This window comes from Primulina huaijiensis, chromosome 16 (assembly GCF_012295235.1).
Source record: "Primulina huaijiensis isolate GDHJ02 chromosome 16, ASM1229523v2, whole genome shotgun sequence".
Lineage (NCBI taxonomy): Eukaryota > Viridiplantae > Streptophyta > Magnoliopsida > Lamiales > Gesneriaceae > Primulina > Primulina huaijiensis.
This window is the reverse complement of record NC_133321.1, coordinates 2,404,907-2,476,995: the sequence shown is the minus strand read 5'-3', so window position 1 is coordinate 2,476,995 and position 72,089 is coordinate 2,404,907. Positions and strand designations below refer to the sequence as shown.

Sequence of the window (72,089 nt, the reverse complement as noted above, 5' to 3'; positions counted from 1 at the left end):
ATGAAACAGATATAATAGGAACTTATCAAGGTAATCCTATTTCTTTTCAGTTTATAACTAAACATGTTCATAGAATTTTAAATGAATTTCAAGAAAAGATTGATAGAAAAACTTTTCAAATTAATTCTTTAAAAGAAGAAGTTAAAATTTTAACTATAGATGATACATTAAAAAATCATAAATTACAGGATAAGATTAAATTTATTTATAATAAATTTTCATTAGAAATATGTAATGATCTTCCAACTGCTTTTTTGAATATAAAGAAACTTATAATCTCTCTTCCATATGAAGAAGATTTTAAGGAAATAAATATTCCTACCAAGGCTCGTCCTTGTCAAATGAATTCCGAATATTTAGAATTATGTAAAAAAGAAATTCATTCTTTATTAGAAAAAAGTTTAATAACATCCTCTCAATCTCCTTGGTCTTGTACTGCTTTCTATGTAAATAAACATTCTGAGCATGAAAGAGGAGTACCTAGATTAGTAATAAACTATAAACTCTTAAATAAGGTTTTAAAATGGATTAGGCATCCTATTCCTAATAAAAAAGATTTATTAGATAGATTAGTTAATGCAATCATATTTTCCAAATTTGATTTAAAATTAGGATTTTGGCAGATTCAAATACAAGAATCTGATAGATATAAAACTGCTTTTAATGTTCTTATAGGACATTATGAATGGATAGTAATGCCATTTGGACTTAAAAATGCCCCTTCAGAATTTCAACAAATTATGAATGATATTTTTTATCAATATAGCAATTTTATAATTGTTTATATTGATGACATTTTAGTATTTTCTAATAATATTGAATCTCATTTTAAACATTTAGAAATGTTTAAACATATTATTATTCAAAATGGTCTTGTTATTTCAAAATCTAAAATGATTTTATTTCAAACTAATATTAGATTTTTAGGTCATATGATTGAAAAAGATAAAATTATTCCTATCCAAAGAAGTATTGAGTTTGGATCAAAATTTCCTGATATAATAACTAATATATTTCTCCTTATATTCAAAATCTTACTAAAGATTCTGCTATCTTATATGATATACTTAAGAAAAATCCTTTACTTTGGACAAATAAGCATACTAAGGTTGTTCAGATTATAAAAAAAAAGGTTAAAAATCTTTCTTGTTTAATGTTAGCTAATCCTTTATGAAATAAAATTGTAGAAACAGATGCTTCTGATATAGATTTTGGTGGAATTTTGAAACAAAAAGATCCCCAAACTAAACAGGAATATCTGATTCGTTTTTATTCTGGAAAATGGAATAATTCCCAAAAGAATTATTCTACAGTGGCAAAAAAAATCTTAGCTATTGTTAGATGTATTTTAAATTTTCAAGATGATTTATATAATCAAAAGTTTATTATAAAAACTGATTGTAAATCTGTAAAATTTATATTTAATAAAGATTTTAAACATGATGTGTCTAAGAAAATGTTTGCAAGATGGCAAGCTCATTTAGCCCCTTTTGATTTTGAAATCATCTACAAAAAAGATGAAGATAATCACCTACCTGATTTCTTAACTCGTGAATATTTATCTTAATGTCTTTATTTACAGATATGTATTCTCGAGGAAGAGGAGAGTCCTCTTATAGAGGGCGAGGTGGTAGGGAAAAACCCCCTAATATAAAAGCACATCATGGTAAGCAGAGGCTAATAGCCCAGAACTTATCTAGTTCATCAGCCAGTAATACTGAGCAAAATAATGAGTTATACAATGAGTTTCAAGAATTTTTGAAACAAAAGCAAAAATCTAATACAGATTCTCAATATTCAGCATCATATGCTACTATCATGAAAGAAGATGATAATGATTCGGCTCTATATACAGAGACCAAACATCGTGAATTAATTCTTCTTATAGAAGAAAAGGATATCCAATGAGAGAAGACTCCGTGGACTATCATGGAGAGATATTTAACAAATACATCATATGTATTTGGTTCTTATAAACAAAAAGGATTTTATGAAAATCTTCTATTATCAACAAAAAGTGTTGATATAACTCACTTTTTCAGTAATACTCAACAAAAAAAAAGTTATAACTTCTCCAAGTTCATTATCAAAAAGATAATATCTATTGAAGAATGGGGTATATCTCCATTAGTTGAAAAAGAATTTTATTCTGATACTCATAAAATAAGTTTCAAATTTAATTTTGGGATTATGTCGAGAGTTTTAATAAAACTCTATTCTATGAAAATGAGAAAAAGAAACATACATGGTTTCTGAAAATTTGTGAAAATGTTTATCATTATCCTGTTCCAAATTGGTTCTTCATATGGTGGAAGATTTTTGGTCCATCAGCAAAAATTTTGCCTGAGGTTTTTATAAAACCAATGAATACTTGGTTAAATGTTTCACCAATCATTAAAAAATCCTTTTCTGAACATTGGATTGATGGGAAGACTCTATGTCTATTCTTCATGGAATTTGGAATCCCATGGATCTGGATATGGTAGCCAGAATTTTGTTATACTGATGAAGGTATCCATTGCCTATGGAGAGTTAGCTCTACTAAATTTTGGGATAAACTTTTAAGAGAAGATCCAGCAACTGGACAGCTTTATGGCTCAAAAACTCTTCATCAAATGGAAGAAAAAATTTCTGCATACCAAAAAGATTTATAGCATCAACAAGAAAAAGAAAAATATGTAATGAGTCCATTTAAAATTTTGACTCAAAAATATTCAGAAATTTACTCCAAAGAGAAAATGGTAGAAATCTACATTGAAGAGATGAAGAAAGATCTCTACAAGAATATTGGATGTTCAGATTCAAAATCAGACAAATCTATGACATTTGAATCCAGTGAGAATCAATTTATTCATCTGATGCAGATGCATGATGCTCAAGATCCAGAGGATGATATTCCTCAACTTTCTCAGATCAATGATATTTTTGAAAATCTCAAAAATTCATTAAAAGATAATATTAAAGATGATTATGATATTCATCTTTAATCATTACGTTGCATTATCAACTAATGGATGGTGACATATCACATCAAAGGTGGAAGATCATATCGTGGCATGATATCATGACAAAAGTGGGTGGCATATCACTTTTACTTTTTAATTTTTGTAACCATGCTACTGTTTGCTTTAATAAAGCATTTACTGCTTATATTTTTAGTTGGAATCCGGGGTTTCATGTCCGGCACTTCCATCTATTTATAGGACCATTCTGTGTTCTTAAAAGTACACGGTCGAGGTTGCTCCCCTCTATTACTCTCTTGTAAACAACCCTTCTTAATAAAAGCTTCAACCTTTTGTATAAAAGTTTCTTCTTCTGATTACAATTCTGTAAGTTTACTGTTTTTATTTCTGTTTTTATTTACCGTTTTTATTTTATATTTTCGTATATTAGCCTGAATGACAGGCTAAAATATTTGTGTTAAATCATCCCATTACTAAACCATGATCTTTATTTCTTTGTAACTTGGAATTAAATTGAAATGATAAAAGATTTCATTTAAAGTTTAGAATTTGATGTAATATAAGGGTTAATGGTTGAACATAAGGTTTAAAGACGAACCAGAAAATAGTAAACACAAGGTTTGAGTTTAACCAGGAGGCATAAATTCATGTTGTAGCCCTTTTAGCCTGTTTAGCCGAGAGATGGCGTTTAAGGCATTCATGGGTGATTTTTATGAATTTATGTTTCTGAGGTGGCCCTCAGTAAATCCTCTGTTGTTTAATTTCTCTGGTATATATTTAGTAATTCCTTTTATGTTTTGTAAAATTACCATAGATGAACCTTATATTCATTCTTATTCTGGAAATTAAATACCTCCTTTTATTAGTTCAGTAATTTGAAAATGGTATATAGGCTGGAAACCAATAATCTCCATGTGTGCGAAAGCCACTAAGGAAACATTTGGTAAAACAATGCAACGTATCAGATTCAATTTGTATTCAAAGCTAATATAATATTAATATAATATATAATATTTAACATTTTAACGTCGGTATATCTTTTGGGACAAGTCAAACGATCAAATTTTTCAAAACTCAAAACATGAAACTTCTATATCTTTGAATTTTCTATGTTATATCCAAATCTCAAATAATTTGGACTTACCAAGATATGTCACTAATTACCATTTTGTCCTTAAAATTAATTCATTATTTTTCAACTTATTTACGAAAATATCATCAAAATAAATTGAATATTTTTCAACTTATTTGCAAAAATGTCATCAATACTATTTTAGTCTCGGAGTCTCACAAAAGTGGCCATGAGTTCGTGTTGAAGAGTGGGGTTTGGGGTGGTTTACATATATTATTTACTAATTAAATCCCTAAATAAGGCTTAGGCCTATTAAGCTAACAAATTAGGTCAATTAGTCTTAATTAGGATTTAATTAAAATATTAAAATAATTTTGTCAAAATAAGTTTATGAATTTATTAGCCGGGTTGCCAAAAAATTCGTATTTTTTGTTGACAAACCAACATAGATAAAATTTATGTCCCGGCGTATAAAATCACCTCAAAACCCCTTATTTTAAAAAATATTGAAAACATCACTCATATTTTAAATAATTAAAATTAACTATTTAATAAAAGTATTTTACGTTTTTCAGTCATCAGTCTCCGTTCCTCGATCGCAACTTGAATAATCCTAAAAAAATAAATTTTTATGCATAATGACAATAAAATCATATTTAACATATAAACATGTATGTCACATAATCAATTAAGCAATTAAAATCAATTAATTAGCCATTTTCATATTTCTTAGATTTGCATGCAGTTGAATTACGTCGTCTTAATTTTTGGACCTTACAACCCGGCTCTGATACCATTGTTAGGAATCGGTTTTTTCGTGTCCAAAACACATCGGAAGTTTTAAATTTTTAATTTGACGTTCAAATAACGTCTTTGGACACTCGTATGATTTAAACAAAATTAATATTCATTAGGCGTTTATGAATATACCTTTAGTGAATTAATCACTTGACACCAACTATTTCGGGATTAGCGGAAATAGCTCTTGAAGTATTCCCTCCGAACAATCTTCTTAAAGCTTTTCTTCAATTCTTCAATCAAGTCCACGACTAGAACATTTGCTCATCTTCTAAATTGCACTAGAAAATTAAGAAGTTATTTAACGTTGAGATCAAAAATTATTTGATGTTTCAAACCCTAAAAATTTTGTAACGTCTGAAAAATAAAACTTACGTAAACCACATACATGCAAAATTATTTTAATTGTTTTATTTAATTGATTTTAAATGCTTGCATGATATTTATTAAATGATTAAAGGTATAATTGCATGATTAAATGGTTATATGACATGATTTCATGAAATTGAAGGATTTTACCCGAATATTCGATAATATGCAAAGGAAAGGAGACCGGGGACGAACAAGACAAGAATATTTATTTTTCAATAAATAATTGCAAGGCTTCCTAATATGATTAAAAATGATTTAATTTTTTTAAAAATTTTGGAGTTCGATTTATTTTACGAGTCGAGCTCGATTTTTCCCGGGAAGCTGGTTTTGGGCAAACAATGAGTTTTAAAAGATCAAAAATATTATTTTTGATAAACTAATTTTATAAACTTTTATGTTTTAATTAAATAAGTGTTATTGGGCCCAATATAACTATTTAAAGAAGGCCCAATTGCCCTTAAGCTTGCAAGCCCAAAATCAAAGTCCATAGCATGTGACTAAATCAATAAATAGGACTCCTAAGCTTTCAAAACACCACAATTGAACCTTGCATCAGCCGAAATTACACCCACCAGCACACACAATTTTCGAGAATATCAAGGAAAAAAATGCTAGGGTTCTTCGTCGTCCGGTCATCCAACGTCGCACCCTCGCCAACGATCATCTATTCGAGCATTTTAAACGCAAATGCACATTTTCTAAACCCTTTTAAACATCATACAAATCATAATATGTATGATTTAATTATTTATGTATGAAAAATATAGGTGTTTGATATCTTTTAAGGTAAAACGTTTATTTTCAAAAATACGATGATTTCACGCTTGTTTTAAAAACATTTTTGAATCCAATGAGTACGCTGCCAACGTAGGATGGTATATGAATGAAATATGGTTAAAAATGATAAAAAAAATTAAGGGAAAAAAGCTGCAATAAATGAAGGGGCAGGAAGAGAGGAATCGAGGGTTTGTGTTGGGTTGCCATTGGTTTAAGGTGTGGTTACTGTTGCATGGGAACTTGGGGCTCGACCAAGTCTGGAATATGGGTCCTAAGGGTCGTGGTTAGGTTCTAGGAAGAGTCCTAGCATGGCTAGAACTTGTGTATCAGGCTGCGGAGGAGTCCACGAAAGTTAGGACTCTCCCCAAGCAATTTTCGCGATCGGCTGCTGCACAGAGGGCTGCGGCTCGGTAGGGGCATGGGCTAGGTTGTCTGGTCAGTACCTTAGAATGGTCTAGGGAGGGTCAGTAAGGCTCGAGCTCGGTGGAGGCTCAGGCAATGAGTCCCACGCGAGAAGGAGACTCCATCGCGTTTTGAGAGGGGACGCACGGCTGCTGCTGTGCTGGTGGCTCATGTGTGGGTCCAGGGGTCTAGGCTAGGCTTGGTCGGGTCTGGGCATGGTCCAGGGTTGGTTAGGGTCATGTGGGCTTGGAGGTGTCTCGGTTGGAAATTTCCTAGTTGGCTAGGAGTCTTGGTGAAGAGGAAGCTCACGCACAGTATCTGGTTGCTCAGTTGCAGGGCTGGTGATTGAGATAGGGTTAAGTTTCGTGGGTTGGGCTTTGTCAAGAGGGCGCCTAGGTGAGTTGGCTCGAGGTGGCTTGACCACGGCTCGAGTAATTTGGGAGATGGCTCGGTATGTTCCATTAAGGGCCAAAAACAAAAATATAAGAAGAAAAATTGGAACCATGGGTCCACGGGTGTGGTTCATGGCTCACAAGGGTAGATTAGGTAATAAAAAGTCTATATTTAAAGTTCCGGAAGAAAATATTAAGTTTTGAATTTATCCAAGATTTAATCGCCTCTCGAATAATTAATTAAAGAATTAATTTAAAACATCAAATTACGCCGAATAAAATTATGAAAAAATTATATTTAAGCTTAAATAATTATTTGAGAGAAACCCATGTCATTAAAAGTAAGAAAAAGATAAAATCGAGAATTTTTACGTCTAGGGGCAAAACGTTAATTTTACACTTGAGAAAATACGAAAAGCTTGGCAGCGTCCTGAAGGATCATAACGCATGTTAAACGATATTTTATGATTTAAAATGATGATTTTGATAAAAATATGATATTTTATGATTTATGGTAAAGTTGTGCAATTTTCACTGTCTAAAATGTTATTTTTTGAAAGTTATGATGTTTCATGCTTTTTAAAAAAAAAGAAAAATATTTTGAAAGATGTGATTTGACTGTGACAAAAGATATGATAAATGATATATGATTTTGCGGAGATGACATGAGAGCCAAAGCCCAGAGGGAGCCCATATTCGGGCCAAGATCCCAGAGATACCCCGTTTACGGGCCAAGGCCCCAAAGGAATCCCGTCTATAGGAAAAGGCCCCAGAGGTACCCTGACGATCGTATTTCCATGGTGGAGCCTAGTTCCAACCCCCATGGGCCATGTAGAGCTGAAAACTGATCAGTCGACCAAAGGATATATGCTAGTCACTTTCAAGGATCAAACTTTACCCAAAATGATAAAGGATTGAATGCTTTACGATTAATATGATTTATGCTTAAAAGTTTTTACGTGATTTATTTATGCTTAAATGATTTTTAAATGGTTTACTTATGTTTAAAAGCTATTTTAAATAAAAGTGTAATTTTTAATGCATGTGATTGTATATGTATTATTTGTTGTCGATGTTTAGAACGTGTTGAGTCATTAGACTCACTAGGTTTGTATGATGCACGATTTGAGGATTTATGGGAGGCGCTGACGATTGAGTTGATCGAGTGCAGCAGTACACTCCCGAGGGACCTTTATGTTTCCGCACTAGCTTGGTAAATAAAAGATTTAAGGATTTATGTTAATGATTTTATTAGAGATATTTTTATGTTTTAATTTTTAATTAGTTGATGATTTAAGGATATTTTATTACACTTGTTTTTTAAATGTTAAATTATTATGATTTATGAAAATTTTAAGTTGTTTTATTTATTAATTTTCGAGTTTATTAGTTAATAATAAAAAAGTCGAGGTCATTTCAAATTTTGCGGTAGCCGAAAATTTGGAGTGGTTGTGGAAGAGAGTTTTTTGAAAATTTCATGCAATGGAGGCTAGGGTTTTCGTTTCCTTTTTAAATCCTGAGGCCTTAACCTAGTTTACTTACTTATAGGTTTAAGGTTCCTTATTAAAAAATTAATGAGCTTAGTTAATTAATTTGACTAGTCCAAATAGTTTAATTAATTAATATATCAAAGTCCATTAAGGGCTTTAATTATTTAGCATGTTGGACTTATACTCATACAAGCCTATTATACATACTTCCCATTACATTTAATTTAACCTTTTATAAAGTCAACCTCTGAGTTTAATATTTTAAACTCTCAATTTTTCATAAATTCAACTCTTTGAATTTATTCTCTCCAAATTTAATTATCATAAATTCAACTCCTTGAATCTACTATATCATAATTTTATATAAATTCAATTCTTTGAATTTTTTCTCTCAACGAGAACAAATGATCCAATACTTGTGTGACCCTCAGTGATTCAAAGATGCAGCTAGCCGTGAATTCACAATTCTTTGTGATTCATGACATTGTCCTTTATTCGGGCTTACTCTTATTTGCCCCATTACATGAACCAACATTTGATCATGAGAATTTCATAAACAATTTTCCGATTAAACTCATAGAATCATGATAAGAGCGTCTAGTAGCATCGTCACATGATTCCTTAGGTGTCACTGATAGTGTATGTAAGAACCAATAGATTATGATGAACGTACAGTACGGTCCCTTCAACTCCTATATCCGGATCGAATCTGCAACCAATGATTTATTGAGGGTTCCATATTGGATTCGATAGCTATGTAATACATTCATGATATATTCATAGTTTCATCGCATGCACAACTAGAAGACTCTTCTCCCTAATGTACATCTTACACTCTGGTCAGAAATTTCATGCACAATTATTTCATTAGACCACATAGGATATCCATACCCGTAGGTGAGCAGTGAATTCCTGGCTACAATGCACTGGCTCTTACACATGTCACAAATGTACTCAACCTCGTCACCTTCTGACCCTCGTGGAGTCGGTAAACGAATCAAAGCACAATCCTAGTATGTAGAGTCTCAGTGTTATCCCGGGTCGTAAGGATTAATGATGTACAATCATAACCACATACTTTTCCTCTAGATGAATGATAGCTACTTGGAAATTCAGATGGAGGGTTGTTCGGTGCAATCATCATAAAATTACCCATCTGCATGATTGGACATCTCTATGTCCTTATCATGAAACATGGTACACAACATCACAGATGCTAGTCTCAAGCTCAAGCGACCTTTATCTTTGTTTTTAGGCGGCTGAATCGACTAGGAACAAATTTAAAATATACAGTGTTTACAAAAAAAATTGAAAATCGAATTATGATTCATTTGTATTAAAGTATAATCAATGTCTTTATCTATGTTGATTACATGGGTATACAGAAAAACTAAAATGAAACCATGAAATATAAATTATATTAAAATAAAGACTATTTATTACAACTGAATCAATAAATTCTTTAGCCAACTATTGGCTTAAATTTGTCCCTACCATCATCCACCTTTGTTGGCATTTCTCTCACTTGGAGATTTGATTAATAATCAAACACATCTCCACACAACTTTTCAATCTTGACATTCCTTGCTGCTTACGTTTTCGCTGGGCGAATTGAGGATCTATACCACTCAAACTATCAGTGTTCACTGGCTTGGTCAAAAAATCTGTTATGTTATTCTTTGTATGGATATTCTGCATATCCACACTTCCTTTTCAACTACTTCTCAAACAAAGTTAAATTGAACTCCAATGTGTTTAGTCCAAGAATGAAAGGCTAGATTCCTTGCGATGTGAAAGGCGCTCTGACTATCACAAAACAAAGAAACCTTCTCTTGTTTGTGCCTGAACTCCTCCAATAATCTTTTAATCCATATTGTCTCCTTGCAAGTTTGAGTAGCTGTCATGTACTGTAAACACAGCTGTTTTAGATAATGTCACAACTGTTTGTAGTTTTGAAACTCAGCTTACAGCTCCCTCTACAACTGTAAACACATAACCAGTATTAGATTTTAACTTATCAGATTCACCTGCACAATCTGAATTGATATAGCCCTTAATTGTAATGTCCTAACCTCCATAACATAATGCATCATTTGAGGTACCCTTAATATATCTAAGGATCTTCTTAACAGTACTCCAATGCTCTCGTCTAGGATTCACTGTATACCGACTAACTGTTCCCACTGCTTGAGCAATGTACGGTCTTATATAGATCATGGCGAACATCAAACTTCCCGCTGTTGATGCATATAACACTCGAGGCATCTACATCCTCTCTGCTTCATTGATAAGACACATCTCGGAGGATAACTTGAAATTAACAGGAAGAGGAGTCGAAATTGGCTTACTATCTTGTAAGTTGAAGCGTTGCAAGACTTTCTTCAAATAATTGTTATGGGAAAGCCAAATATTTCTTTTACTTCTATCTTGGTGAACTGCATCCCTAGAATCTTGTTTACTGGTCCCAAGTCTTTCATATCAAATTCACTAGCCAACTTTGTCTTCAATACTTGGACTTGATCTTTGTTGGGGCCTGCGACTAATATGTCGTCAACATACAATAGCAAAATGATATAATCATAACTAGAGCTCTTGAAATATGTACAAGAGTTTACACTCAGTCTATTGTATCCAATGCTCATGATATGTGAATCAAATCTCTTATACCAACACCTTGGCGCCTATTTGAGATCGTACAAAGATTTGTTCAATATGCAAACTAAGTTCTCTTTTCTTTTTTCCGCAAAAACTTCTGGTTGGATCATATAGATTTCTTCTTCAAGATCTCTATGAAGAAACGCAGTTTTCACATCTAGCTGTTCTAGATGTAGGACAAACACCGTACACAATGCCAACACTACTTTGACTGTTGTAAGCCGAACCACATGAAAAAATATCTCATTGAAGTTAATGTCTTCTTTCTGAGCATACTTTTTTTACTACCAATCTAGCATGATACCACTCCACTTGGATATTGTCATCAACGCCTTGTTCTTATAGACCCATCTATTTCTAATGGCTTTCCTCCCTCGTGGTAGTGAAACAAGATCCCAAGTTTTATTTTTTCTAATTCCTCCAACTCTTCTTGTATTGCTATCATCCACAAGGATACATCCGAGTTTTGAGTAGCCTCGTGTAAACTCGATTGCTCAGCATCATATGATAACAAAAACTATGAAATATTGTTTTTATTGACATAATCTGGTAGCCAACCTTGTGATATTATGTCTCAATTTGACTGCCTCACATTGGAAACCTCAGACTCAACATGTTCTTGTTCTTTGTGCTCTAGTACTGCTTCACAAGAAATTTGACATTCGTCCATCTTATTTTCTACCTAAAATATAGTAGTTTATGAATTCAGTGTGCCTTTGTCTCCCTTTACTTTATCTTCCTCGAAGATAACATCTCTGTTGATGATAAGCTTGTGCACAGTAAGATCACACAAGTGAAACCATTTTACTCCATTAGCATAACTCAAAAATATACATTTTCTAAATTTCGAATCCAAATTCGATATTTCTTGAGTCCACATCTCCATCGGAGTTTTCAGATCAATCGCCCCCAAAGGAGAACGATTGATAATATAACAAGAGGTTTTAACTGCTTGAGCCCAAAATTACTTATCTAGACCTGCAGTCCCCAACATGGCTCTTGTTCTGTCCAACAAGGTCATGTTCATCCGCACTGTCACTCCATTCCGTTGAGGTGTATAAGACGTCGTAAACTATTTTTTGATGTCCTCATGTTGACAAAATGCATCAAATTTGTCACTGGTATATTCTTATCCATTGTCAATCCTCAAATACTTGATTTTCTTTTTAGAATCAAGTTCAATCCGCGCTTTGAAATCTTTGAAGATCTGAAAAATATCTTATTTCTTCTTGATTGGATACACCCAACGTCTCGTAGAGAAATTATCAATGAACAAGACAAAGTATCTCGCTCCTCCTAGGGATAAAACTTCTTGCGAAACATCCGAATGAATCAACTCCAATATGATTTTGCTTTTGGCATTAAATGTGCCAAATTTTAATCTGTGTTGTTTACTGGTAACACAATGCTCACAAAAGTGTGTGACACTTTGTAAGTCCCGGCAGCAGCTTCCGTTCTGAGAGAACTTTCAACCATCGTTCTGACATATTCTTGAGCTTTCTATGCCATAACATTATTAATTCTTCTCCTGAACCAATTGATGCAACAACTAGTTCCTCCTCTTCGTTTGTTTCTCCTAAAAGTACATACAGATTTACAGCTACTTTTTCTGCCTTCATAACCACAAGCGCACCCTTCACAATTTTCATGATCCCGTTCGCAATACAGTTTTTGCACCCGATATCATCCAACCGCCTCAAAGACAAAAAAAATTTTGTCAGTCTCTTCACATGTCGTACTTCCTATATGGTATGAATAGTGCCATCAAATATTTTTATTTTGATAGTACCGAGCTCAGCGATTTCCATGGCATGATCATTTCTCATGAATACAGATCCTCCTGAGACTGGTTCATAATGATCAAACCTTTCTCTTCGAGATTTCATGTGTCACGTCGCTCATGAATCCATAATCTATGAATCACAAAATTTTTGCATGCCTTCTACAACTATTGTCGCTTCACTGAATAATATTTCACCATCGTCTGAAGTACTGACCACATTTCCTTGAGAACTCTTCTCAATACTCGTACACTCTTTCTTGAAGTGTCCTTTCGTTAGAATCGGTTAGGAGGTAAAGCGTTGAGCTACAATAGCTCGGTTATTGAAATATTGAACAATGATGAATTTAATCGAGTTTGGTTTTCAAACCAAGCGGAAGACACTCGAAATAATCCTTCGTAGAAACCTATTAAATATTTTGTAAAGCATTTAAAATATATGAAAGTTGAATGAGTAAAAATATTTTAGTTGAAGCATTTTATCAAACACTTAGTATGCAATAATCTGGTATTTGAAGAACGCATAAAATGCTTCAACAATGCATCTTTAAAACTATGAAAATGATAAGTAAATACAATAAACAAATAGACACGAATTTGTTTATGGATGTTCGGAGACTTCAAATGCTCCTATGTCACCCTTTTTTCCCCTTAGGAAGGATCCACGAGAATACTTTGATTTAAACAACTCCTTGTACAAACCCATTCAGCTAGGACTTACGCTACTGTCTAACTAGACTCCTAGCACTCAAGATTGTAGGCAGCACCTCACAATCAGCATATTGTTTAATGTCTCATATGCAAAGACTACATACACAAGTTTATTGTCTTTGTGCAAGACTCACTCAACTAATCTTTGAAGTTCAACTCTCTTGTATATGTGTGAGTGATTGTGTGTGAGGAATTTTTCCTTTACATTGTACATCTCAAATGTATCCTCACACAAGGGCTTCTACTCTCAACTAGCTGATTACTTCATGTAAATTGCCCATGCTTTGAATCCTCTTCAAAGATATTCAAGATGTTGTATTTATAGGCTCCAACAATAATATATATGTTAGACACAAGAATATGACCGGTTGGAAAGTTTTTGTTCTGTTTCTGAAATTGCAACGGTCAAATTAGCCTTGCTGAAAATTTTCCCGAGTGGTCAACTGGTTCAGTTCAGCTAGTCTGGTTCAGTTCAACTAGTCTGGTTCAGTTTCATCTGGTTCGTTCAACTGCTCTGGTTTAGATCAACTGGTTCAGTTTCAGTTGGTCAGCAGCTGGTTCAGTTCAGTTGGTCAGCAGCTAGTTCAGTTCAGTTGGTCAGCTGTTGGTTCGGTTCAGTTCAGTTGGTGTGTTGAAATCAGCCTAGCTGATTTCAGATTGTACATAACCAGTAGCTCCATTGTCATTTATCAGCATCTTAAGCTTCGATTCAGACTTTGGCTTCTGAAGATGATTTGTAGATCATTGTCTTATCTTTCCAACGTTTACTGAATCACTTCATTTCAATAATAGAGCTGAGATATATGACCACAATACCGCAACTGCTCAGACCCAACTGATTGCTGTTTTTGTGCAATCAGTTAGGTAATTCAGCGATCATTTAGACCTTGATAACATCCGAATTTGCCCAACTGACGTGAAATACGACTTGTTCCAAATTAAGTTTTCTTATTAGACTAGTTGGCGGATTGTCATTTGAATCATTCAATTGAGAGATATCATCCAAATACCAAAGATTGCCAAAAATTCAGTATGTGCAGAATTCAGTTTCAGTTTGCTTCTTGTTTTAATAACTTCACACTTGAGTAAATATGTTAGAAACACAATAACAAGTTTTGTTAATGTAAGGTCCATGAATTTAATTCACGTAACCTGAATGCATGCAATCTAGGATTTTATTTTAAATTATGTGTTTAAGTATTTTTATACATGTTATGCATAATTCATGCATGGTAGTATTTACTTCATGAAATTTTAAAAGTTCATGCATTAGGGCTTCTAGATGCATTTCACGCTCGAACGAGGAACGGAGACCGGAGAATTTTCAGGAAAATTATTTTTATTACATTATTTGTTTTTATTAATTAATATAGGGTGTTTTAAGGATAATTTTCAAAAATGGGATTTTATAAGGCATTTTTAATCGCATGATTTTATTTTTAACGGTACGCAAATTTTATTGAATCGGGAGACTTTTTGAGGGTTCGGCTAATATTTTCAAAAACTTACCAACACGAAATATTTTGCGTGAGTGTGTTTGAATTTAATGGGCCTACTTTTAAGCTTATTGGACTTAAAACTCTTTTTAAAAAGTTAATTAGCAAATTAAGGCCCATTAAGTTATTTGTTAACCATTTAAATAATACATAATTACCATTAACCTAAACCTAATCATTAGCCACTCCCCTCCAGCTGACACCCACCATTTCAGACACATATTCTTTCGGTTTTCAGAGCATTTCATCAAGAAAGCTTCGGTCTCCTCTATTCTTGCAAAGAATAATTCTTCCGGCGTTCGTTCTTCGATCTCATCGTGTTTATACATCATCAGGCACGCATTGGATCTATTTTTTTTTGCATCTAACACGTTATATATGCTGTTGAATGCTTTTGCATGAAAACTCTCGATCTAGCAACAAGGATTCAAAGCTTTCGATTTTTTTCATGCTTCTTTTTTTTCGGTATTGCTCACGTTTTCCTGGTTGCTGTGCAAGGGGCTGCGGCTGTTGGTTGTTAAGGGACTGTACTTGGTGTCAAGGGATTGATATGGTGTTTAGAAAGTTGCTGGACTCATTCGGGCGAAGGGACGAGAGGAGGGTTCATTGGGGGTGGCTCGATCTTTGGTTTTTCAGCATGCAGGGTTCAACCAGCACTCCAGGGACCTCGCTGAGGCTTAGACCAGACCCTGGTGGGTCTGAGACAAGGCTTGGAATGTCTCAGCTCGTGCTGGAACCATCCCAAGCGCTTTGGATCGAGAAGGTAGAGGCTTTGCTTCAGTTTAGCTGTTTTGGGAGAATAGCGATTTGTAGGGGGCTGCAGCTTGCACGGGATGATTTGCGTGGGTTACTGGGATCCAGAGTAGTCCTAAGGTGGTCTAGGGGTGGCTGAGCCATGGCTGACTCATCGGGTCTAGGCTAAGAACAAAACAACAGAGGGTTCGTGCACTAGGGTAGAGGCGCGCATGTTCTGTAATTTCCAGCAGCATACCAGCAAGGTTTTTAGGGTTCTAAGGGATTCGAATTGGGTGAATTCAGGTCTGGTATGGTGTTGTTAAGTCATGTTTTAAGTTTGGTAAAATTCGGTTAAGTTTCGAGTCGATTCGGGTTAAAACCGGGACCCCGGTTCAAGTTTTAAAACGAAACGATTAAGTTGTAAAATGGGCTTGAGTTTACGTCTAGGGATGCTTATAAAAATGTTTTGGGACATTTTAAGGAGTTTGGTAAGCTTCGGGTCAATTTTAGAGGTTCAAGAGTGAAACGGTAATTTTTGGGTCTCCAGGGCCAAAATGGTCATTTTGCACCCGAGGTAAGATTTTGGTCCTGGCAGCGCCCTGAGCACAAATTTATGATATTTTAAATGTTTATGCATCATGCTTCACGATTTTTAAGATTTTATGAAAATATACGTTGCATGCTTGAATTTAAAGAAAATTGCATTTGTGCATGATTTTTATAAGTGATGTAAATGATAATGTTTTGAATTATGAAAATTAGTTGTGGCTATCGAATTATGTGTAAATGTTTAAAATGTATATGTAAATGCTGATGATGAGACCTAGGCACAGTGGATGGGTAATCTTGTCACTGATGTCCGACAGCCGCCGGGTACCGCGGTTCTATATATGATTGATCCATCGTAAATGATGATGTACGATAGTCACCTCTAATGAACTGAATTCACCTATGAATGATGAATGATGATTAACGATGAGCTGTTTTGACACGTCACGATTGCATATGACACGTTTGCATTAAGCTTTTAAAGTTCATGAAAGATATGTTGATTATGATTTTTTTCACTGTTGTGTGCTATATATAGGTATTTGTTTGTTATTTATGGTACAGGTGTGTTGAGTCTTTAGACTCACTATGCGTGTGTGATGCAGGTGAGTTCGATGTCGAGAAGATTAAAGGTGCTGGACTCTGAGTCAGTAGACTTGGTGGGCGACACGACCCTATGACCTTCTGATTTTTCCGCACATTTATGATTTTATGTTATTGAAGAGGATATGAGAATTTTATACGCTGTTTATTTTACTGCTTGATGTTAGGATTTTACTCGTTTTTTTTCTTCTTTACTCCGCTATATTTTTAGTGGTAATTGTTTATGATAATTTTTAAATGATGTTTTTAAGTAGGATTGCATACATACGATATATTTATATGTTTATTTCAAAATGAGAGCTTTCTAAAAAAATATATATATTTCCGCACTTTTAAAACGGTAGACGTTTCAGTTAACATCAAAATCAATATTGCGAAAATGAAATGTTCCAACACATTTACCGCCACATTTAAAGTAGTAAATATTTTTCTTCTTACTTATCCACTTTGATCTACCTCGTCTTTGGCTCCCACTGGAGTCACGGTCCATAAATCTTCCTCTTATCATCGGTATCGAAGTTACCAAAATATCTTCCTTGTTCTTGCGCCGAATTTCTTCTCCTAGAACCACAGGTAAGACATCGTCAAATTTGAGAGAGCCCATAAGAACATTGTTTGTTAAGTTGATGATAAGTTGATAATATGAATCTAGTAGACTTTGAAGTAGAAGCGATGCACGTTCATTTTCCTTTATTTTATGCCCCCTCGAAGTGAGTTGGGCAAATAGAGTATTTAGTGTATTAATATGGTCGGTTATCTATGAGGATTCCGTCATCCGAAGAGTATAAAGTCTTCTCTTTAAGAAATCTTATTGTGTAGTGACTTGACATCGTACATCTTCGTCAGAGTATCCCAGATAAATTTTGCTGTTTTTATCTCATAGATACTTGACAGTACTTCGTCTGTTATAGCCAAGTGTAAATTGACAATAACATTATCATTCATATCATCCACTTTCTATGGTCCGTCATTTCCACCGGTCTATCTCCAATAGCCGCCAAGCAATTGTCATTTCTTAAAACTGCTTGTATCTTTATTTTATACAGCATAAAATTGCTTCCATTGAATCTTGTTATCTCGTAACTGCCCGCATTATGTCTACAACAATTTAGCAGACTTGACAAAATAATTCCGCCTAAAAAGATCTCAAAAAATTTCTTTTCTGATGTGGAAGATCAAACAAGGCTGCAACCACAGAGTATACTCAGAATTTTAAGAAATTTCAAGCCAAGGCTCTGGTACCACTTGTTGGTCCCACGTGCGGCAACTTGAGATATAAATATGAAAATAAAAAATAAAATCGAACACCAAGATTTACGTGAAAAACTCCTAAAAATTATTAATGTAAAAACCACGAGAAAGATAAAAAAAATTTCACTATAATATTTTATAGTGTACAATCATTCACTGTGTTTCCAAAGAGATCACATACTCTCTTAATACATGAGAACAAACACATCACAAATATTATAGAACTAAGCATTCAAATGCTATAAGATAAGAGAAAGAACTCGATAAAGAGGATATTTAAATTATGAAGGAATGCATCTATCGTCTGAATGCATATTTCAAAGTCGATGCCAAAAAACGTGTTCTCCACCTCATTAAATGCCAACATCTAACTAGCAAATTAAATTTGTCCCTGCCATCATCCACCTTTGTTGACATTAAATATGTTGACTAAATAAATACAAAACAATAAAATATCTTACTTACTTGCAAAAAATTAACAAATCCATTCAAAGTAAAGGCTCCATATTCCATAATATTTTTTTAGCAGTTAAATCTCGCTTTAAACTCTTAAGCACTTTCTTATAGACTATCATACCCCAAAGATATTTGCTAAACAAATCAAAATCCTCTACTAAGCTCAAAAGCATATCGTCAACTTGAGGAACGATCTTTTATCATGCTGGCCAATGTACAATATCACCAAAATACAAACATGTAGATTTCAATTTTTCCAAATTTATAGTAACTTCTCGTATTTTTCTTTTAGCTTTTCCGCCACCTCTTCAATATACACATTTTCATTTTCGCTAAAATGTTTATCTCGAAATTCCATCATTTCTCTAACTTAAGGAAAAACTTCCGAATAATCAAGCCCAATTATAAGTGCATATTCAATTTTTGAAATCTCAACGACCGTTGATTCATAACTCACCATTAGTAGTCTTACATGATTGTCTAGCACATTAAGAATCATATAATCTGGGCTGGATAAGTTGTAATATCATGCATAATTAATTAAATTATCATTGATATATTCCTTGATAGTTCTCTGGTACACTTTTGAAATGAGAGTTTAAACTTAACTTACATTCAAAGTGTTTCTTTCTGAACAATTAAGGTTTCAATTTTTCCTATATGCAAACAAAAGAAACAATGTAAAAGATATACAAACATAAATAACAAATAAAATGTTAAATACAAATTCTCAACACAAGCACCAATATTATATTAATCTATCATATTAATAAGAAAATTTAGGAAGAAGACACAATTACGCAAAAATATTAAAGAGAATCAAAATTAAGAAATGAATTTAAGCATAATTTTTTTTTTATAAAAGATAAATAAATCAATAACAAGAAGATATTTTAGAAGAATCAAGCTAATTTACATGTTACTGGAATAAATAGGTCATGAGAAATAACTAACCCAAGAAAAATTCAATTAAGAGTGGGTATGAGAAATATAATGTACAAAAACTCAATACTTCAACCTCAATATATTGAAAAAAACAAAGAAATGATATTCATATAGAAACTCAACTTCACTATCTACACGACGATTTCCGTAAACAGCACCAAAAACAGTGGTGCCCAACACCACTAACCTCACAAACCCCTTAACCCAGCCGTAATAATGCCTAAACAAATACACAAGAAGAAGAAAGGAGCGAAAAAAGTTTATAGATTATATCAAGGAAATAATAACTAATATTAGGGGTGATCACGGTGCGGTTTTACGTTTTTTTAAAAAAAATTCAAACAGAATTGTCATATGCGGTCGGTTAGTATTTTAAAAAAATAATCGCGATTTTACATGTAGAATCAGTCTTACGGTTTTGAGCGGTTTCAAGCGGTTGCGGTCGGTTTACGGTTTTTTTAATGAAAAATATTAGAACTTATATTCTAATTTATTTGAAAACAACAAAATATAATGTCTTCAAATATAAAATATAGTTCAAATCATACAAAGATAAAACTAGATAAAATAATAATCAAGATTCAAAACTAAGTTAATAATTTAACAACACAACACACTCACAACAAAAATGACATTTACACTATTTTATTTTATTTTTTTTACTTTCAAACTTCAAACAAAATATTGTGGTAAAAGAAATAAATACTATAATAAAAGACTAATATGAAGAATAATTAAGAAGAAAATACATTTTCTTTGTAGGAGTAATAATTTCGAGAATAAATGAGATATAATGAACGACTACTTCTTTAATTGAATATGTTGTTCACAAATTATTATAATCCTAAGCTAAATATTATGGCAAATGGTTGGGTGGTACGATTTGATGCGGTTCTTGGCAAAAAAATTAACCGAACAACGTATAAGGTGCGATTTATTATTACTATTTTTAATCGTGGTTTTTATAAAATATTAAAAAAAACTATACGTTACAATTCGATTTGGATCATTAATAAAAAAATTTGATCAGCCCAGACTAATCAACTCATATGAACGCATGAATAAGTTATAAATGGTCAGTTAAGGTACGGTGGCGAGTAAACAAATATACAGGTGTAATACATTTCTTCTTCCACCACAACAACCACAATAACCCCAACGAAGAACCAAAGAGCAACAGGTACAAAATCCTAAACGTGTCATGGGCTTCTTTTCCACCTCACCAAAGAACAAAAACGACACGTGTAATACATTTCTTCTTCCACCACAACAACCACAATAACCCCAACGAAGAACCAAAGAGCAACAGGTACAAAATCCTAAACGTGTCATGGGCTTCTTTTCCACCTCACCAAAGAACAAAAACGACACGTGTAATACATTTCTTCTTCCACCACAACAACCACAATAACCCCAACGAAGAACCAAAGAGCAACAGGTACAAAATCCTAAACGTGTCATGGGCTTCTTTTCCACCTCACCAAAGAACAAAAACGACACGTGTAATACATTTCTTCTTCCACCACAACAACCACAATAACCCCAACGAAGAACCAAAGAGCAACAGGTACAAAATCCTAAACGTGTCATGGGCTTCTTTTCCACCTCACCAAAGAACAAAAACGACACGTGTGATTAGCTTTTCTTTTCAACGCAACAGAGAAGATCGTGTTGGATCAATTTTAATTTATATGGGCTTATATGTGAATAATTATGTGTGTGGGTTGTCTGTTAAGTTAAGCCCAAAATAAAGTGATCAAATAAGGTTTCAGGTTATTGGGCTTTAATGTATCTGATAGGTTGTTGGGCCTTTAATGTGTAGAGACATAAGTGTAATTTCTGTTTTTATGATGGGCTAAAACAGAAATATCAGAAGATAATGATAATATTATCTATATATATGGGTCATGGTCCCCAGATCTCGCGTTATCACTTTCACTATTCTCTCTCCCATTAAAAAAATAGTTCTGAAGAGAAAATTAAAGGATTCTCTCAAAGAAAGAGCGCGTAGATCTGGAAGATCAAGGCACGTTCTAAAGAATTCAGGATTATGGCATCAGGTACGCTTCCGCTTAAGTTTTCAGTCAAATTCTTAATGATTTATCATGATGGATTCTGCGGTTTATGGGTTTTCCCCAACAAGTGGTATCAGAGCCATTCATGCTTGAATCATTGAGATTTATTTCAAGTTTTTTGGATATTATTCGTCTCCAGATCTGGAAAAGAAAATTTTATTTAAAACTTTTCTGTTATGGTTTTAGATCTGAAAATTTTTTTTGATATGATTTCATATCTGAAAATATTTTTTTGATATGGCTTCAGATCTGAAAAATATTTTGATATAGTTTCAGATCTGGAAAATATTTTAAATAAAAACCAAATCTTTTAAAGTTTTAGTTTTTTGGTAAAAAAGATTTGGTTAAAGATTTTAAGGATTTGGTATAAGATTTCGATTTTCCTTCCAATTTTTGTTCAACAAAATATTTTAGAGGAAAATCGAAAATTTGGAATAATTTTTTTAAAAAAAAAAAAGAAAAGAAGAGAAAAAACCGTACGGATTCGGGTCGGCCCGTACGTATTCGGGTCGACCCGTATGGGTTAGGGTCGGGTCGTACGAACCCGGTCGACCCGACCCGTACTGATTCGGGCCGGGTCGTACGGACCCGGGCCGGGTCGGCCCGGCCCGTACGGAATTTCCGAAAAAATTTAAATTTTTTTTTTTTTTGGTTTAGTTTATTTCTTTTAAGGTTAAATATTCATTAATTCAAATAATGATAAGGTTATATGTATTTTTTAAAATTGATTAATTGAAATAAAATATCGCCAAAGTGACCTCTTTTATGGAAATTAATTTTATTTTGAAATACAAAAGGATTTTGGGTATATGTGATTTATATGAATATTGATCGGTCCAAAGAAAGGTTTATATTTAATATAATTACATATGCAATTGTGGTGGTAAACATGTGATAGTTGTTCGGTTTTTCATGTGAATAATAAATCGGCCCAAAGGAAGGTTGTTATTTGACATGATAGTTACTATCAGTGTTTGACTGTTGCGCCAGGATATCACTTACAAGTTAATCTTTTGTCCAAAGATGGAACATTAATGGAGTGCTCGATATTCTGTTTATGGGGGTTTACATTATTTGAGTTTATTGATTATTTTATTTGGATATTTTGTTGAGCATGTATATTTGGTTTTTTGTTCTCTGTTCAGATTTGACTCCTGCAAATATTCATTCCAATATAAATTCTATTCCTATGTTAAATGGCTCTAATTTTAAATCATGGCAAGAGAATTTATTGATAGTTCTCGGAGTCATGGATTTGGACCTTGCGATAAGGGTTGACTCTCCTCCCACCATTACGGATAAGAGTACCTCTGATGAAAAGAGGGAGTTTGAAAGGTGGGAGAGATCGAATCGCATGTGTATGATGATCATGAAGAGGGCCATTCCAGAAACATTCAGGGGCACAATGTCTAGCGACATTGCTACGGCTAAGGCTTTCCTTCAAGACCTCAAAAAGAGGTTTGCTAAAAGTGAAAAGTCTGAAATTGGTACACTTTTGGCAAGCCTAGTTGCAATGAGGTACAGGGGTAAGGGCAACATCAGGGAGTACATTATGGAAATGTCTCATCTTGCTTCAAGGTTGAAAGTACTGAAGCTTGACCTCTCTGAGGACTTGCTAGTGCATCTGGTTTTGATATCTCTTCCTCCTCAGTTTAACCAGTTCAAGGTGAGCTATAACTGTCAGAAAGAGACTTGGTCTCTGAATGAGCTCATCTCGCACTGTGTCCAGGAAGAGGAAAGGTTGAAGCAAGATAAGACAGAAAGTGGTCATTATGCCTCTACTTCGAAGGTTAAAGGAAAGAAAAGGAAGGATAAAGAAGCTGCGGATACACAGCCTCCGAAGAAACAACAGAAGAATCCTAGTGATTCTCAAAGTTCTGGTTGTTTTTTCTATGGCAGTGATGGGCATATGAAGAAGCAGTGCAGTAATTATCACGCTTGGCGTGCTAAGAAAGGTATGCTTCTGAATATGGTTTGTTCTGAGGTTTATTTAACTTCAGTGCCTAGACACACGTGGTGGATAGATTCTGGTGCAACAACTCACATCAGTGTGTCTATGCAGGGTTGCCTGGATTGCCGAAAACCAAGTGATGCTGAAAGATTCATCTATGTTGGTGACGGCAACAAAGTTGAAGTTGAGGCAATAGGGAAATTTAGATTATTGTTAAAGACTGGAATATATTTGGATCTTTATGAAACATTTGTCGTACCGTCTTTTAGACGGAATTTGATTTCCATTTCTGCATTGGACAAATTTGGTTATTCTTGTTCTTTTGGAAATGGAATATTCAGTTTGTTTCTCGATTCAAAATTGGTTGGTTCTGGTTCTTTATCAGGATACGATAATCTTTATTCTTTGGATGTTATTGCTTCATTTAATGAAACCCTGCAAACAAGTAGAGGCACTAAAAGAAAATTAACCAGTGAGAATTCAGCTGCGTTATGGCACAAAAGACTGGGTCATATCTCTGAAAAGAGAATAAGGAGACTTGTGTCAGACGAAATTCTCGAACCTTTAGATTACACAGATTTTAATAATTGTGTTAATTGTATAAAGGGAAAACAAACCAACAAAAGGAGATTTGAAGCCAACAGGTGTTCAGGCGTCTTAGAACTTATACATACTGATATTTGTGGACCATTCCCTTCGGCTTCTTGGAATGGTCAACAGTATTTTATAACGTTCACAGATGATTTTTCAAGATATGGCTTCATTTATCTCATTCATGAAAAGGCACAGTCATTGGATGTGTTCAAAAACTATAAAGTTGAAGTTGAAAATCAACTTGGCTTAAAGATTAAAAGCGTTAGATCTGACCGTGGTGGTGAATACTATGGTAGATATGACGGTTCAGGTGAACAACGTCCAGGACCTTTTGCAAGATTCCTAGAGGAATGCGGTATCGTCCCACAGTACACTATGCCGGGTTCGCCCACTATGAATGGTGTTGCTGAAAGATGAAACAGAACGCTTAAAGATATGGTGAGGAGTATGATCAGTCAATCTACCTTACCAGAATCACTCTGGGGAGAAGCACTAAAGACCGCAACATATATCCTTAACAGGGTTCCAACTAAGGCAGCGACCAAAACCCCTTATGAACTTTGGACGGGTAAAAAGCCCAGTCTTAAGCATCTGCACGTTTGGGGATGTCCAGCTGAGGCAAGGCCTTACAAGCCTAATGAAAAGAAACTGGACTCAAGAACGGTTAGTTGTTATTTTATTGGATACTTTGAAAGATCCAGGGGGTACAAGTTTTATGATCTCACAAGTAAGTCGATTTTTGAGTCAGGAAATGCCCGGTTCTTTGAGGATGTTGAGTTTGCGGGGGGAGATAAAGTAAGAGATATTGTCTTTGAAGAGGAATATGTAAATATTCCCACAGGTGTCTTGGAAATTGATCAGGATTACATTCCTCACTTTGACCAAGACACAATACAGGAAGATAATATTAGAGATCCTCCCATTCCAGATGAACAAACTCAAGCACCTCCAGAATCTATGCCATTAAGGAGATCCACTAGAGAGCGGAGAAATGCAGTGCCAGATGATTACATTGTATTTCTTCAAGAACATGAGGCAGACATTGGATTGATGGAGGATGATCCTATTAACTTCCGTCAAGCCATGGAAAGTTCTAACTCTCAAAAGTGGAATGATGCCATGAATGAGGAGATAAAGTCCATGAAGGACAATGACGTATGGGATCTTGTCCCATTGCCTAAAGGTACGAAGCCCATTGGTTGTAAATGGATATTTAAAACCAAGAGGGATTCGAAAGGCAATGTGGAAAGATATAAGGCTCGTCTTGTCGCTAAAGGCTTTACACAGAAAGAAGGTATTGATTATAAATAGACTTTCTCTCCGATTTCTTCGAAAGACTCTTTAAGGATTATAATGGCTTTGGTGGCACATTTCGATCTTGAGCTTCATCAGATGGATGTAAAGACGGCGTTTCTAAATGGTGACATTGATGAAACGATTTATATGGTGCAGCCAGAAAATTTTGTTTCCAAAGACACAAATAATATGGTTTGCAAATTAAAGAAATCCATCTATGGGCTCAAGCAGGCATCTCGACAATGGTATTTCAAATTTCATCAAGTGATCATCTCGTTTGGTTTTGAGATGAATTTGGTCGATGATTGTGTGTACCATGAGTTCAGTGGGAGTAAGTATATTTTTCTGGTTTTATATGTTGATGACATCCTGCTCGCTAGCAACGATATAGAGTTGTTGCATGACACCAAGAGATTTCTAGCTAAGAATTTTGAGATGAAAGATCTTGGTGATGCATCTTTTGTACTGGGTATTCAAATACATCGGGATCGCTCTCGAGGTATTCTTGGATTATCTCAGAAAGGCTATATCGAGAAAGTTCTCAAGCGATATGGGATGCAAGATTGCAAACCAACGGATACCCCTGTGGCTAAGGGAGACAAATTTAGTCTCAAACAATGCCCAAAGAATGATTTTGAGGAAAAGGAAATGCAGAAGATTCCCTATGCATCTGCAGTGGGGAGTCTGATGTATGCTCAGGTTTGTACACGTCCAGATATTGCGTACGTGACAGGAATGTTGGGACGATATTTAAGTAATCCAGGAGTGGAACATTGGAAAGCAGTCAAAAGGGTCTTACGGTACCTACAGAGAACAAAAGATTACATGCTCATATATCGGAGGTTGGATCAGCTTGAGATCATTGGGTATACTGACTCCGATTTTGTTGGATGCCAAGATAGTATGAAATCTACGTCGGGCTACATCTATCTCCTTGCTGGAGGTGCCATTTCCTGGAAGAGTGCTAAACAGTCACTTATAGCCTCTTCCACCATGGCAGCTGAGTTTGTAGCGTGTTATGAGGCATCCAATCATGGAATATGGCTGCAAAATTTTGTCACGGGACTGCGCATTGTTGATGGCATTGAAAGGCCACTAAGGTTACATTGTGACAATAAATCAGCAGTTATGTATTCCAATAACAACAGGAGCTCGACGAAGTCAAAACATATTGACATCAAGTTTCTGGTTGTTAACGAAAGAATTCAGAGTGGAAAGTTGTCTATTGAGCATATCGGTACAAACTCCATGGTTGCGGATCCGCTTACTAAGGGATTACCACCCAAACAGTTTCATGAGCACATTGCTAGTATGGGTGTTATGTCAATTGAGGAAATTCATTTTTAGTGGGAGTTTGTTATTTTAAATGTTTTCAGTTGTAGACATTTTCAGTTACAGTTATGTAAATTTATTTTCTGCAGAAATAAATTTCAAGTTAAGTTACACTCTGATTATGGTTTAAAGTTTGATCTCAATAAAGTTAGGGGAGGACCAGTTCGAAATAGGCATGTTACGGTCACATTGCATGAAATTTCCATGCTACACATCCACTTCATGATCCATGTCATTCAGTTGTGTTGGCATATGTGACCATTGATGGGTCTAGCTACCTTGAGTGTAGCGAATACTGCTTTGATCCTATGTTGATGTGATTGATGGACCGGATTGGTTATAGATACATTTCAGAATGACAACAATTTTGAGCTCATAAGGTTATTTCACAAACATAATTATAAGGTTGCACATATAGCCCAAGTGGGAGATTGTTGGATCAATTTTAATTTATATGGGCTTATATGTGAATAATTATGTGTGTGGGTTGTCTGTTAAGTTAAGCCCAAAATAAAGTGATCAAATAAGGTTTCAGGTTATTGGGCTTTAATGTATCTGATAGGTTGTTGGGCCTTTAATGTGTAGAGACATAAGTGTAATTTCTGTTTTTATGATGGGCTAAAACAGAAATATCAGAAGATAATGATAATATTATCTATATATATGGGTCATGGTCCCCAGATCTCGCGTTATCACTTTCACTATTCTCTCTCACATTAAGAAAATAGTTCTGAAGAGAAAATTAAAGGATTCTCTCAAAGAAAGAGCGCGTAGATCTGGAAGATCAAGGCACGTTCTAAAGAATTCAGGATTATGGCATCAGGTACGCTTCCGCTTAAGTTTTCAGTCAAATTCTTAATGATTTATCATGATGGATTCTGCGTTTTATGGGTTTTCCCCGACAGATCGGGCAACAAAGAGGGTCTACTCCGTCCTTTGTTCCTCGGGTTCGCTCTTCTACTGCTTCTGTTTGGGGTTTCCGCTTTCTTCTCTCCACCGCGCCAAAGAACAAAGGGCAACGAGGGTTTGCTTTGTATTTTCTCCACTTCTATCTTACTACAGTTTCTTCGCTCTCAACCATCATGCGCGGCGTTCCCCCCTCTCGGAATTGGAAAGCTTTTACTATGCTGGTTTTTCCCCTCTTGTTTTTGTTCTGCTTTTTTTTTGTCTTTCTTATAGTATCGGGTTTGTTCTTCTCTTATTCTTGTTTGGGTTTTTTGATTTCTTTAGATTTCCACTATAAAGGCAGGGTCTTCTCATACCGTATCGTGATTGGAATTTTATTTTTCCTTATCTTTTGGTGGGACAAAAAAAAGAAAAGAATAACGAGTGGGAAAAGGAGGACGAAAGGTGAAGATAAAATAACGAGAATCATTCGTTAGCTTTTGATTTCGTTGTAATCAATCCGTTGGAGTTTTTCATGGTTTCTTAATTGTCACTGTTGTGTTCCTTGATTAGTTTTGACGGAAATTTTATGGGTTATGATATGGTTAGTTTGCGTTACTTTGTTTCTTGATTGGTTTTTGTAAGATATTGAGTTTCTATGAATTGGATTTACAATGAAGGATCGATATATTTTTCAGTGGTTTCTTCAATATCTTCTGGTCTCCATCTTGCACTTAGTTTGTATGTGGGTTTTCCTGCTGGTTTTCCCTTTTGCGATCTGTTCGCCTTATTTTTTTTAAAAAAATCTCCATATTGTTTTGGAGTTGATATTCAAACCTTGTTTCTGTTGATTTTTTGAGGATTGCCCTATTGTTGTCGGAGTTGTTGCGTTTCTTTGGAAGGGATTTTATTTTGGTTATTGTTTTATTTAATCATTGGCGATTATGATCTTTACAGGAATTTTTTGTTGGTATGTTGTTTGATATGTTTACCGAAAGATGTAGGATGGTTGTTTCTCTTATTCAGCTCCCCAGAATACTCTTTGCTTCAATTTTGTGGTCACTTGATTCTGATAGGTGTTTCTTTACGAGTGAAGCAATTGAACACAATATAATAGTAATAAAAATCCATTGCTAAGTTTCAGACATACATGTATATGAGAAGGAATTGAAATATTCAAAGGATTCACCATTTATTTGTGCTTTTATTTGTTCTCTTGTAAATTTTTTTCCCCATGGACTCCCATGTTGAATATTTTGAGCTTTTTTATTCTATGCTTTGAGTTTGGAATGTTACCATGTGAAAAAATGGGGTTTTTATTTTGAAATCCCTTCTTGACATTCATTTGTTGTGGACTCTGAACATGCCTATATTGTTATGTTTTAGAGTTCTTCACATGTATTGTTTATGTGCAACAGTTATGTCTTGTGTGCTCAATCCTAGGTTGTTTTTTTTGAGCGCTTCATATGCTTATGGATGTTTAACTACTTTATTATTTAAATTTAAAATGTTCATATGCTCTCTATTTTACTTACTATTCAATGAATTACTTTCCTCTTCCACACTCGAGCTCCATTAGTTTTACCTAAAGGAAATACTTTGGCACATCTTCATCTGGGCAATTAAAGTTTTTGTTTGAATTTTTTTTGGGATGATACGTTTGTCATTCTCCATTAAGTATGACGTATTTGGTTTTAGTCCTTGTTGTTTTGGAGATGTGGATGCCCATACTGATTTCGGTTACCTTCTAGGTACTTCGCTTTTGGCTTCACGGCGTTCTCTCTTTCTCGCCTCTGAAAGATTTTCCTAGGTTAGTTCACTTTTATTTTTTTCTCCTCCGTTGTGTTTCGATATGTTACTCGTGTCCTGCGTTTCATTTGTTAATATCTTGCTTAGGCAGCAGGTTTTGGGATTTTGACTTGCTTTGAAAGGGTTTTAAGCTAACTGCTGTTGATCTAGAAAATTCATCTTCGGTTAATCATTTAAAATATTTTATTAACGTTTGTTTTGAACCAAGAAAGCGTATGATTTTTTCTGTTTTGCACGGACAAAACGCTGTGCTTTTGAAAAAATATGTTTTTTTAGTTAAAAAATAAATTAATGTTAACCCTGTTGTACTGAATTGGTACGCTGATATTTTGTCTCAAGACTGACATACTTTCATTCGAAATTCCAACTAGGTTTTAAAACATATATATATGTTTTAAAACCTAGTTGGAATTTCGAATGAAAGTATGTCAGTCTTGAGACAAAATATCAGCGTACCAATTCAGTTATACACACACACATCTTCTCTTACATCTTAGGTATATATATATATGTTTTAAAACCTAGTTGGAATTTCGAATGAAAGTATGTCAGTCTTGAGACAAAATATCAGCGTACCAATTCAGTTATACACACACACATCTTCTCTTACATCTTAGGTTTTTAGAAACGTGCTTTAACTGCTAAAATATCCCGTGCATTTTCAGTAATTTCAACCTTTTTTTTGACAAGATGCGTGCGTTTGCAAGCGTTTATCCTGCAGGCGTGCACAACCTTCTGCCATTTTTTTGTCTCTGCTGTGCGCAGGTGCACTTTTGTACCGTGCAATGTCGCGGTGACTACTGGAAAATAAACTTGTTTGAATTTTTTTTCCAGATAATATTAACAAATGTAATGTTTTACATGTTAGTTCATGTGTGTATATAGATTTGTGTACCTAAGCTGTGTGCACTTGTGAATTTAAATCGCTTAATTGCGTGATGGTTACTGTAAAAGGCCATATTTGGATTCTTTTTTTTTTCTTTTAAAATATAATATTTAAACATTTATTCCGTTGGTAAAAAAAATTTAAGGAAAATACTTAGGATCTACTATCAAATGTCGAACAAATATTTTGGTAAATAACTCTAAATTTATCGCTAATTTTTCAAATCAAGATTAATGTATACATTTGCTTACAAGATCGGAATAATTGAATCACTCTTATCATATTCACCAACACACCTCATTAAAAAAATATTACAGAATATCTATTAGTATATCAACCACATATGTTATAACGTATGTAGCATCAACATTCTTATATTCAATACTTTATTAATTAAAATTCCATCGCAACTTAAATACACATTAGTATTGTCTTCTTTTTTATGCTAATACTCACTCCATTGACGCTTAAAATAAACAACTAATGTCTAGCTTTTCTAAGACGCTACACTTGGTGCAAATATAATGAATAATATGATGATTATGCCCTATATTTTAAAACAATAAATTATGTCCTTGCACTTGTCAACAATTGAAAACGTCTAATTTACTTGTATTGAGGTGGCCAAAAACAATCACAACATGTGTCATAAACCATCTATGACTCACCCTTCTTCATATNTTTATTGTGATTGTATCGATTGCAGTCAATGTTACTACAACTATCTATTTCAGAAAGAAGTCCAAGACCTAATAAAAAGATTTTACTCAAACTCAATATGGGCCATCATCCTACGAAGAGTACTTAACATGGAATCAAAGCTTTCTCTTCTACTGGACTACGCAGCCGATATCGAAACAGAGCTAGATATCAACATTATCAGACAAACCCAGTATGTATATTAAACAAATAGTAAAATAGTTATCTTATAGTCTAAAAATCGTTTAATTAAAAAACATTTATATCGACATGCAAAGAATAATAGATTATGTTCTACAGAACCTACGTGTATAAAAGTTGCCTTTATTTTGTTCTTTACACCTACTCGCCTGTTTCTGTTGCAATACACAAATAACTTTATTTAATGTTATTGACATACCATTTTTTTCTATTAATATAGCTATTTTCGATCATTTCAAGATGTATCTGACTTGACATGTTATTGATGAACTAGCTAATGGCTGATGTATTTAGTTGGTTTCCAATTTTAGCCAATAAATGCTATATATAACCTTTGAATCATGGATATGCTCAGTAAAAATACCAATATATGATGTAGCTTATTCAAATGTAATATTGTTTACGGTTGGCTACGAGCAACAATTTGTCTTTATTATTAGAAAAAAGTAATTTAATAAATTCTAAACAGTTTGTTTACACAAATTGTTTAGTTTCAATAAGCTAAAATGATATGATTAGATTTTATGAATATTTTTATTTACAAGCAGTTAAATTTCTACAGTTTTGTACCGGTGAATATACTAGAATTTAACTCACCTTATTATGAGATTTGTTTTCTTCTGGTACAACCCCACATGCAGAAACGAGGAATAAAGTGAACTTGTAATAATCAGAACATAGCTAAGCTTTTTGTACTTTCTAAGTATGTACTGTCTGAAAATATTACATAGAATATATGTAAATTTTCATGTTGCTCTTATGTCTAGACTTTCTTAATATTTTGATAGCTCAGCCAACCTACATCTTGTTCCTTAGTTTTAACAAAAATGCAAATATTCACCGAAAATAGCATGTATGTGTAAAACATGCACATTACTAAAATTTTAAAAATAGTAACTATCTCCAACGTGTATAATTTATTATTTGTATTATTATTATTATTATTATTATCCAATAGCTAGACAAAAATATCACTTATGTCTTAACTATAGCTTCACAATAACAACATTGACCGAATGTACAAGATAAATAAGGTGGAATATATCATTATTTAGTCAAAGCAACTTCTGGATTTTGATTACTAACACACACAATTAGCAAAATATAGAAAACATATAACTGCTGTTAATCACCTTTTTCTAAATAAAAAAACAAAGGGAAAAAAATTTAAATATTACCCCATATATTTAGCTGTTAATTTCCTGTTTATTCTTATAACTCAGCTACATTCAAACTGGTTAGTTTCGTTATTTTTTTAAAAAACTTAAATAAAACTTTTTTATATTACAACATGCATACACAACTTTAACCAAATTAAAGGGTATAATTTTAGACATTTTCAAATATATATATTCCTACATCTAATATATCAGTTTATACCCAAATGTACTACATACACATAAACTAATTCACTATAGTTTTTGGTATCTACAATACTAACTTTTTTCTTCCTCATATTTAGCATCTTTAGGTTTTTTTACACAAATAAATCAAACTTTGTTATTGTTTTAAAAAATCACAGTATATATTGTTTCTTATATTATTTTACTAAAAAAAACTACAATTGCTTTAGTTTAATTTATATATATTTAATTACCATAAAATTAAACATATACAAATATAAACACATATTTATCAGCTTTAAAATATAAACAAAATTTAACATATATTACACAAAAACTTGGGTAAACACCTAAAAAATTGAGATTGTCTATACCTAGTAGTATAGAAAGAAGGAAAAATTATGAAGGGAGGGTAGAATAGTCATTTAATGGTCCATGGTTATATGCCTAAATTTCCCAGAAAAACCCTGCTCTTCTTCAGAACCCTAAAAATGGCGGCAAATGAACGCCAATTGAACAAAATCCAAGCTTTTCGTCATCTGGAACTCCGCCTGCTCCGCTGTTCTCTGCCGCCCGACCACCCCTCACCTCCGCCATCCCCCACCCAATTCTTGCCGGCCGTTTCTTCCTTGCTCCCCCTCATAAACGACGTCGTCACGCTGATTGAATCCGGACAATATGTGCAAGCCCTCTCCTCTTCCGCTTCCCAAACTCTATTCTCCAGTCTGCAGTTCAGCTCGTGTGAATCTGCTCAACGATTCTACTCCGAATCGCTACCCCAGTGTGCAAACTCGTTTCTTGATGTTAAAGAAGAAAGCTGGGAGGAGACGTCTGGTAAAGCGTTGCTTGTGGTGGCTGTTGGTGTTGCGGCTTTACTTGCTTTTACACAGTGCAATGTTACTGGGTCTGTTTCTTATTTCTTTCACACATCCGTGCTTCAGCATATCCTATTTCTGGCATCATTTGTTTTTTCTTATTTTGCCGTTTATAAAAAAAGCAATAAAAAAGGTGCAAAAATAAGATTTTTAAAGCTCTATGTACAAGATTGTATACAATGTTGAAGCTGGATTGCTCTGTTTAAATGTTGTTAAACTAATATTCCAGATTCCTTGTATGATTTTTTTTAAAATTTTTATCCTTGACGTTATTTAGTTTTATCTTTTATCCTTGATATACATCTTATATGTGGATGTCATACACAATTTATTAAGTTTGATGTATAAAATTCCAGTTAAACCCTCTATGTCGGATCACTTGATGATTTTTAAACAATGCAGAAAGACCCTCTATGTCGGATCACTGGATGATTTTTAAACAATGCAGAAAGACTATGCCAATATCTTTGCTAATTAGTACTTAGTAGCTAGTTATGGAATAAATGTTTTATTATACCTGTGTTAAATGGTGAATCAATGTTCACCTTCTTTTTGCGTGCATGCTTGTAATAGGCCACATGATATGCTTCCCTTGATGCCACTTGTGGGGCTGCAGAATGTAGAAAAAAAGGCAGAATGTTGTGATTGGGAAGCATGGGCAGTTAAAGAAATGATGTCTGTTGGTTCTGACTTGCATGGAAAATGTTCTAACTTGCAGGTACTTCATGTGTTTTTATCAAGTATTTTCACCATTGTTTTATTTATCGGTTTAAAGACTTATATTATTATGCAAAAGAAATTATATAAACGTTTTTTGACCATCTTTTACATGGTTGTTTTGAACCGGTTCCTTTTAAACGAAAACTTGTGAGAAGTATGCATGTTTGGAATGGACAATGTTTGAACATAATTTGAATTTCTGAATTATTTTGACAGCTTTGATACTTCAGGATGTATGCTAAAAATCCTGACTATATCTATTTGTGTTATTTGGAAATTATGCCAAAATATGTCGGGATTTGGAATCAGGCGAGAGGAGAAGAGATTTGATGAATTATTTTTGTTCATGTATGTAATGAAGAAACTTTATTTGTTTTTGCTTGACGGCGAAATGCAAACATCATAAGCTTAACTCCGTGATTGGTTTATTACCTCTTGGAAATGCCAGTGTCATCTGGGACCCATATGACTTTTTATTATGCAATTAGCTTTGATCTTAAACTCATCAATGGGCTATGCTTCCATGGCTGGTGTTCCTTTTAATTTGAATAATCTACAATACATGCATCAAAACTGTCACAGTTTACTGCTAACTATATTTCAACAGTCATAACTAATTCTGGTGATTTCGAAAATAATTATGTAGCTTAGAAGGTTAGAACAATCACAATACAAGATCCAGATGATCTAAAAATTGTATTTCACTCTGGGTATCTATTATTGTCTTTCTACAGTCTTGGATTTCTTTACATAATTCTGATTCACTATCTCGTGGTCTTTTGAATTCAATTTACTGAGACGGAAATGTCCAAGTTTGATGTAGTTTTGGTTATGTCTAAGGTTCTCTCTTTTCTGTCTGGTGGTCACTATGTACCTTGACTTGTAATCCTTAACCTTCACTTATGTCTTATCTTTAGGAAAAACATTTGAGTTTTTAGAAGTATCGTTATAAATGGTGCTGTTGACTCTTAGATTAGTGATAATTATTTTAACAACTAGAATCTTCTGTTTGAACATGAGACTTTTGTACATATTCTTGTTACCATATTGCAGTTGCAAATGGAATTATGTTTTGATTCGTTTTTCTCTTTGCAGTACTTAATTTTTGCGAAAACTCTGCTAATGAGGACAAAAGATTTGTTATTTGAAAAGTATTCTTCAATAGACGGAGTAAGAACCATCACATGGTGGTTAGCCAGAGTTCTATTCTTGCAACAGAGATTATTGGCTGAGCATTCCTCATTCGTGTTTGATTTGTTACAAGTCTTTATGCGTGAAAGTTTCTGTCATATGGGCAGCTTGGAGAATCTAAAAGATTATTGGGGAACTAGTGATGATTCTTTGACTATCCTATCAATGCTCCATTTAGAAATGGGGATAATGGAACTATACTATGGGCGCGTGGATTCTTTCAGGCGAGTAGTCATGGTTTACATTTTCTAATTTTAGGTTTTACTTGATGGAATTTCTGCCCATATAATTAGTTTATGAATCGCCTATCATAATTTAAGAATAGATATAATGTATCTAAGTTTTATTTGCATTCTGAGAAGGATGGTGTATGTTTTCTATGGAAATCAAGTAAAATAGCACGGAGATGGCATGTGGTGCAATTAATAAAGAAAGGGTAAATCATGGACTGGCTCTTTAGTGAAACCCATGAAAGTATAGCTTAACTGGCAATGGTCCTTGTGTTTGGAAACATCAAAGACATGAAAAGTTGATGGTTGCATGAAACATTTCTCTTTATCACTGAAGTTTAAAAACATATAAATGTTATGAAATATTGTGCTTTTTCACAATTATTTGCAGTTTGATCATATAACACAAGGATTTCATTGGTGTTCACTTGGATATGAGTGAAGCCGCCCAGCGGTCTTGCTCCTCCCTTTCCTTTGTTCCTCCTGTTGATGTCACCGTTTCCATGTTCATGTTATTTTTTATTTCAATACGTTTTACTAACCTTATTGCTAATCATCTTTTGCTAAGCCTGTCTTGGGCGGCATTACTTTGTGCAGTGTGATGCTATGTATTTTGAAGCTCTTTTTAAGAGGCAATTATGAAGCATTGCCTTTTTTACTATAGGCTGCATAATGACTATCTTATGCTTGTATCAAATTACAGGAAGCATTTCGAATCTGCTGCAGGGATATCCAATTACAATTTTTTCGTCAGTGGGTCTCTGGGTTTTAGGACCGTGCATCAGGTATTCAATTGATATATGATCGCTTGAAATTTGTTGGCAATGGTTGGCTTTTATGCATCCATTAATGACACCTTTGGTACAGGTGGAACCAAAGCCACAGCTTCGCCTTGTTGCAGGAACCAATCATGGAGATGCATGTGCTCCTTTGGGCCACAAGTCAAACATTATTGACAAATCTCCATATCAACCACCTCAAGAAACATCCGATGTATTGATGACCCCGAAATTCATAGCAGATATGAGCAGTAGTGCTAGTAGTGAACATGATGTTCAAAATCATGCAATTGCCACCACCCAATTGAAGGCAGTACACCAAGCTATGATTTTGGCCATCTGTCTTTCAATTCAGAAAAGTGCCCGTAATGATGATTTTCAAAGTAAGTAGTCAGTTCAAACACGAGTTTCTCCTTGTTATTCTTTATGTAATTGTAGTAGGGAAAACAACCTATCACTTAATCAAACAACCTTGTTTTACAGCCTAGAGTAAACTGACAAGATCTATCTTTGACACCTCAAACCACACAATTTATCCAATGCAAATAATTTCAACGATCAACCCTAAAAATTTTATGTATCATGGAAAACCCATTTTATTTTGCATGAATTCTTTTTGCTATTCAAGAATATTGGCCGGTAATAGCAGTTAAAGACCTTAAAACACAGAATTTAAAAAAAAAACTCTAAACCTGAAATGAGGGGAGAGGGTAATACAAAGCGCGAGAGCTTAAGGGGAATAAGAGATGAATAAAGTTAAAGTTCATTGGTGAGCAAGATACTAGTAATTTAGTGCCTTTCCTTGCTTTTTCTTCTTCTGAAATAAAGCATGAAGTTGCGCGTTACTTATTTCTTAACCTCTTACAAGTCTGCAAAATGATTTCCAAATATCAAACCAACTCTTGATTTAAAACAAAAATAAAGTCTCCACTCTATTATCAGACCAGAAAGGGGTGCAATCTATTTGTTTTAAATTAGCCAATTTATCTTGGATTTTTACCCACAAAATTGAAGAAAATTATTGGTCATGTTTATGCATAAAGCAGCTGCATCCTTGCTCAAAACATTAGCACCCAAGAAAAGAAAATTATCAGGTCTTAAGATTCAATGTTGGCAATAAGTAATCAAACTTGTTGAGAATGATTGGATCACTTAGTATAGCTGCTTTATCACTAAATATATGGAGGCATATTTGAAGCATAGATATTGAGCAAACTGTCAGGCCCAATATATATTCTTTAAGGATAATTTACTGTTCTTATGGCTAATGAAATGGATTTTGAAGTATTGTACCTATAAACAACCATGCATTCAGCTATACTGTTCGTGCAATTGAGATTCTAGCATTTTAGTGCTGGGAGGGAAATAAAACAGTGGAAATTTATGGGGAAAAAAATAGGCGTGCATCTAGTTTTTAAATGGCAAGATATCGTAATATTACTTATGGTAAATGTACTCCAAATTGACGGAAGTAGCATATTCTTGTGCTACTAATAAATATCCAAAATATTGCTTCATGAAAGTAGAAGAGTTGTTTTCTATTGTACTTGGTTAATTAAGAGTCCACATATTTAAAATTGCGTTGTTTCAATTTAATTCATATTTCCATTCTAACTACATTTAGTATAAAAACCTTTATATTGTTTTGTTTAAATACTTATTGTTTAATGTTTGTAATGCAGTATTCATATTCTTTGTCCAACCAAGAATTGACAAAAATAGGTAAAACTTTACCAAAACTGATCATTTTTTAATCATTAATCTTAAGAAATTGTTACGGAAACTATAACACCAAGGATGAGATTGACAATCAAGAGCCTATTTTTGGTTATTTCAAGGTTATTGGATCACGTGACAGGGTATCCAATTTTTTCCAGAAATTTTCAAGCAAAACGTAATTCAAAGGATGAAATTGATTACCTCGCGTATATGATTTATTTAAAGCAATAAAACTTCAGGAACAAAAATAAGTTGTATCCACCATTTAGCTATGCACAGAAACCAGTCATCTCCAAAGTAAAGATCTTATCCTTAAGGCTTCTATACCAGAAGCCATTTGTAATGGTTGTTAAGATTGTGTGTGCATGATAGAGCCAGTGGCAAGCCGACTCATGATATTTTAGATCATTTTGATTGTGGCATCCTTGTATTGCGATGTAGTTTTCATCATATCTTTCACCGTGCTTAATCTTCGTATAGGGTTCTCACTTGTTCTTGTTATTTGTTTTAGAGTGGGAAATGGCTCCGTATATAGAGGCTATCGATTCTCAGCATTCATCACCATTCATTGTAAGTAAAATGATGCTTATATTTATGAATTTACATCATTTGATTTTATTAGATCTTGATGTCAATTGGCTTTAGTTGCACAACTTTGGATTTAAATCTCTGTTTATTTGGATGTTTGTGTTGGATTTAAATTTCAAATCTAATTAGCTTTTGTCAAATAAGAATTCTATTTTTTCCTCTTGGTAGTGGGAATTTGGTATCACTGAAGATGCTTTATTGTTATGATGTGTCCATTGACTAAGGTGATAGTTTCTACTATAACCAATTGGAACGTATCTTGGGCTGAGTTTTTCAGTAGTGGTAGAAGGGAATGGAACATTATGCAATGGTAGGTTTTAATCTTTTTATTTTTCCATTTTTAAGTGAGACCGTTGAATCAAAATTCCAAGAAAACTGGCATATAAAAGTGGTGGCTTTCTGCTATTTGAAATTTGTGTTGATAGCATGCTCTGAATTCAGGAATCATATGTGTTGTCTTATTGGTTATTGAAGCGAGTGTTTGTGAGCCCATTTACTTTTTTGTGCTGGAGAACAAAAAACTTTTCATTAAAAAAAAAAATGTTGGCAGCTTATGCAGCTGGATCTTCCTAGAAGACAATACATAGTTGTACCTTGCTAAAGAAGAGTCCAAAAGTGTCCCCCATATTCTGCAAAGTTACTTCTTTCATATTATTCATTGATTTATATGCTTGCTATATATGCATACAATTTTTTTAGGTTGATTCCATCCTGCTCCACTACTTGCTTTTGTCCTAACGTGATCTTATGCATTGTATTATCTTATAATGATAGTCGAGAGCACTTATCTATTCAGATTAGTGACTGTATAGATAGGCTACAGGAAGGCGGCTATTATAGATTCCTACATCATGAAGGCCACAAGTGGTCCGGGGGAGCTACGAGCTTCTTGTTTAGGATAATCAATGTCGGTAACGATACGCTGACGAAGAACAACGGCTCCATACGGGATACAGATACTGGATTGGTTTTGATTAAACTCTGTCAGCTTAGTCGTCCAACTCGCAACTCTAAATTTGATCTTCTCCCAGACGTCATCCATAGACTCCGACAAATCTGCGAATATTCTGTTGTTCCTCTCCAGCCATATCGACCAAAAAATGCAATGGATTACCAGATACCAGAATCTCGTAAATCTTCTTCCGGTGGGAAGGCCCGTCTCCATAATGAACATGTCTTGTTCCTTACTCGGAAAAGTCCATTCAAAGCCCAACTCTTGCAACACTTTTATCCGTATATTACTCTAAAAAGAACAATGCACCAATAGATGGTCCTGGTTCTCTCCCCTTTAAATTTTCCCCGTGGCCTTCCGTTGATAAAAATCGAGAAAGAAACATTAGACACGCACCCCATAATCCACCTCTTCCATCTATCTCTAAACCCTTTCTTTTGTAAAACAAAATCCAGAAATCTCCATTCGACATTGTCGTACGCCTTTTCCAAGTCAACTTTAAGCACCCAACCTTTCTTTTTTTTTTCCCGTCGATATTCCTCTACAACTTCATTTGCAATAAGGCAACAGTCCAGAATATGTCTTTCTTTAATAAAAGCACTCTAGTTCTCCGCTATTGTACTGCTCAATACTTTCTTCAGACTATTTGTCAAGACTTTGGCCATGCATGTTCGTTGTCAAACTAAGTCATTAAACCTTAATCGCTTCTTGTTTCTTTGGGTTAGACAAATATAGGTTTCGCTTGTGATGCCATTAACAATTCCTCTTTCAAAAAATTCAGCAAACACCTTCATTAAATCCGATTTGACCGTATCCCAACTCTTTTGAATGAAAGCCAATGTAAACCCGTCTGGCCTTGGAGCTTTGGATCCATCACTATCAAACATCGCCTTTTTAATCTCTTGCTAGACATCAGCGCTGATACATTACTTTTCCGTGATCTTGAAGCAGCTAAGATTAAGGTGAAGGGCATTGAAAAAGGGTTTATTCAAAGCAGGATACAGATTCCGTTGAAAGGGGGGAATATAGAGATTAGAATTCGAGTAGAATCCTTCGATCCTATAGCTTATGAGCAGTATGACTTTGGTGGGATGGGGCAACACAAACATCCACAGGAAACAGATAGGAAAGGCGGAGTCCATAAGCTGTCCTATTAAAGGAAAGAAAGAATCGGGGGTTGTACTAGATCAACCAACAAGCACGGAAGACAGGAGGATAGGATTTGGATCTGGGAACAATGGGGAAAGGATGGAAAACGCGCAGGGGTCTTGGCCTTTGAAAGAACAACAGAAACGATCAGCAGGAAAGAGCGAGACTTCGGCACCACCATTGGGGGCAAAAGTGTTCAAGATATTGAGGAAAGTCGTCCCAAAAGAAGCAACAAAAATCAGACGCTCGCCAATTCATTCTATGACTAATACAGACGCCAAGGAGCAAGACAATAGGGTGGGTGCTGCAAGCAATAATCAACTAGTGCCTACTTATGGGAAAATCTATCGCAGAAGACACAAGAGAGGCAGTGTTGAGGAAAATGCGGGTCACGGCCAAGATGGGATAAAAGATTCAGGCCTCTTTAACAGAGAGGATAGCAAGAAGTTGGGGATACATGATTCAGACGACAGAGTAGAAATCAAGTTTGATGATTCACAAGATGATTTGATGGAGATTGAATTCGATTCCTCAGAGTCTGATAGTCAGGTTTCTTTCCGATCAGAGGAGTCAACTAAAACTGCAGAAGAGGCAGCGGTAATGGAGGGGCTGTTCTCACCATCGAAGGGGTTTATGTCTATCACCGAGCCACATCAACTTGAAAATGCGAAACCTAATGTGGGACAGGTACTAACCGGTATTCACTCCTTAATTCTAAATCACTCTTTTAAGATCCATTCTATTTTACCAGCGTCGTTCTCAGTCCTGGGGTTGTCTAGTGGTCTATTAGGAGGAAGGACAACAAGGGTAGATGTCTTGTCGGGTTCCAAGAGAGAAATTTCCAAAGGGGTTGAGGTGGAGAATAATATGTGTGCTGAACTCATCCGAATTCGAGGGCCACCATACTGTTTTGTTGGCTTGAAACGGAAATAGTTTTACCGATTTATTTGTAGAGTTCCCAAGAACGACTTGAATTAGCTCCCAAGAGATATTCACCCTACCTTTGGTAACAATGAGTGCTTCATGCCACTTCATGTCCGTTCTTAGCCTACCACTGTCCCCCATAGCTTTCAACTGCCCTCGTTTAGGCTCCCTCTCTATTGTTCTATCATCCTGTTTTACTGTGTTGATTCTCAGCGGGTTTGAACCGTGATGTAGGATAGGTTGTTGAGTCCTCCTCTGATAACTCCCTGACAGCAACTTCCCCAAGGTAATCGATATGTTCTTCCATCCCCCTGAATTGTATCCGTTGGGCACAATTGTGGTTTGCTTTCTGCCCCTCATACAGAATTTGGACACCTCAAGGAATCTTCCACGCATGTTGGTAATTCTCTGTACTGTGAGAACCGCGTTGCTGCTCCTATATCGATGAAAGTCCGAGCCTGAATAGGGATTATTGTTGAAGTCCTTGAATCTTAGGCTTATCCAGCGTGCCTCCTCACGGTCAAAGTCCAGCATGTAACTCGATCTCCTATTTCTTTCAGCCCACAATATCAAACAGCCCCCGTTTCCCAACCGCAGTGTGAATACTTTGTGTTCAATCTTTATCACTTCGTCCCGTGCTACTAGCCTAGATACAGGGGGTGTTCTCCATCTGCTCGTAGCATTTATTTCTGACGAGGTTAAATCGGTGAGCTATTCCAGTACCAGTCGTGACCGGCGCGCGCCACAAACAAGAGAAAAGGTTCCCCGGAAATATGCGGGAGTGAAGTTAGAGTTTAGTCGCGAAGAAGACAGCAGAAAATAAACCCGGACTAGAAGAAGACGAAGCCGGTGAAATTGAAAAAGGTTTTCCGGCAACCAGCGGTCGGCGCCTAGACCAGTGGTGAAGGTGTGGTTGATGATGATGGAGGTCAAGGGGGACTGTTTGGGAAAGAGAGTTGGACGGTGGAAAAAAGGTGACACGAAGGAGAGAGCATTTTTAAAAAATTCTCTCTGTGACTAGCTATTATCATTCAACATGAACCTATATATGCATATCAACTGACCTTTAGTTGAGAATCATGTCTTGAAAGAACAAAGGTTGCCGAGTTTGTTTGGATTCCATTTCCACTTCCTAATCTTTTGCTTTTCTTGAGTATTTTTGTTACTTTATTTGCTTTAGATCTCTGCTAATAAAAATCGAAACTCTATGTTTTTCAGCTTCAATGTTTCTGCAACATACTGCGTATCCGGTGGGAGTCCACTCGTGGTAGAACAAAGCAGCGAGCACTAATGATGATGGAGAAAGTGGTAGTTTTATCAGTCATTTCTCTCATTTATGGCAGCACTTTTTTTAACCTCATGATGTATTCTGTAACCTCTAGGTATTGTTGATCTAATTTGGTGACATCTTCGTGTTAAAACTTTTCAAGTTATCAATTGAATGAGACTCACATTTGAAGCCCAAAAGGATATATGGGGACAAGGGCCCTTTAGGTGATTAACTCTAGTGTGTATCTCCTGTTTGCTATGTTATTGTTTCTTCCTCGCTCTGTGGCATATAGCATACTTTGACATGTGTAGCAAAATCTTACTGGGTCTGTCCAGCTCATTTATGAAACAACATTGAGTGGCCAGGTGGTTACCTGTTTATTTGGGTCTAAACTATTACGCCTTTGCAAATTGTCTGCATGGATTGGGGAATTCTTTTTTGTAAATTTTGTTTTGGGGCAGCATTGTCTTCAGATAATTTATATACTTTGTTCGATTTTCACATGATGGGGAAGCATTCCTTTCGTTTTTTGTAACACAAGTCATTCAATTATAGGTGGAGAACATCCATAACCTTTCTCCTGGAGTAGCTGAAAGAATATATTACTGTTTTGGAGTTAATATGCCTTCAGTTCCTGCGCTACACAAGTATGTAACTTTTTCATTCTAATTCATCTCAAAGCAAAGCTTCACTTGTACTGCATCTGTCTATCATTCTGCTTTCTCCTGCACTTTTTATGCTATTAAAACTTAAAAGAATTTCCACATTAATTGACCGGCATATCATCATTACATTATTCAGGGAGTATGGTGATCTATTAGTCAGTTGTGGCTTAATAGGAGAAGCTATTAAAATTTATGAGGATCTTGAGCTTTGGGATAATCTGATATATTGTTACCAGTTAATGGATAAGAAAGCAGCAGCTGTTGAACTCATTAGAGCACGATTATCTGAAAATCCATCCGACCCCAGGTTATGGTGTTCTCTTGGCGATAGTACAAATGATGACGCTAGCTATGAGAAAGCCCTGGAAGTTTCAGGAAATCGGTCTGCTCGAGCTTTCCGCTCTCTTGCTCGCTCTGCCTACAACCGCGGAGACTATGCGAAATCAAAACTTCTATGGGAATCAGCGATGTCTTTAAATTCCATGCATCCTGAGGGCTGGTTTGCATTTGGCGCTGCTTCCTTAAAGGCTAGGGATGTTGACAAGGCACTAGATGCTTTTACACGAGCAGTTCAACTTGATCCCGACAATGGGGAGGCCTGGAATAATATTGCTTGTTTACATATGATAAAAAAGAGAAATAAGGAGGCGTTTATCGCGTTTAAGGAAGCTCTAAAATTGAAGCGTGACAGCTGGCAAATGTGGGAGAATTTTAGCCATGTTGCTGCAGATGTAGGAAATTTCAGCCAGGCCTTACAAGCAGTACAAAAGGTGCTTGACATGACTAAAAAGAAAAGAGTAGATTCTGAGTTGTTGGAGAGAATTATGCTAGATATTGAAGGGCGGGCTTCGACCAGTCCTGTTCAGTTCCCTGTGCCAAATGATGATAGTGAGAATATAGACTCTATCAAGGTTGATTCACTTGTGGATCAACTCAAAGAATCCACAAGAATGGAAGCTAAATCATCAAGAACTCGTGAAACTGAGCATTTGATTAATCTGTTGGGCCAAGTATTAAGACAAATTGCTCAAAGTGGCGGGACTGCGGACTCGTGGGGATTATATGCGCGGTGGCACAAACTGAAAGGGGATCTTACAATGTGCTCAGAGGCCCTTCTTAAGCAAGTTAGATCGTACCAGGGATCCGATCTATGGAAAGACAGGGAACGATTTGCGAAATTTGCTCATGCTTCCTTGGAACTATGTCGTGTATATCAAGAACTTGCTTTGCGTGGCTCCATCCGGAAAGAACTTCACACTGCTGAGATGCATTTAAAAAGTACAATTAAGCAAGCTGCTAGTTTTTCCGACACTAAAGAATATAGAGATCTGACTTCTTTGCTCGAAAAGGTGCAAGGTTCATTGAAAGCTACCTCATTGCCTGGTGCATGAAGCTGAACCTAAACATTTTTTGGTGCTAACTAATGCTACTCGTTCTTCCCCACTATGTCCTATCAATAATGGTCTACGCAGACACAAGCTAGTCCTCGGAAATGGGGATTACAGTTGGGGAGTTCATGAGATTGGCCCTGGATCGGATAGGTGCGTATTTACATCCAATAATTTGTTTTTAAGGATTCTTCAACAATTAAACTATTTACATGTAGGAGTGCTGGTTCGTTTTATGTTACTTATTCAGTTCATGTACAATATGTTTATAACATCGGGTCATTTGCGGAGCTGGCGAAAGTTTTTTTTTCCTGTTTGTTACTTAAAAGGCAAGTTGTTTTGAGATAAGGTGTATGTATGAGCTTATTCTTGTGCTACATATCTTGTAGTGATGCTCTAGATCTTCATAATAGTATTTAAAGTTGGTCATGTCAAAATTTCTTATTTGTTAGAATTGCACTTATTAGTATATATTATACATTAACGAACTTTGTGTGTGAAAGGACATGCACGCACCCTTGAGACTGCATATTTCAATTTCACCATATTTAATATTGTTATTTTTGAGTTTTTAAATTCCCACACAATTCAGGGTTGTCAAATTTGTCTTATTTTCGTATAATTAAATTAATGCAAATTTTTGTTTTAACGCTGAACTTCTCCTTCAAACAACGGGTACGAGCACAAATGGTTTTGGATCGAATTTGTTTCATGTTTTACTAAAAAATTCTTGGAAAAATGAGTACAGAAAATGCAGTCAAATTCTTCAACTTGCACGGCAAGAACTGAGCTAATTCTTGTGAAAACAGAAAAATAGTGACTAATATTTTGCAGTAGCACCGCTAGTTCTGTCTAATTCCGGCATCCATTCAGAAAACATCAGAAACTTGTCAATTTGTAGTAGCAGTTGTTTCCATTAAGCAGAACCTGATAGCCATTTCCACAGGGGCACTTGAAATGGAGAACCAAGCAATCCCCATTCTGCTCCACCCACACAGCTTCCTCCTGAGGCTTCTCCGTTTCGGTCTCGGGTTCGTCCTGGAATATTATCGAATAGATACTTTCCGTGATCAGAAATTCGACAAAGATGGCAAATATTACTGAAGGGTTCTAGTAATACTGATAAAAAAATGGCCTGCTGGATCAGAAAATGCTACTAAAATAAAGAGGGAATAAGCTCAAATATTCAGCTTCATGCATAAACAAGAATACAATATTATCTATTCAGAGTATAAAAAATCCCAGAAATTCCAGATTGTCCCGTATTCCAAAAACAGCAATACAAATGACTAATTGGTAAATATTAGCATCAAACTGTAAAATATAGCAAACTTCAAGTTTAGGAGACGAAAAAATTTATGATAGAAAGAAAGATCAGAAAAGGTGAAACCTTCGGTGTGTTTTCACATTCATCTTCTTGATCCTCTTCCTCTTCAGACATGACGTGATTCCACCATTGATTCATCTCTCTTAACCTCTCTTTCATTCTTTTCAATCTCTGCATTAAAACCCAATTGATATAAGGATTTCCTAATCAAGAAAGTGATAAAAATTATACTGGATAACAAACAGTCATCGATCAAATTGAAAAGATTCGACAGAGCATTTAACCATGGTATCAGGGCTCTCCCCGAGGCTCAGAGACTCCATAACCTTCCTTGACGGTGGCGGGCGTGGCGGCGTGATGGCGTTCGACGCCTTGAGATTGGCAACAGGGGTGGGATCCGATATTGTTCGAAGAATTGTTGACGACCCCGCTTCCTTTTTATTGATCACGGGGCCCTCCTGCAATGGCGGGTTCAGTATATGGCCAGAAAAATGAGTGGGCTCGGAGATTGTGCGGCGAAGAGGAAGTGAAGGAGAACTCGGAAATGGGAGTGGAAGCGGAAGAGCGGTGAAACCAAGAAAAGGGTTCGTGCTGCTGTTGTTGTTAGCGGCGGCGTTGGGGGCGTGGGGACAAGAGCATTGGAGGTTGGCCCTTTTAGATGGTTCTTGAAGCGCCGTTGGAGGGAGGAACTGTCTTTTCTTGGTGTTACTGAATGTAGTGCAGCTTTCAGGCGGCTCCGCGGCGGTTTGGTAGGGGGTGGCGGTTGTGGGGTGGTGGTGATGGACGGCGGTTGAGAGGTGCAGGCGGTTCAAAGCATCGGCTTCAAAGTTGGTATCTTCCTGTTGGATTTCACGGAAGAGAATCGTTTCTTGATCACTCATCTTGATTTCTCTCTGCAGATTTTCAGCTCAGCTTTGTTTAAAAAAAAAAAAATCAGATATCGTTTAAAAATTTAGTCAGCATATATGTACACACACATATATACACATGTACGTATGCGGGTATGGCGATCGTCCGTTGCATGCATTTTTTTTTTGTTTTTTTTTGCAGGGAGCGAAAAATTTATGCATTAATTAATTAATGCCTCGGGCAATTTTTTAAGAAAATGATCTTCTCAAGTGTATTTGAAATACACTTGAGAAAGTCATTTTCTTAAAAAAAAAGTTATCAAAATTATTTAACCAATTTTCTCATAATTAAGTAAGAAATAGCTACGTTAATTATCAAAGATGAGAAAACATCAACCCAACACGAAAGTGAAGGTTAAGACAAAACGTACTGTGCCATACAATGAACTACTCCATTCGCACATCGAACTAACATGATCGATACTCCTAATTACTAAATCCACTAGAAGCTAGTAGATCCAAAATATTCGAGACAAAAAATCTTTGATCTTAAGATTTTCAGACCGGAAAGTCATATCTTGAACAACAATTAAAGAATCCGTGAACACATACCACTAAAATTACCTTGCACCGCTAGCCGCATACAAAAATGAATAGTTGTAATCTCTGCTTCCACCACTGCTCCAGGTTGGCGGATACTCATGTCATATGGTACCGAAGAGATCTCGAATCAATTCACCCACACTATAATTACCACGGAGCTCCTGAAAACCAACATCAACATCAAGTCGCAACTGTCTCAAGGGGGGAGGCTTCCATTTTGTTTCTTTAAATGCTACTATCAAATGCTTTTTATCTTTAAAAATCATGTTCGTGTAAAGTTCTTCTCTGTCTGTGTTATAATAACTCAAATTGGAAGCAGATTGAATTCCAACAGAATCAGGACATTGATCATCATGTATTGTACTAAAGAATTGAGGTACATCATATAAGGATGGACCAACAGGTGAGACATATGGACGAATATGAGAAAATGTTGCATTCCCATCATCACGCTCATCTTCATCTGTTTCACTTGTAGTTGTATCAGGTTCAGTAACTATCTCGGTGGCGTCAAGGTGAATATCTAATGACAACTCATTTGATCTTTGTTCTTCAAGTACGACATGTGTCAATACATTACTCGAACCACTAGTATGTGCATTCAGTGAACAATCAATAACTGAATGATTTGCGTCAATTGAGTACCATCCTCTTGCACCAGAATCTCATCATCGTGTGGAAATGACAGTAGAAGTATTAGCTTCATCATTAAATCTCACTGAATTAAACCCTTCAGTTATACATGGAATGTATGATTCAGGAACCTCAACATGTACATTATGCTCGATGGAATCCGTTTCAATATAAAATTTAATACACCACATTTTGTTACTAGAATTCAGCATAAACTGCAAATTGATGTCATCATTGATGTCAAGATGCACTTTTACACAACGTGACTTGTCCATGTAGGAATATGTGAGGCTCAATAACTTAAATTACGTTTAATTATCAAACAAAAATGATTTATTTAAATCTGCAGGAGAAAATTGGTTTAAAATACTTTAAAATAGACCTCAGAGCCTGAAAAATTTTGGCACATAGGACATACCAAAAAATTTAAAATACCTGTAAAAGAAAATAACTCAAGGACGATGATGCGGTATTCATAAACAAACACATGCAAGTATCGACCAGGCATAAAACATAAATATCACATGCAGTAGTTCAAATAAGCCGGCAAGGCTCCCAAACAACATAAATTAAATTCAAACAAGCAACAATCATTCCAATACTAATACAGATACACAGGACATCTCCTCGGATAATAAAACGTGACAAAAACTGACCACAACTCAAAATATATAAATATATCTAGCTGATAGACTCTGACGAGCCAAAACCAAATAATCCAACTCAACCACGAGCTCCGTCAGCGGAACCTCAGTCTGTTGCAAAACAACTCGGGAGATCTACCATGGTGCCCAAAAGCACCCACAACAGCCCCCTCCCCTCAGTAAACAACTGAGGTTAGGATTATGGTGTGAAACAATTCAACAAACATAACAATAAAATAAATCATGCATCAATATATATGTAGATGAAATGTGAAATGCATGAACATGGCTCAATATCAACGGGGTAAACGGAGCCAAACAAATGATACGATCAACAAGAATAATGCTCGAGCAACACATAAGGGAACTATATCGTTATGCAGCTAAATCGCCCTACCAAGTATGCGAGATATGCCAGACTGTGCTAATCAATACCCCCAACTCGGCCTCCATACAGCTGTAACAGTATATAACAGGAATGACACAAACAAACAGAATTGGATATCACAATCCCATCGCTCACCCCGAGGGCTACACTAACAACGGGATTGATCAATCTTAACTAAGGTTTCATGTGTATCAATATAAGCCTATCAGCCACAAATTGATCTTGAGTTATAGAACAACCAGTGCCGAATAACAATGAATAATAGTAACTGATCAACAAGAACGATAGAGCTCAAGATGTATGTCATAACGGTATGTCCTAGACTAAATGCCATATAACTGAACATATAACTCAATAATGTATTTAACAACTCAAACAATTCACATAAACAACAATAATAACACATAAGTATGCTTAAAACATAATTTAAGTGTTACTATTGTATGTTACCGAACTGTAACATACCTATCCTTCCATGAAAATAAAAATAATCAACTTTAACTTCCAAATTTATCACTTCGACATTCAAATCAAATAATATAGCAAGTCGAGTAAATTCCAATCCATCAACAATAATTCCAATGATTCAACTGTTATTTCCAAAATCTAAACTCGACACATTTATTATCCAAAATCTTCAATTTTTCCACTTACAATTATTTTCCTAACTCAATAATTATATTTAAAGTCTAAGAAATTCCGTATAATTAACTTTTCGTCAAAAGTTTATATTTTACCATTTTCGGCTTTTACTTAGGATCGGTTTTTGGGTCATAACTCATCACATACTTATCCAAAATATACTTACAATACATGGTTGAAATCCTAACTTAATTTTTCGCATTTCATCAGAAGACCTGGACAAGAATTTAGATCATCTCTACACGATTAAACGCCTAAAAATAGAAACAATGAAAATTAGATTCTATTAGAGTTCTAGATTCGGCACCTAAGAGCATAAAATTTATATCTAACTCATTATTTACTCAAATCAATATCTGCCAATTGAAAATGAAAGAAAACTCAATTATCTAAGTTTGTCCAGTCGAAACCATATTCAAATTCTCAATTGTTTGTGCCCAAAATATAATTGAACGCAACAGATTCATCTGTTCTCCGACAGATTTCCAGTAGCAGAGCAGTGTCAAGAAAATAGACATAACTCTCTCAATACTTGATAGAATTAAACGATTCTAGTCGTAATTTTAAAGATAACTCATAGATCTAGAACTTTCATTGGAACCAAAAGTCTAGAATCCAAATGCACGAGGGTCATATGCCTGAAATACAGTAGCTTTGCTACACACTTCAAACACAAAATGTGGTTTTGACATATTTTGGTAGAAAATTCATATCAAATCCATTACTAACTGTAATTTGATTATTCCAGAGGCCAAAGACAATCAACACAAAGCACTACAAGTTTTATTTAGGTCATGAATACAATTTATTATTATATACCATTATTCGACCAAGAAATAGAAGCCAAAAGTTCACTGAATCAGACAAGAAGCTGCTCAAAAACGAGCTGAAAATCAGCAGCATCGATCCGGCCGAATCCTTTCGCGACATTACTGATTTATGGTTGAATCAAAGCTTAGGATGTTAGGAACACATCCCTTGAAGAATTTTTGAGTTTCGACATTAGACGGAGAAGTTATGACTATTCTACTGCAGCTACTACAATGGTGACGAGAGTTTGGGGGAAAAATTTTATTCTCCCTTCTTTCATTCTCTCTCTCTAAGGTAAGTTTGGGTGTATGTATATGGTATGTAATGTATAGGGGTGTCAAAATGCGACACGACCCGTCAACCCGACACGACCCAACACGAAAAAAATCAGGTTCGGGTTGGGGTTTTCGGGTTCGGGTCGGTTCAGGTTGGGTGGGTTCGGGTTAGTGCCAGGTTAGACGGGTTTCGGGTTGGGTCGCGGGTTGACTCGAAATTTTGTTTTTTGAAAATATTACCTATATTTTTATATATTGTATGTTTGAATAAAATTTATTGTATATTTATATAATAAATTTTCAACATTTAATATTTATTTGTATTTTTTTATTTTTTTAACAATTGTTTATTTCATTTAGTAAATATATTTTTAATTTTCTACAATTAAACTTTCAAATTTAAATCAAAATTTTTTTCATTATGTGTTTAAATTAAAATATTACTATTATTTTTTTATTTTTTCGAATTTTTTTCATTAATTTTTTTAAAAAATATAAAAAAAATTCGGGTTAGACGGGTTGAGTCGGGTTAGACGTGTTCGGGTTGGGGGTTTTCGGGTTGCTTCGGGTTCGGGTTGGAAAAAAAATAAAAAAATTTCACGGGTTGACCCGAAATCCGTCCCACCCGACCCGATTGACACCCCTAGTAATGTAAAGCAATTTAATTTATAAAAATAGTAATCCGTGTTCTTTTTATCCCGATTTTGCATTTATTTTCTTCTCGTGTGTTACTTATCTCTTTATGTACTTTATATCGTTTAATTCTATGTTATTCTAAAATACATGTTTTTAACACACTTTCAAAAATTATTTGGCATAATAATTATTTTAATATACAACTCAATAATTATTCTAATATTGCCAAATTATCGGATAATATATTTTAGGGCCTTACAGAATATTTTGTTGTCAATTTTAAGTCAAATTTTGAACTTTCAAAATTTGTCAGCCAGTACATTATTTTCTTCAATTAACGAAAGTTAATAGATTGTGATACTCGTGTTGCCCTAAATATATTGACATTATAATTTACGGTATGATGTCTTATAATAACATTATCACCTATGAATAAAAGAACAGTCACACTATACATTCTTACATAAAAATTAAATAGATAAAAAAAATTGATAATAATTTTTTAAATTACAATTGCATAACAAAATATGGAATATAATAAATAATACATACTAAAATTTGTTTACGTGTGCTTTCATTTTTATTCTGATTATTATTATTATTAATAATAATAATAATAATAATAATAATGATTTTTATATAATATTTGCATAATATAAAATGATTAATAACTTCTACGCATCACCTAGTCTTTCATTCGGGAAGATCCATTAGAAGACTTTGATTTATACACCTCTTTATACAAACCCATTTCAACTTAGGACTTATAATTTTCCTAATCAAAACTCCTAGCACACTCTCGATTGTAGGTCGCAACCTCACGATCCACAAAATGTTTAACGTCTCTTATTTCAAAACTAAAAACACAATCTTTAATATCTTTGTGTGAAGACTCACTCAACTAAACTTTGAAGCTCAACTCTCATGTATATGTGCGAGTGATTGTGTGGGAGAGTTTAATTTTTTACAGTGCATTTATCTCTCAAATGTATCCGCACACATTGGGTTTGCTCTCATTCTAGCTCATTTCTTCATGTAGCATGTCCATGTTTTGAATCCCTTCAAAAACTTGAATTTGATCTTTAACATGTATTTATAGGCTCCAACAATGATATATACGTTAGAAACAATTTAAGGAAAATGTTTTTATTAAATAATTATTTTTAATTATTTAATATATGATATGTGTGTTAAGTGATTTTCGAAAATGGGCCCTTGTGGTATTTTTGTATGTCGAGTCATATTTTAAATCGGTAGTCGATTTTTAGCAAAATAGAGGACTTTCTGAGAGTTAGAGTAATATTTGTGAAAACGTACCAAAACGAAATATTTTACGTGTGTGTTATTGGGCCTAATAAACTTGTGTTAGTAGATTTTTGGGCCAAGCCCACTACACATCACTATTTAAAAAACCTAGGCCCAAATATGCACTCATTTTATTATCAAAACACACTCAAACCCTAGCCCCTCCCACACTCTCTCAGCCGCACACACACACACACACTCGCACACCAAAAGGATTTTTGGCTATGTTTTCAAGGAAAATTTAGTATGAGGATCGCCCCGTCCCTCCGGTGTTCGTCTCTAGCTGTGTTGGTTAGATATTTCGAGCATTTAACGCAAAGGCAAGCCCTATATCTTTTTTTCTCGTCTTTCACACCATAATATGTATTTTTGAATGTTTATGCACGATCCATGGCAGATCTCATGTTTCCTTCACGTTTTTCTTTTAATTGCATGAGAAAACTTGACTTGCATGACACGTTTTTGGTTTGTAACGAAGGGGCTGCCAAGGCTCGAGGGTTAAGAGTGATTTTATAGTAGGTTTGAAGGCGTGTAAGTGCTGGATTCGAGGTTGGTGCAAGCCTTGTGGAGAACCGATCGGATCTTCACACTTTGGAATAGGGTTGGCTCGGTCAGGTGGTATGAGGGGTGCAGATGTGTAAGGGTCATTCCAGGCCTTGGATTAGACTTTGGTGGGTCTAAGACGTGGCCTAAGGTGGCTCGTTCACAATTGGTTATGGGATAGGAGTATATCGAGGGAGCTAGGTGAGGTTGTGGCTCGATTTTGGGGTGTTTCGAAGGAATCTCCCACGACCACGTGCATGGGGCTGAGGGCCACGGGTGGTTCAGTCCAGGAGGGTCTAGGGGTGGTCTAGGAAGGTCTAGTTTGGGTCTGGTCCAAGCTAGTTCGAGGTAGGTTCGAGATATTGACTTGGAAATGTAGTTAGGGTTTCGGCCGCTCTTGTGCAGAATTTTCCAGTAGCTGGCCAAGGACTTTTGACGGTCTTACACTATCTGAATTAGGTTGTTTAAGGGCTGGTAATTTGTGGTTAAGTCATGGTTCAAGTTGAGAAAATTTGGTTGTGTTACGGATTGATTGGGGTTAAAACTAGGATTCCGTTCCAAGTTTTATAACGAAATTTTGAATGTAATGTATGGGCTCGAGTTTACGTCTAAAAATGATTATAAGTATGTTTAAAGGTGTTTTAATAAGTTTGTATGGATTCGGGTCGAAATTTTAAGGTCAATGGGTAAAATGGTACCAAAATTGAGTTAGCAGTCCTGACAGTGCCCTGACCTCTAATAATGCATGTTTAAAATGTTTATTTGACATGAATATGGAATTTTATGAAAATGCTGAAATACATTGCATGCTTTTTTTCAATAAAATTTATGTATATGCATGAAATTTTATTAAATAGTGAATATGATGACATGTTTGAAGGAGGTGACTTGGTTGTGACTAATACGAACAAGAACACGAAACATGTAAGGCCAAGGCTCAGTTGATGGGTTAGAGTGTAGTTGATGTTCCCGCCGCCTGGTACCATGGTTATACGTAGATTGATCCATCGAATAACAGCTGATATGAAAGTCACAACTAATGATCTGAATTCAATAAAGAAAAAAAGGAATATGTTTATGAAGACATGATTTGAATATGTTTATGTTTATTTACATGGTTATGTTTAAGTTCATGCTTTAGAAATATCATGAAAGTTATTTTAATTATAGTACTTTTTACTGTTGCTTGATATGCATATGTATTTTGTTATAACGGTTCAGCTGTGTTGAGTCTTTATACTCACTAGGTGTGATTGATGTAGGTGAGCAGTTTGTTGATGAGGAGACTAGAGGTGCTGAGGACTGAGCGGACTGTACTGATGGCGCACTGGAAGCCTTAGGACCTTGTATTTTTCCACATTTCATGATTTTAAGAGGACATGTTTAAACAATTTTAAAAGGTTAAGGATTTTACTGTGTTGAGAGTTTTTGGCAAATTTTATTATGCTTGGTATTTTACGTTTAACAGTAGCGTTTCAGTCGATTACACTTTTAGATTTTTAACCGCAGTTATTTTATTCAGTAGTTGGGTCGTTTGGTAAATCGAGTGGAACGAATTTTTATATATATTTATGTATGTATATTTCGGCCAAGTCTTATACTTTTAAAAAAAACCAGTAGCATTTTATCAGTAGACGTTATAGTTAGTATCAAAGCAGGGTTTTTTTGTAGAGGCTTGTGCCACCGCCAGCTTCAGAAGCTCAGTCGTCAAGCCTCAAGTCTATAAGATTTCATGCTTTAAATGTTTTAAATATTTTTAATGTTATCACCTGCATGATTTACGTGTTTCAGTATATGTCGAAATGATCATATGTGTTGACGTTAAAAGATTTAAAAGTTAGATTGAATTGCATGTTGGTTACGTTCAGAATTTGGACTGTATTCAGATATGCCTCCTAGACAAGTTCCTAACACTGACAGGCAGGATGGTAATCCTAGAGATGGCAGAGTTTTTCCACCACCACCACCTGGAAACTATTAGAGTAGGTGCCCGTCGAGCCAAGTGTTGGCCGAGTGTTCACAATGAAACTCTATGTATAAACAATCTTTATTTTAATTATATTTGAAATTATTATTTTGGCACATCTTTATCTGTATACTCATGCTAGTTGCATAGATAAAGTCCTTGAATATATAAATAGTAGAAAGAATATGAGATGCTCATATGATGAGTATCATGAAACTCATATTTGGAATACTGTATATTCTAAACAGTTCCTAGCCGATTCAGCCGCCGCTAAGAAGGATATAGGCCGCTCGAGTTTGAGACTATTATCTGCGATGTGAGTACCATGTTTCATTGGTAGGGGACATTGTGATGTTCGAGCATGCAGATAGGTGCTCCTGGTAGAGTACACTGAAAAACCCTCCATATAGGACTTTTCAAGTGGTTCTCACTTATCGAGTGGAAACGTCCTAGTTTATGGTTGTATATCATTAGTCCTTATGACCCGGGACAACATTGAGACTCTATATGCTAGCATTGTACTTTGACTTGTTTACCGACTCATATGGGGTCATCAGGTGGCAAGGTTGGGTGTTTTGTCGAAACATATAGGAGTCGATGCATTGTAGTCGGGGATTCACCGCTTACCTTCGGATATGGATATCCTATGTGTATGTAGTATGAAATCTCTGATCAGAGTGTTGGTGGTAATTATGAAAGGGGTTTCATAGATTACACCATCGATGCAACTACGACACGACACATAGTATCGATTCTTTGACAGCTCTCGATATACCAATAGTTGTCGAATCGTTCGGGATATATGAGATGAAGGGATCGTACTGTACGCTAACCATAATTGAATGGTTCTTGTAGGCACTATCATTTGATGCCTAGGGAATCATGTAAGCGATGCTGCTAGGCGTTTAACATGATTGGTTGGGTACTATCAGACTTTAGTTCTGACATTCTTATTATCAAGGAGTTGATAAGCAAGAATGAAGAAATTGGGGTATGCTCATATAAGGACATGTTTAGTCCCGAATCACATTGAGATGTGAACCAACGGATAGTTGTATCATTGAACCATTGAGGGTCACACAAGTGCTAACTTTCTAGATCCCGTTGAGAAGTAAAATAGTTCAATATGTTGTACGGCTTATAAAGGAGTTTATAAACATAAATAAAAATAGAAGTGTGACTTCTATAAGAAGATTATGAGGAATGTAACTAAATTAATTAAACACTAGTAGGCCTAGTAGAGTCCAAATAATTAAATTAAATCAATTGTTGGATTAATTATATCACATTGGGCCTTGTAGAGCCTAATTAGAAATAATTATTCAACTAGTAGGCTTGAGTAAATTCAAGTAAGGTTTAATTGGTCTCAGATTTGTTTGAGACATTTAAATAAAAGTCAATGGGCCTTGAAATTGTCACAAGCCCAAGTAGAAAAGCATGCAAATGAGGTGATGGGTTGGAGGCAACTTTTTCATTAAAGAAGTCATGGCATGCTCATGCACTTTATCACTTTTTCATACACCAAGAAAAACACTCCTCCTTCTCTCTTCCTTTATGTTGGCGGAAACTTTGAAGCTTTTTCCCTTCAATTTTTCTTTCTTCAATTGTTGAGGAAACACTCTCTTCTCAAATGAAAAATACTATAATTTTTCTAGTGTAAAATTAGAGTAGATTTAGCTTGTTAGTGGTGGACCTAATTTGAAAGAAGGATTCCAAGAACAAGGAAAGCTTGTAGAGGGCCTTGCGATTGAAGAGCTTAGTTGTTTGACAACTAAGTTGGAGCCAACATCAATCTTTTAAGATTGATAGGTATATCTTTAAAACACCCTATGTATGACATTTTTTGTTTTATTGTATTTGTTATATACTATAGTGTTTGAGGTGATCGGTTTTTGCTTGAAAAATAATTTTGAAACTTCCGTTGCGCAAGCGGGCACCTTAATCGACCCCCTTTCAGAAACCCCGCCACCTGAGTTTTGGAGGGCATAGCTCGACTGATGGAGCAAGCCCAGCAGGTATCTAGGCCACAGGAGGACATTTATGAGCAGTTTAGGAGGCTGAATCCGAAGGAGTTCATTGGCACTACCGACCCGTTCGTGGCTGAGGGTTGGATCAGGTCCCTGGAGTTACACTTTCGATATCTTGACATGGGGGATGCTGACAGGGTTAGATGTGTCACCTACATGCTACAGGATGATGCATCTTTGTGGTGGGAAGGAGCAGCTCACGAGGTTAATCTAGCTATTCTCAAATTGGATCAGTTTAAAGACCTTTTCTATAGCAAGTATTTCCCTGCAGAAGTCAAGGGGCGTCTGACAAATGAGTTCATAAGTCTCCAACAAGGGGACTCGTCTATTGCAGAGTTCGTCCGAAAGTTTGACCAGGGCTGTCACTTTGTGCCCATTATTGCTAGGGACGCTGCAAAGAAGCTGAGGCACTTCATGGATGGCCTCAGACCCACCATTCGCTGAGATGTTATGCTGATGAGGTCGGCGAGTCATGATGCTGCCACTGCATGTGTCTTTCAGGCAGAGCAGACTTTGAAAGACATAGATGTGGAGATGCAGAGGAAGAGGCACCATGCTCAGTAGAGTTCATAGGTCCTCAAGAAGCAGTTCACAGGGCCTCCTAGAAACTAGGGGCAGCAGAAGCCCCAGGGCCAGTTTAAGAAGCCGGGGCTGCAGAAGCCCCCTAAATACATAGGTGCCCTGAAGCAAGAGGAGAGACAACCATGCAAACATTGCAACTGTTTCCATTACGGTAAATGCATGTAGGGAACGTTCAAATGCTTCATCTGCAAAGAAGAGGGTCATAAGGCTACTGATTGTCCAAAGAACAAAGCACCCATTACCGGCAGTGCTTAAGTTATGCATGCCGAAGAAGCAGAAGTGGAGCCAGACGCGACATTGATAACCGGTAACATATTTGCTTAACATTTTTACATTTTTTGATTCGCATGAAATATTAAGTTGATCAATGAAGTTGTTTTGGGAATCAAGAACTTAGAAGGAAATTAAGTTGCATGCTCTAATTAGGTGGATTTAAAGAAAGGCAATGAATTTTTGAAAATTTAGACTTGATATGTCAACTTTATTTTGTAAAAGAGAGTTGAATTAAAGTAATTTAAGAATTATTGAGGGTGGATTTGCATAAGCCGAAAACTTGAAATACTAGAATGCAATGACTAAGTTGCAAATCCGAAAAGCTCATGGCCTTTAGGACAAAAATAAAAATTTATAAGGGCTTTTTTGCTATTGCTCGAAACTTTTGAGGAGGGTTTTGTGATTAATTCGAGAAATTCAAGGACCGAAATGAAATTATGTGAAATTATGTGGGACAATTTGTGTAATTCGGAACTTTTAAACATTTATCGGAGTAATTTCAAAGACTTATGGGTTATTACGGTTAGAATTTCTTGAATTTATTATGCTTGAACGGCTTTGATGGTATTTCTGTCGCAGGAAGGATATTTATTTCAGGTGTAGCTACCTAAGCACTGCTAGATTTAGGAGCTACACATTTATTTAAATCCGAGATGTTTGTAAAGCGACTGGGAATTGTACCAGAGAACATAGATTTGGGCTTTAGAGTATCGATTCCTTCTGGTGATCAGATGTTTACTTCAAAGATAGTGAAAAGTTTAGAGCTTCGATTACAGAAGAAGGTTGTGCAGGTAGATTTGATTGTGCTACCGATGCCTGATTTCGACATCATTCTGGGGATGGATTGACTAGCTTTGAATGGAGCTTCGACAGATTTCCGGCACAGGTCAGTGTCTATTCGACCACCCAGTGGGAAATATTTTGTTTTTGAGGCAGCAAGGAACAAGTAGATGTCGCACATTATCTCCTATATCTGTGCGAGGAAACTTTTGAAGAGAGGCTGCCAAGCATTTCTGGCGAGCATTGTGTCAGTACCTGAAGCAGTCGGTCAGAGACTAGAAGATGTCGAGGTTGTCAGAGATTTTCCTAGCGTATTTTCTGAGGACGTTTCTGACATTCCACCAGACTGAGAGGTGGATTTATCTATCAAGTTGATGTCTGGTACAATGCCGATTTCGAAGGCACCCTACCGTCTAACACCTGTAGAGATGAAAGAGTTGAGAGATCAGATTCAAGATCTGCTGGACAAGGATTTTATTCGCCCGGGTTTCTCTTCATGGGGCACACCAGTACTGGTTGTGAAGAAGAAGGATGGCAGTATGCGGCTCTGCATCGATTACAGAGAGCTGAACAGAGTCACCATCAAGAATAAGTATCCCCTGCCTAGAATCGAGGACTTATTTGATCAGCTGCAGGGAGCATCGGTGTTTTCGAAGATAGATCTTCGTTCAGGATATCACCAGCTGAAATTGAGAGAGGCAGACGTTCACACGACAACTTTCAGGACTTGATATGGGCACTACGAGTTTATGGTGATGTCTTTCGGATTGACTAACGCGCCAGCGATCTTCATGGATCTCATGAATTGCGTATTTCAGCCGTATTTGGATCACTTCGTTATATTCTTTATAGATGATATACTGATCTACTTAAAGAGCATTGAGGAGCACAGTAAGCACTTGAGAACGACACTACAGACATTGAAAGACAGACAGTTATATGCCAAGTTCAGCAAGTGCGAGTTCTGGCTCGACAGAGTGGCGTTCTTAGGCCACATTATTTCCAGATATGTATTTGAGGTTGATCCCAACAAGGTTGAGGCAGTTAGAGATTGACCAGTGCCTAAAAGTGTGACAGAGATCCAACGTTTCTTAGGTCTAGCTGGGTACTACATGAAGTTTATTCAGGACTTTTCTTCTATTGCGGTACCCATGACCGCCTTGACAAAGAAAAATGCCAAATTCATTTGGGGATCAGAGTACCAGGAGAGTTTTGAGAAGCTGAAGCAAGCATTGACTTCAGTACCAGTTCTAGCGATGCCATAAGGGCAAGGAGAGTATATGCTATACAAGGATGCTTCGAAACTCAGTTTGGGAGCGGTTCTGATGCAGCACGACAAAGTGATAGCTTATGCATCTAGACAGCTGGAAGTTCATGAGAAAAATTATCCAACTCATGACCTCGAGCTAGCAGCTGTATTAATCGCTCTGAAGATTTGGAGACTCTATCTATATGGGGAGAAGTACAATATTTTCACAGATCATAAAAGTTTGAAATACTTCTTCACCCAGAAAGAGCTGAATATGAGGCAAAAGAGATGGTTAGAGCTGGTTAAGGATCATGACTACGACATTATCTACCACTCGAGAAAGGCTAATTTAGTCGCAGATGCTTTGAGCAGGAAGGATGCAGTGATTGCTCAGTTGTCAGTCCACAGGCCCTTGAAGGCAGAGATTCAGAGATTCGAACTTTCAGTGTATGCTAGGGGCGATGCTCCTAATCTTTCAACCGTGACAGTTCAGTCGACATTGAGAGACAGGATTCGAGCATGTTGGTCTTCTGAAGAGCATTGCAGAAGTGGAGACTGAGGGATGAGTCCAAGGGTCTGAGATTGTATTATGTCGAGGATGGCTTAGTCTGATATCGCAACTGACTGTGGGTTCCTATTGGTGATTCATTGAAGGAAGACATTATGAAGGAAGCATACAGCACCCCGTACTCCATTCACCCAGGGAGTACGAAGATATATAAGGATCTGCAATCCTTGTATTGGTGGCCAGGCATGAAGCGAAATATTTTGCGTTTTGTGTCTGAGTGCTTGACATGTCAGCATGTTAAGGCAGAGCATCAGAAACCTGCAAAAAATCTTAGACCGCTCTCTATTCTCGAGTGGAAATGGGAGAACATCAAGATGGATTTTGTGACAGGGCTACCAAGGACAGTTGGAGGATATAATGTCATCTGGGTGATAGTCGATGGGCTTACTAAATCAACACATTTCCTACCGATTAAAAAGATTTTCACCATGACTCAGTATGCAGAGAAATAGTCAAATTTCAAGGGATTCTAGTGTCTATAGTTTCAAACAGAGATCCGAGGTTTACATCTGCTCTCTGGAAGAGTCTGCATCAGGCATTGGGTACCAAGTTGCTATTCAGTACAGCTTTTCACCTTCAGACTGACGGTCAGTCTGAGAGAGTGATTCAGATCTTGGAGGATCTACTCAGGGCTTGTGTGATCGACTTCCAGGGCAGATGGGAGCCGAAGTTACCTCTCGTGGAGTTCACATACAACAACAGCTATCAAGTATCTATTGGTATGGCTCCTTACTACACACTTTATGGGAGAAAGTGTAGATCACCGATCTATTGGGATGAGGTAGGTGAAAGAGTAGAGTTGGGTCCAGACATTGTCAGGAAGACCGCAGAGCTAGTAGTTAAGATCCGAGATAGCATGAAGATTTCTCAGAGCCATCAAAGAGTTATGCAGATAAGCGACGCAGAGATATAGAGTTTGCAGTGGGTGACCACGTATTTGTGAAAGTTGCACCTATGAAGGGTGTAATGAGATTTGGCGAGAAAGGCAAACTCAGTCCTAGATTCATAGGACCATTTGAGATTTTCGAGAGAGTTGGGACACTAGCCTACAGAGTTGCATTGCCATCGAATCTGGCTGGAGTTCATAGTGTGTTCCACATCTCGATGCTACAAAAGTACATGTCCAATCCTTCGCATGTGCTGAATTATGAGCCTCTGCAGCTGACAACGAACCTGACTTTCGAGGAAAGACCTACCTAGATTTTGGACAGACGAGAAAGAAGACTTCAGAACAAAGTGATTCACATGGTCAAAGTCAAGTGGCTAAATCATTACGAGGATGAAGCTACTTGGGAGTAGGAGTGTGCAATCGGTCTATTCGGTGACCGACCGAACCGAATAGACCTATAACCGATTTAACCGATTTTATTTCAGAATAACCGAACCGACCGAATTAATCATAGAAATCGAATTAACCAAACCGATTTTTAAATCGGTTATTTCGATCACCGACCGAAATAACCGATTTTTTTAAAAAAAAATGTGATTTATAACCAAAAAAAAAAGAGAAAGAGAAAAAGAAAGCATGAGTGCATGACTATCTTGAACGATACAAACTCGAAGATATTACAATCAAAATTGAAGATATTACGATCAAACATAAACGATACAAACTTGAAGATATTACAATCACCAAAACGTAAGCATGAGTGCATGACTATCTCGAAAGAAATCAAGTCTCTCATCATAATATTATTGCGCAATAGTTGGAGAGCTTTTCTTCATCAAGTTTGATTTTAATAAAAGGAAACTGCTGCTCCTTCATGGTTTGAATGGGTGCTGGACCATGAAAAATTCCTCCAAAACCATCTACTTTTGTGCTTGTCGTGGTGCGACATTACTTGGATTCTGTTCTTCTCAACATTTCCCACATAATCTTCACGTCCTCGTATCCACAACTTTGAATGTCATTATGCAGTTTCAAAAGTCCGGCACCTCAATAAATCAAAAGTCAAAAACACAAGAAAAAGAACATAAGATAACATGCGATAATCTTTGTTTATCGTAGAAAAATGTGTTAGCATCAACCATGGATGGACATAGAATAATGTTCGAGAAGTAATAATTCAGAAGATGAAACAGAGAACATAATAAAATACATGACAAAACGTTTCATATATCATTCTCACTTACGTATTTCATTTATGATTTATCCACAGGTATTGTTGAGGAAGATGAGTCCAACCCAAGTTTTGCTATCTCTTAAAAAGAAAGTATGACATACAAGTAAAATAAATTAGAAGTTTATAGCAATAAAAAAAGTTATAACTATAACATTTTTATAAAAAAAAAAAACTTACGATCTTCTAGGTTTTCCATATCCTCCAAAGTCTCTTCAACATTAATTGGTATTGGGCATAAACGGAGCCAATCTTGTGTGCAAACAAGGATTTCCACTATCTTAGGAGTCACTGAACTCCTAAAACAATCAAGTACTCGGCCACCCGTACTAAAAGCAGATTCTGAACTAACAGTTGATATTTGAATAGCCAACACATCACGAGCAACTTCAGAAAGTATGAGAAATCTATGACAATTTTGCTTCCACCATCCCAAAATATCAAAATATTCATAATACTCCTCAACCATCTCATTTAGATATCTTTCCAATTCTGAAATATTACCATCACCAAAACTCTGTGCCTTTTGCTTTTTGTACTTCTCAAGAATTGATTGTCTTTTTAAATCTGTTTGACTTGCACTTTTTTGCTCAACGTCACTTACTTGTTGAATAGATAACACTTTTGATTTGCTTCCTTGAGGCTCCATCTTCTCCTTGTAATTTTTATACAAAGAAAGCAAAGTTTCTTTTACTATCTTTCCTACTCTTGTACCCATTTCATCTCCATACAATTCTAACAACATGAGTTCAACAAAATCCAATTTGTGTCTTGGATCGAGCACCACCGCAACATAGAGTAAATTACTCATTTTCTCGGGATCTCCCCAGTACTTGTCAATTTTTTTTTCATTTTAACTCCCATAGAATATACACCAAAATCGTCACTTTCTTTCCACTCTTTCAATATTGTGTGAATGAAACTAATCTCATGTGCAAAAATATTGGATGTGACATACAATGAACCTGAAACTTTCAAAGTTAGTTCATAAAATACTTTCAATAAAGCAACAAAAGTCCTAGCATTTTCCCAATCGACACTAGTAGGCCTCCCATCGAAAGTTCTCATTTTTTTTAGCTTTACCATCTGCACAGAATACCACCTCTCCACCATCATTCACAACATCAATCCATTTTGTGAGTTGAAGATCCAATTTATAACATGGATCTTGTTCATCAAATCTTTCGAAAGCCCTTTCAAATTTTTGATCTACATTCAACATTAAGAAAGTTGAGTTCCATCTTGTTGATACGTCAAGGCATAAAGAATTCTTGCTTTCAATTTTTTCAATCTTCACACATTCTTTAAACTTATTTAATCTAGAAGGAGATTTTTTGACATATTTCACTACATCTCTGACCCTTGTCACCGACTCACTCATATCTTTCAAGCCATCAACAACAATCAAATTGATTGTATGAGCTACACACCTCATATGAATGCACTCTCCCTTTAAGATAGTAGAATCTCAATTTGCCATCTTTCTTTTCAAATTACTGATTGCGACATCATTTGAACTTGCATTGTCAACCGTAATCGTCAAAATTTTGTCAATTCCCCAATCCCTTAAGCATGTCTCAATTGCTAAACTAATGGACTCACCTTTATGACTTGTAACTGGACAAAAATTGATAATCTTTTTTTGTAAAGTCCAATTTTTATCAATAAAGTGAGCTGTCAGACACATATAATTGATTTTTTGAATCGATGTCTATGTATCTGTTGTCAAACAAACTCTTTGTGATGAACTTTTTAATAAACTTTTTAACCTTTCTCTCTCAACTTCATATAAATCAACAATATCACGTGCAATTATCCATCTTGAAGGGATTCGAAACTTTAGACATGTTATAGCCATAAACATTTTTAATCCATCCCTTTCTACAAATTTGAAAAGGTGTTCATCAACCACAATCATTCTAGCCAAAGCTTTCCTACATACTTCTTGATCAAATTTCCAAGTAGTTAAACACGCCTCACTGTCTTTTGCACCTTGTTGTAGACTTAATTGTGCTTGATTAGTCTCAATAACATGTGGGTTTTTTCTACAAGAATTCATATGTGCCCTCAAACTCGCTGTTCCATTTTTATATGGATCACAATAAAATTCCTTCTCACAATACTTGCATTTAGCTTTAATTTCATTTTCAGAATTGGAAAATTTTGTGAAATGCTCCCATACCTCACTTCTTGGTTTCATTGCTTTTCGTTTGGTTGCCTTCACTTTAGAATTCACACATATTCCAGTTGAAGGTTGTAAAATGGAACAACTATCATCAATATCCATAATTGATATATCTTCTTGCCTTGACATCTACAATTAAATCATAAAATTTTTCATCAAAATAACAAATAACAAATCAATCTTGAATTTTTTTTGTGATGCCTCAAAGACTTTATGGTTACCGAAATAAGCTGTAGCAGATCATCTGGTTAGGATAATCAAACTTTATGTAACACATTATTTAAAATGATGCATCATGATACCATGCACAAGCTGCAACTGAATCTAAGAGTGGGAATGAGAAAAATGATGCATCATGATACCATGCACAAGCTGCAACTGAATCTAAGAGTGGGAATGAGACTAAGAAAGGAAGAAAAATAACTTCAACAAAGTAGAGAAGAACACTCAATAGTTATTACTCCTTCATACATGTTTCCATTCAAGTATATCTATAAACAATGTTCCAATCCCTAAATGCCATATTTCTTTCTAAAATGTGTTTACTTAAAGATTAATGATTTAAAGTCCACTGACTCTCGTCTATCACCTTTGCGGTGCAANTTTTTGAATCGATGTCTATGTATCTGTTGTCAAACAAACTCTTTGTGATGAACTTTTTAATAAACTTTTTAACCTTTCTCTCTCAACTTCATATAAATCAACAATATCACGTGCAATTATCCATCTTGAAGGGATTCGAAACTTTAGACATGTTATAGCCATAAACATTTTTAATCCATCCCTTTCTACAAATTTGAAAAGGTGTTCATCAACCACAATCATTCTAGCCAAAGCTTTCCTACATACTTCTTGATCAACTTTCCAAGTAGTTAAACACGCCTCACTGTCTTTTGCACCTTGTTGTAGACTTAATTGTGCTTGATTAGTCGCAATAACATGTGGGTTTTTTCTACAAGAATTCATATGTGCCCTCAAACTCGCTGTTCCATTTTTATATGGATCACAATAAAATTCCTTCTCACAATACTTGCATTTAGCTTTAATTTCATTTTCAGAATTGGAAAATTTTGTGAAATGCTCCCATACCTCACTTCATGGTTTCATTGCTTTTCGTTTGGTTGCCTTCACTTTAGAATTCACACATATTCCAGTTGAAGGTTGTAAAATGGAACAACTATCATCAATATCCATAATTGATATATCTTCTTGCCTTGACATCTACAATTAAATCATAAAATTTTTCATCAAAATAACAAATAACAAATCAATCTTGAATTTTTTTTGTGATGCCTCAAAGACTTTATGGTTACCGAAATAAGCTGTAGCAGATCATCTGGTTAGGATAATCAAACTTTATGTAACACATTATTTAAAATGATGCATCATGATACCATGCACAAGCTGCAACAGAATCTAAGAGTGGGAATGAGAAAAATGATGCATCATGATACCATGCACTAGCTGCAACTGAATCTAAGAGTGGGAATGAGACTAAGAAAGGAAGAAAAATAACTTCAACAAAGTAGAGAAGAACACTCAATAGTTATTACTCCTTCATACATGTTTCCATTCAAGTATATCTATAAACAATGTTCCAATCCCTAAATGCCATATTTCTTTCTAAAATGTGTTTACTTAAGATTAATGATTTAAAGTCCACTGACTCTCGTCTATCACCTTTGCGGTGAAACTATACAAAGTCTCAAAACTCTTCTTGCCTTGAAACAATACTCCATTTCATAGTTATATAATTCAACTAAGATTAGTCAATCAATTAAAGGCAAATCTAAGTCCCTTGTGCAGGTTGTGCTAAACATATGTACACTGAACCTCATTACAATTTAAACGACCACCCAACTTCATACACCCACTAATCGAAAACAAAACCAGTGAACACAATCATAAATCCATCATGGATTTAGATTTATTGCACCGTAATAAATCTTAAGATTAATCCTAAAAAAACTATAAAAAAACCAACCCAACACAAAAACTTAAAACTGAATTAACTAGCACACTATCTCATCATCCTTAGATCCATTTACAATCACTGCGAAAGAAGGGGCAGCACATGAAGAGCAAATCAACGGCAGAAATGTCAGAAGAAAACATACTTCTTCAAGAAATTCAAAGTCCACAAAAGCAGAGATGCAAGAACACTTGTACTAATAAATAAAACCAACATTGTCACCTCTGGCCAGCCTGTTTTCGTTGTTGAACAGCCCGCTCAGCACTTGTCTCCCGCACTCATCCGTCACTTTCGAAGCCCGTCTGCGTGAAATTTTCTTCGCTTAAGATGCCTTCTCAATTAGGTCAAATGAAACTTATAATGGGTTGACAAGTTTGGCCCATATATTAAAAGTTGGGCTTCTTTACCATTAATTTCTAATTACCCATTTACAATTTAAATTATTATAAATTATAAATTATAAATCGGTTTTCTGGTTTAACCGAATTTTTAAAATTAGAATCGAAACCGAACCGAATTAACCGATTTTTAAAATTTCAAAACCGAATTTCCAAATTAACCGAACCGATTTTTTTAATTAATTCGGTTCGGTCGGTTAATTCGGTTTAACCAAAAATTTTGCAGACCCCTACTTGGGAGACTGGGACTGAGATGAGGAGTCGCTACCCGGAATTTTTCGATAAGTTTTAAATTTCGAAGACGAAATTTTAGTTAAGGAGGGGAGGAATTGTAAGGTTTAGAAATTCAATGACGTAACATGGCTGCAGGAAAAACTAGAGTATTGTTAAAAATGCTTAATTAAATGTTTTAAATGCATTTAATGCATATTTATTACATAATTTTATGATTATATGGCATGGTTTGCTAGAACTGCATAAATTAAAGCTTTTGTTGTATTCGATACTCGAACGAAGAACGGAGACCGGGTACAGTTTAAAGAAAATGTTTTTACTAAATAATTATTTTTAATTATTTAATATATGATGTGAGTGTTAGGTGATTTTCGAAAATGGGCCCTTTGTGGCGTTTTTGCACGTCGAGTCATATTTTAAACTGGTTTTCGATTTTTAACAAAACGGATGACTTTTTGAGGGTTCGAGGTAATATTTTTGAAAACGTACCAAAACGAAATATTTTACGTGTGTGTTGTTGGGCCTAATGGGCTTGTGTTAGTAGATTTTTGGGCCAAGCAGACAACAACTCATTATTTTAAAAACCTAGGCCCAAATATTCACTCGTTTTATTATTACAACACACTCGACTAGCCCCTCCCCACACCCTCTCGGCCGCACACACACACTCGCACACCAGCCGGATTTCGACCGTGTTTTCAAGGAAAATTCAGTAGGAGAATCGCATCGTCCCTCCGGTGTTCGTCTCTCGCTACATTGGTTAGATTTTTCGAGCATTTGGATGCAAAGACATGCCCTATACCTTTGTTTTTCTGTCTTTCACATATAATATGTATTTTTGAATGTTTATGCACGATCCAAAACAGATCTCATGTTTCCTTCACGTTTTTCTTTGAATTGCGTGAGAAAACTTGACTTTCATGACATATCGCTCACGTTTTTGGTTTGTAATGAAGGAACTGCTAAGGCTCGAGGGTTAAGAGGGATTTTGTAGCAGATTTGAAGGTGTGTAAGTGCTGGATTCGAGGTTGGTGCAAGCCTTGTGGAGAACCGATCAGATCTTTACGTTTCGGAATAGGGTTGGCTCGATCGGGTGATAAAATGGGTGCAGCGGTGCAAGGGTCATTCCAGGCCTTGGATTAAACTCTAGTGGGTCTGAGACGTGGCCTAGGGTGGCTCATGCATAGCTGGTAATAGGCTAGGAGCATATCGAGGGAGCTAGGTGTGGTTGTGGCTCTATTTGGGGTGTTCCAGGGGAATCTCACAAGACCGCGTGCATGGGGCTGAGGGCCACGAGTGGTTCAGTCCAGGAGGATCCAGTGGTGGCCTAGGAAGGTCTGGTTTGTGTTACAGATTGATTCGAGTTAAAACCGAGACTCCGGTCCAAGTTTTAAAACGAATTTTTGAATGTAATGCATAGGCCCGATTTTACGTCTAAGAAATGATTATAAGTATGTTTTAAGATTTTTTAATAAATTTGGATGGATTCGGGTCGAAATTTTAAGGTCCAAGGGTAAAATGGTCAAACTATAGTTTCAGGGGCAAAATGGTCATTTTGCACCAGAATTGAGTTAGCAGTCCTAGCGGTGCCCCGACATCTAGCAATGCATATTTAAAATGTTTATTTGACATGAATATGGAATTTTTTATGAAAATGCTGAAATACGTTGCATGCTTGATTTCAAGAAAATTTATATATATGCATGAAATTTATTAAGTGATGAATATGATGACATGTTTGAAGGAGGTGACTTGGTTGTAACTAATACGAACACAAACACGAACAAGAAACATGTAATGTCAAGGCTCAGTTGACGGGTGAGAGTATTGTTGATGTCTCTGTCGCCTGGTACCATGGTCATACATAGATGGATCCATCAAACAGCAGCTGATACGAAAGTCACAACTAGTTATCTGAATTCAATAAAGAAAAAACGAATACGTTTATGATGACATGATTTGAATATATTTATGTTTATGTACATAGTTATGTTTAAGTTCATGCTTTAGAAATATCATGAAAGTTATTTTAATTAAAGTACTTTTTCACTGTTGCTTGATATGTATTTGTACTTTGTTATAACGGTTCAAATGTGTTGAGTCTTTAGACTCACTAGATGTGATTGATGCAGATGAACAGTTTGTTGATGAGGAGACTGGAGGTGCTGTAGGCTGAGTGGAGTGGGCTGGTGGGGCACTGGAAGCCCGAGGACCTTGTATTTTTCCGTATTTCATGATTTTAAGGGGACATGTTTAAACAATTTTAAAAGATTGAGGATTTTACCTTGTTGAGAGTTTTTGGCAAATTTTATTATGCTTGGTATGTTACGTTGAAGAGTAACATTTCAGTCGATTACACTTTTGGATTTTTAACTGCAGTTATTTTATTCAGTAGTTGGCTTGTTTGGTAAATCGAGTGGGACAAATTTTTATATATATTTATGTATGTATATTTCGGCCAAGGCTTATACTTTTAAAAAATAAAAATAAAATATAGTAGTATTTTATCAGTAGACATTACAGGATCCTTCTCGAGGGGAAGAAGGGGTGACGTAGGAGTTGTTAAACTCTGAACATTTATAAACAAATTCGTAACTATTTATTTACTGCATTTAATTATCATTTTTAATGTTTTAAAGCTGCATTGTTAAATAATTTTATGTGTTCTTCAAGTACAAAATATTGTATACCAAGTATTTGATAAAATGATTCAACCAATAAGTTTTATTCATTCAACTTGCATATCTTTTGAATGCTTTACAAAATGTTTAATCGGTTTCTTTGAATGATTATTTTGAGTTTCTTCCGCTTGGTTTAAAATCCAAATTCGGTTTAATTTATCGGTGTTCAATATTTCAAGAACCGAGCTATTGTAGGTCAACGATTATCCCTAAATTGATCCTATCATCGTAATAATAACAACTCAATTTTGAACTAAACGAAGAAAATCAGTGATTATAATAATACATTGAAACATAATTAAGCATTTTAAAATAATGACTAAATCATAAATTATATTCAAAGACTAAATTCACATAATTTATATTAGTACTTACCTCAAATAGAAGTTCAAAATCAAAATTTTTATCTACAAAAATACAATAACAAATAAATAAATTATTGATTTCAATTAAACTTGAAAGACAACCTTAATTTAAAGCATAACTACCTCATATGTTGAAGTAGAAACCGATATTAAGCTGCTCGAATACCGAAACAAAATGTATGCTTACTTGTTTTTCAACACTTCAATCAGTACATCACTCTTAAGATTTATACCGAAACAATTCAAAGAATGATAAAAACAAACAAATGACTTCAAAATTTAAATTCAGACCAACGAAGAATGATGATATGAGGGACGCTCACCAATTATATAAGCAAATTTCAATATTCGGTCAAAAACACGCCATTTAGCAGAGCGTGATATTGCTTTGCGTGATTTATACATCACGCCCTTACGGAAGACGTGATATGGTATATTGCTAATTTATCTGCAACTACTTTAGTTAATTAATTATTTATTATACACACCTTAAACAGTGAAAAAACTTGAAAGTGATAACATGGGCAATGTACCCAAAAACCCCTCAAATATAAAATGAAACAACTGAGAACCAAATTAAATCGGGGTTATCTTGAATATTTGGTGTTGTGGAGATTTTCTGCCATGAATTTAAGTTGAATTTTATTGTTTCCACTTCTTCCCCATCATGGTTTGCTGGAACGGTCACGATGTGCACCGTGGAGACTGTATTATAGTTCTTGTTGGTGTATCGTTTCCTCAAACCCAAGGCGCAGCGAAAGTTTAAAAATTTTAGTTTTGGCATTCAAAATATTCCTTTGTCTTCGTATGATATAAAAATTCATAAAGTGTTTATAACAATTTTCCTTTGTATATTTAACGCTAGACACGAAACTAGTCTGGGATTAGTGGAGTTGGTCCTTCTTGTAGAGCCCTACAAACGGACCTTCCTACTTTAACTGCCTAATCATGTCCATTATCAGAGACTCCTTATTGTAAATCCCTACGAACGGATCTTCCTACTTTGATCGCCTAATCATGTCCATGATCAGAGATTGCATTCCGCACTTATTTCATGTGACCCTCAA

General features: G+C 35.5%; 2 protein-coding genes and 1 long non-coding RNA gene across 6 annotated transcripts; 1 reads left to right on the top strand and 2 right to left on the bottom strand.

Moving 5' to 3' along the window:
• The first annotated feature begins 32,971 nt into the window (after positions 1 to 32,971).
• Positions 32,972 to 45,413, top strand: LOC140961298 (uncharacterized). Of its 2 annotated transcripts, none has more exons than XM_073419735.1 (9): positions 32,972 to 33,422; positions 33,967 to 34,111; positions 35,209 to 35,532; positions 36,242 to 36,319; positions 36,402 to 36,696; positions 38,544 to 38,602; positions 42,864 to 42,953; positions 43,471 to 43,562; positions 43,717 to 45,413. In XM_073419735.1, the coding sequence occupies exons 1-9, from the start codon at positions 33,010 to 33,012 to the stop codon at positions 44,969 to 44,971; spliced, it is 2,751 nt and encodes a 916-aa protein (XP_073275836.1). In that variant the 5' UTR covers positions 32,972 to 33,009; the 3' UTR covers positions 44,972 to 45,413. The 2 variants fall into 2 exon arrangements, with proteins under 2 accessions (XP_073275836.1, XP_073275835.1); XM_073419734.1 differs by having other exon boundaries at positions 35,209 to 35,528; positions 36,238 to 36,319; positions 43,717 to 45,412.
• Positions 45,414 to 45,667: 254 nt separating this feature from the next.
• Positions 45,668 to 47,208, bottom strand: LOC140962104 (uncharacterized). The gene is made up of 3 exons (XM_073420968.1): positions 46,580 to 47,208; positions 46,359 to 46,466; positions 45,668 to 46,006 (listed from the first exon to the last, which is right to left on the bottom strand). The coding sequence occupies exons 1-3, from the start codon at positions 47,174 to 47,176 to the stop codon at positions 45,848 to 45,850; spliced, it is 864 nt and encodes a 287-aa protein (XP_073277069.1). The 5' UTR covers positions 47,177 to 47,208; the 3' UTR covers positions 45,668 to 45,847.
• A 15,438-nt stretch (positions 47,209 to 62,646) lies between these two features.
• LOC140962043 (uncharacterized) lies at positions 62,647 to 67,662 on the bottom strand. 3 transcript variants are annotated; one of them, XR_012172435.1, is made up of 3 exons: positions 67,567 to 67,662; positions 63,201 to 63,268; positions 62,647 to 63,002 (listed from the first exon to the last, which is right to left on the bottom strand). It is a non-coding gene; the product is annotated as an uncharacterized lncRNA (long non-coding RNA). The 3 variants fall into 3 exon arrangements; XR_012172437.1 differs by lacking the exon at positions 67,567 to 67,662 and adding an exon at positions 65,370 to 65,503; XR_012172436.1 differs by lacking the exon at positions 67,567 to 67,662 and adding an exon at positions 63,368 to 63,444 and having other exon boundaries at positions 63,197 to 63,268.
• Positions 67,663 to 72,089: the final 4,427 nt, after the last annotated feature.

Bases quoted from the DNA above. Each gene is read 5' to 3' on its own strand.
- LOC140961298 (XM_073419735.1), top strand. From the start codon at position 33,010: ATGGCGGCAAATGAACGCCAATTGAACAAAATCCAAGCTTTTCGTCAT. The intron at 33,423-33,966 runs GTCTGTTTCTTA...TGCTTGTAATAG, and splicing joins ACACAGTGCAATGTTACTGG to GCCACATGATATGCTTCCCT. The intron at 43,563-43,716 runs GTATGTAACTTT...TACATTATTCAG, and splicing joins TCAGTTCCTGCGCTACACAA to GGAGTATGGTGATCTATTAG.
- LOC140962104 (XM_073420968.1), bottom strand. From the start codon at position 47,176: ATGAGTGATCAAGAAACGATTCTCTTCCGTGAAATCCAACAGGAAGAT. The intron at 46,467-46,579 runs GTTAAATGCTCT...GTTTTAATGCAG, and splicing joins GGGAGAGCCCTGATACCATG to AGATTGAAAAGAATGAAAGA. The intron at 46,007-46,358 runs GTTTCACCTTTT...ATAATATTCCAG, and splicing joins AATGTGAAAACACACCGAAG to GACGAACCCGAGACCGAAAC.